Source organism: Salmo salar, chromosome ssa09 (genome assembly GCF_905237065.1).
Source record: "Salmo salar chromosome ssa09, Ssal_v3.1, whole genome shotgun sequence".
NCBI classification, from domain to species: Eukaryota; Metazoa; Chordata; class Actinopteri; order Salmoniformes; family Salmonidae; genus Salmo; species Salmo salar.
Genome location: NC_059450.1, coordinates 47,177,158 through 47,247,500, shown reverse-complemented (window position 1 = coordinate 47,247,500; position 70,343 = coordinate 47,177,158). Strand labels below are relative to the sequence as shown.

At 42.7% G+C, this 70,343-nt stretch overlaps 3 protein-coding genes and 1 long non-coding RNA gene across 8 annotated transcripts in view; 1 reads left to right on the top strand and 3 right to left on the bottom strand.

Moving 5' to 3' along the window:
• oip5 (opa interacting protein 5) overlaps nucleotides 1-1,281 on the top strand; it is a 7,742-nt gene extending 6,461 nt beyond the window's left edge. Inside the window, exons 3-5 of one of the 4 annotated variants that reach the window (XM_014211344.2) lie at nucleotides 38-160; nucleotides 312-393; nucleotides 649-1,281. In XM_014211344.2, coding sequence (XP_014066819.1) covers nucleotides 38-160; nucleotides 312-393; nucleotides 649-747 — 304 coding nt within the window. In that variant the 3' untranslated portion in view covers nucleotides 748-1,281. Of the gene's footprint in view, nucleotides 1-13; nucleotides 161-311; nucleotides 394-535 lie in introns of all 4 variants that reach the window. The other 3 variants (XM_014211345.2, XM_045723743.1, XM_045723744.1) reach the window with 3 other exon arrangements.
• A 726-nt stretch (nucleotides 1,282-2,007) lies between these two features.
• On the bottom strand, nucleotides 2,008-8,793 carry LOC106611300 (uncharacterized). Its single transcript, XR_001330089.2, has 3 exons — nucleotides 8,604-8,793; nucleotides 5,934-6,007; nucleotides 2,008-5,308 (listed from the first exon to the last, which is right to left on the bottom strand). It is a non-coding gene; the product is annotated as an uncharacterized lncRNA (long non-coding RNA).
• A 2,728-nt stretch (nucleotides 8,794-11,521) lies between these two features.
• Nucleotides 11,522-22,686, bottom strand: LOC106611297 (calcineurin-like EF-hand protein 1). 2 transcript variants are annotated; one of them, XM_014211342.2, is made up of 7 exons: nucleotides 22,332-22,686; nucleotides 21,589-21,661; nucleotides 20,130-20,210; nucleotides 18,822-18,958; nucleotides 18,340-18,401; nucleotides 15,579-15,701; nucleotides 11,522-14,440 (listed from the first exon to the last, which is right to left on the bottom strand). In XM_014211342.2, the coding sequence occupies exons 1-7, from the start codon at nucleotides 22,396-22,398 to the stop codon at nucleotides 14,387-14,389; spliced, it is 597 nt and encodes a 198-aa protein (XP_014066817.1). In that variant the 5' UTR covers nucleotides 22,399-22,686; the 3' UTR covers nucleotides 11,522-14,386. The 2 variants fall into 2 exon arrangements, with proteins under 2 accessions (XP_014066817.1, XP_014066818.1); XM_014211343.2 differs by having other exon boundaries at nucleotides 18,822-18,949; nucleotides 22,332-22,684.
• Nucleotides 22,687-29,481: 6,795 nt separating this feature from the next.
• lgmn (legumain) lies at nucleotides 29,482-44,239 on the bottom strand. Its single transcript, NM_001165395.1, is given in 15 exon segments — nucleotides 29,482-32,099; nucleotides 32,719-32,786; nucleotides 33,437-33,607; nucleotides 33,866-34,069; nucleotides 35,148-35,237; nucleotides 35,513-35,631; nucleotides 38,562-38,628; nucleotides 39,304-39,366; nucleotides 39,867-39,942; nucleotides 40,209-40,229; nucleotides 40,232-40,290; nucleotides 40,476-40,557; nucleotides 42,255-42,352; nucleotides 43,692-43,840; nucleotides 44,206-44,239. Coding segments are annotated over 14 exon segments (1,299 nt in total). The 5' UTR covers nucleotides 43,833-43,840; nucleotides 44,206-44,239; the 3' UTR covers nucleotides 29,482-32,059.
• Nucleotides 44,240-70,343: the final 26,104 nt, after the last annotated feature.

Sequence of the window (70,343 nt, the reverse complement as noted above, 5' to 3'; positions counted from 1 at the left end):
TTTGTATACTCAGTGTGTCTGTCCTCCCCATGTATAGTGTGTACAACACTCTCCAATGCGCCGGCTGTCTCTGCCTCATGGGTGTAATCCTCTACTCAACACCACAGCACCTGTCTGCTCTGCGCAACCTCTTTCTCCTCAAGAAAGACGAGATGTATTGGTAAGTAGTAAACCTACACGGTTACCTTTTGTTTTTAGTTGCCGATGCTGGCCATTGTTGGTTTAACCTGTCATACACAGATTTTATCTCACGATTTCAAGTGGTCGGGGATAGCTGTCAGAATGGATTTGTTTATTTCTTGCCCTTTTAGTTATATTTTCAGCACTGGCCAAATGGTGAAAGCCTCTACACTCAACTTTAGTGTAGCACCACTAGGAGAACGTGTAAGTGAGGTAAGAAGACAACTTTTTTTTACCCTGCACGTTAACACCCTTCATCTGACGATATTTCCACCATAGCAGTCAAACCACGTTTAGTCTCTAGCCATGAATGTTACATTGAACTGATGCCATTCCATTGAATGGTGTTCTTCAGGGTTGGGGTCAATTTGAATTGAAGACTGTCAATTCAGGAAATAAACTGAAAATTCAAATCACTGGCTGAATTGACCCCAACCCTGGCCCTGTCTCGTCTGTTCTTCCTGCCAGCTGAAACAACTGATCCAGGAAACGGAAAGTCACCTTAGCAATGTGTCAGCAGTGATGGATGACACCCGCACGAATGAAGCAACCTCATCTGTCCAGTAGTCAAGCTGATCCTACCTGGGTTGTGTTCATAAGGGCACATTATAGCAAAATGTTTTAAAACAGAAAATTAGCGTTTTTCTTATTGGACAAGTATTTTCTTCCGTTTTTGTGCCTATTGAACACGAAGTGCCTGTTCTGTTTGACAATCCTCCGTCAACTGCACTTTATTCTCTAGTTCCATGTTCTGTTTTTGAAGGGCCCTTTTGTAGCCTGGGAGCCAGTCTGTTTGCGCCATCATGCCACTCTTGCCACAAAAGTTCATAATAATTTGACTAAATGGAGGGCATTCCTATGTGTGGTGTTCCACCAAAAATTGACAATTTAGAGTGAAAATGGGAGTTCCCTCCTTGAGATGTTAAAAAGTAGCTACCTCGTATTCTACTGTTCAATGTGTTTGCCTCATAGTTTATGCTAAATGGCACTGTACTTTATCAATGTTTACTAATGTGACGTTCCACATAGATGAGACATTGCACTGTGTGTGTGTTCAGGTATTAAAACTTATGTAAACCAATAAATGTCTTAATTTCCATACTTCTATGACCATGTTGCATCTTTGTAAAACCTTGCACTGTAATAAATGAATGTTCGCTCTCGAAGTGTCGGTAGGCATCTCTTGCCCAGGGATTAAGGATGGGCATATCATTCTGATAAGGGAATTTATGTTTAAGGAAATGACTAAAGAATTCCACCCTGAAACGAAATTATTAGATTGTAACATGAATAATTAGTGATAAACTTAAGTCCAATAAGGTTTGGTCGAGACTAGTAAGGGAAAGAACTGTGTGTGTGACTAAGAAAATACAGAGGACAATTAAACTATTCATGACCTGACCTGGTTAGAACTCTAAGAAACTTACGACAGGAAAGGGAGTCCTCTCAAGGTCCCTTTAATCTCGGGAGGATAGAACTGCCAGCTTGGTAGTGATAAATGAGGACTGTGGGGAAAGATGCATCCCACCTACTGTTTGTGTGGGGATGAGAGCTATAAAATGACATGTCTTCTCATTTTTGGACTTCAGCACGTTCTCTGAATAAACTATATGGACCTTTTGCATAAACTGAGTCTTTGCCTAATTATTATTAAACCCAGGGTCTTACAAACCTTGGGGATTGGTCAAAGCTTAAATAATTGTTATCATTGGGATTGAAAATTCTCGTGACACATTCCTTTTACCTTTGAATCTGTCCAGAGTTCAGGAATTGGATGCCAGAATGATGAGTCTATTAAAAGATATGAAGGAGGAGGCAGCAACTGAGTTCATTGGCACCATGTTGCTTTTTATTGCAGATTCTTCAGTTGATACAAGACAGAGGCTGGTTCCAGCATGTCCAGGGCCTCTGGACTGCATAGTTAAACCACAGTACACTCATTCTGTTGGTTACGAGTTGATCAATACAGTCTTTGTGCCATTATTCCACAGGTTGTGCTATCATTTCACACCGACTGGATTTTAGGCTATGATCAACATTGTAACATCAAAAGTAATTTTGATCAGAACAAGTGGTTTACATTGTGTTCCCTGTAATGTCAACAACAATCCCTGTTATTCAAGACATGTCAACGTACTAATAGCAAACATTTCAGTATCATGGCTCTATTGAGCAACACAAATGAAAAGTTGTATTATTGCATGCAATACAAATGAATTACTTTTACTTAATCATGCATAATCTTTTTGTGCATTCTAAATGTACTGATCCAGACCATTGCCACATTAAATATTTTTTTTTTTTAAACAGTATTCAAGACAGGAGGATGGTAGCAATAAATGCTTTACAGTGTTCTCCTTGAGGCATCTATTGCTTTCAATTATTAGGAAAGATGTATAACAGACATGTATATATGTGATAGTTTGATCTGGACAATGGTGGAACAATGTAACAGAATGGAAAAACGAGAGGCATTAAAATAGGCCACCTAAAATCAACACTACTGTATGAATGATGCTACTTCCCAAATGGGACCCTATTCCGTATAAAAGTGCACTACTTTTGACCAGAGCCCCCCCCCAAAAAATGCAGAGTCCTATTTAGGACACAAGCCTGAATAGAGTTTCCCCAAGAATACACACTTGTTTTTGTCAAACCAAACTGCAGCCTTTTGTTTCCGTTTTTTAAAATTTAACTAGGCAAGTCAGTTAAGATCAAATTCTTATTTTCAATGACGGCCTACCGGGGAACGGTGGGTTAACTGCCTTGTTCAGGGGCAGAACGACAGATTTATTTTACCTTGTCAGATCGGGGATTCGATCAAGCAACCTTTCGGTTACTAGTCCAACGCTCTAACCACTAGGCTACCTGCCTCCCTTTGTTTCTGTGTGGTACTTTATGTCCAGCTGGTTCTTCCTTAGAACATACTGTATTCTGAAGCAGGAGTATATTTAATACACTTCCCTCTAAACAAAATGTTGATTTATAGCTAATAATATCCTAAAAATTCCTTTAAAAAACAGATTTTTTTAAAAAATACACAAATCATGCATAATTGTTATTGCTTCTAAAAATGTCTAATCAAATACATGTTATGGCTTGCTTTTTACTAAATATATTCTGAACAAAAAAGTTTGCATTCCAGACTGAGGTATCCTTCTACGGGTATATTAAATAATTGTTAGTTATCATTCGGATTGAAAATTCTCGTGACACATTCCTTTTAATCTGTCCATCCATAGAAGAGTTCAGACATTGGTATTTTATTGGTCAATGACTAACCCACTGGATGTCAATGCTTCATGTCTGATTCCTAAGTGTTCATTCTATAGAACACAGTTTAGAAAATAGATGTTATACCATTTTTTTTTCTCTCTCAGTCTGAATAGATATTTTCAATTCAATCTCCCAGTTAGTAGCCAAATGTGTTCTGTCTGTTTTTAGAAATCATTCTCTCTAGAATTCTCTTAGTAAGCAAGCATCACTAGCTACTTTTCATGCATGGCTAGTTATATTGGGCACCACAATCCCTCTATATATATGAAGACTACAATGTTTCTTAAAAATGGAAGACGTTGGTGATTTTGTTGTTTTCAAAACAACTTGTTCACTTGTTCATACAATATACATATTAGATAAACAAGACAGGTAATGAGATAACATATTGCACAGATCCCGGAAGGAAGGTGGATCACAAATGTTTTAACCAAAACAGGTCATAATCAAATCAAAAAAAAAAAAAAAAAAAGGTTATTATGAGGGCACAAAACATAGTGATTGGCCCTAACTAACTACATCTACCCTGATCTGATTTGTATCATTCATACACCGTTGGTAAGGTTATTGAAATAATTCTGGAAAAATGGGGGGGGGGGGGGGGTGAACGAAGTATGAATTGTGTCCTGTAAATTTTGGCACAGTAGGTTTTATGGTACGTACTTTATATGACGTGAAGTCTAAGGGAAGGCATATGATATTCATTAGCCTAGCTCTGTAGGACGGGCACTAGTGTTCTGCTGTTGGCCTCTACAGCGTTTCCATCATGTAGAAAAACACCAACTTGTCATGGTGCCAAACATGTCAATGAGGTAGAGAGATATTTCCATCTTTCAACTATCATGTGGATTGCTAATCTAAATCTCACAGAGCCAGATGAGTGTCTCAGAATATTGCATAATACTTAGACAAAACTTTACTCTGTGGCTGTAGTGTCTGAGACTACAGGAGCTATACCAGATCTTTGCTACAGTGTCTACTAAAAGTTTTACTCCGTTTGTAAAAGGTTGGGGATAAGGGCATTCAGGAAAAACAACAAACCACTGATCCCAGTACATCTAGATCTATAGCTAGATACATTGATTATAAAATGGTGAATTGCCTTGGTTCAGACAACAGAAGAGTAGAGGTCAAATTGGGCAGTAAGACGACACAATTTCTGTTTGACCCCCTAGTTATGAAAGAAATTGGATCAAACTTCAAATATATCATCAGGATTGGCTACAAGGAGTGGTGGAGAGTAAGAACGCTGATCTAGGATCAGTCTATACAATCTGATCTAGGATCCGTCTATACAATCTGATTCATTCTGATCTAAAACTCAAACTGATGCTAGATCAGCACTCCCTACTTAGAGACACTTTGTGGATACGGTCCCTGACCTTACAGTTATCATCATCATTGGCTATAAGGAGCGGTGGAAAGGAGACAGCTAGGTGAGGAGAGGAGAGAGGAGAGACAGCTAGGTGAGGAGAGGGGTGAGGAGACAGACGGTGAGGGGTGAAGAGACAGACAGACAGCTAGGTGAGGGGTGAAGAGACAGACAGCTAGGTGAGGGGTGAAGAGACAGACAGCTAGGTGAGGGGTGAAGAGACAGACAGAGGTGGTAGCCAGTCTCTCCTGTAACCCACACATTTCCAGAGCGGTCCTCTCTTCACTAAAGAGAGGAGGAGGTTGATATCTTGATCCATTGATGTTGACACAGACTTTGATCCAGCTCTGGTTTCAACAGCTGTGGAGCTTGACTTTTGGGTGATGATGCCCTAAATCCAGACCTGTCTCACACAGGAGACCTGTGGTTCGCAGGACAGTTCCCCCACACCTGGCAGTCTGGCACTCATTTAGTTTGCATCTGTTTTGGGATTTGACAAATGTGAGAATAGTGCACTGAAAAAGCACAAAGCTAGCTACATATCATTATGGTTTATGACGGCTAGCTACATATCATTATGACGGCTAGCTACATATCATTATGACGGCTAGCTACATATCATTAGGACGGCTAGCTACATATCATTAGGACGGCTAGCTACATATCATTAGGACGGCTAGCTACATATCATTAGGACGGCTAGCTACATATCATTAGGACGGCTAGCTACATATCATTAGGACGGATAGCTACATATCATTAGGACGGCTAGCTACATATCATTAGGACGGATAGCTACATATCATTAGGACGGCTAGCTACATATCATTAGGACGGCTAGCTACATATCATTAGGACGGCTAGCTACATATCATTAGGACGGATAGCTACATATCATTAGGACGGATAGCTACATATCATTAGGACGGCTAGCTACATATCATTAGGACGGCTAGCTACATATCATTAGGACGGCTAGCTACATATCATTAGGACGGATAGCTACATATCATTAGGACGGATAGCTACATATCATTAGGACGGATAGCTACATATCATTAGGACGGATAGCTACATATCATTATGATGGCTTAAAAGGACTGACCTTTGTCAAATTATGGACATGTTCAGATGTTGCACTGTCAGGGGAAGATCTTGTCTGGAAGCTGGAGAGAAAGACTGGATGGACAAACAGAATACACCCAATTAAAAAAAATATAGCTAGGAAATTAGCTAGCTATTTAATTACACAAAACAACCTTTCCCAAATGTCATCCAAATTATCTATTATGGAAAACATTTGTAGAAACCCGTGACATGCCCGTAGTAAAGCAGGAATACAACGGAAACCAATAATTATTGCTACAGATGTTGAGTTGCTAGCTAGTAGCAAATTAAACTCCACGGTGAAGGTAGTTTGATGGACTTCACCAACGGAGTGGCACCGAGACCAGTTTTTTGTGGAATTTAGCTCTGACTAAAATCGATTCGCCCAAGGTCAATAATTGTGAAAAAACGCCCACCTCGTACCTTTGTTTGTCCTCTGTAGTTGCATGCCTTCGTTTGCAGATATCCATACCTTTTCAATACATGTTAATCAAATACAACCACCGACTGTTTGCTCAAAGCTGTTGCTCTAAAAATGTGGAGGTCAAAGATGGCTGCCGTCAGGCACTTACCACAAATTCCTCATTTTGTACATGGCTCTCCTCTACTATTTTTTTGTACGGTCATTCGCAGAGCATACATGATCCCAATTCTAGCTTTAAGGACGCTGGCAATTTGAAAAAGTATACTGAAGAAAAAATATATAAAAAGCAACATGTAAAGTGGTTCATGAGCTGAAATAAAAAAGGTCCCAGAAATGTTACATAAGAACACATTTATTTTACATCCCTGTTAGTGAGCATTTCTCCTTCGCCAAGATAATCCATCCACCTGACAGGTGTGGCATATCAAGAAGCTGTTTAAAACTGCACGATCATTACACAGGTGCACCTTGTGCTGGGGACAATAAAAGGCCACTAAAATGTGCATTTTTGTCACAAAACTGCACATTTTAGAGTGGCCTTTTATTGTCCTCAGCATAAGGTGCACCTGTTTTAATGATCATGTCTCAAGTTGAGGGTGGGTGCAATTGGCATGCTGACTACAGGAATGTCCACCAGAGCTGTTGCCAGAGAATGTAATGTTCATTTCTCTACCATAAGCTGCCACAAATGTTGTTGAAGAGAATTTGGCAGTACGTCTAACCGGCCTCACAACCGCAGACCACGTGTAACCACGCCAGCTCAGGACCTCCACATCCCGCTTCTTCACCTGCGGGATGGTCTGAGACTAGCCACACGGACAGCTGATGAAACTGTGGGTTTGTACAAGCGAAGAATGTCTGCAGAAACAGTCTCTGTGTGATTATTGTCCTCACTAGGGTATTAACCTGACTGCAGTTCAGCGTTGTAACCGACTTCAGTGGGTAAATGCTCACCTCTGATGAACACTGGCACGCTGGATGAATCCCGGTTTCAACTGTCCCGGGCAGATGGCAGACAGCGTGTATGGAGTCATATGGGCGAGAGGTTTGCTGATGTCAACGTTGTGAACAGAGTGCCCCATGGTGGAGGTGGGGTTATGGTATGGGGCAGGCCTAAGCTACAAACAACGAACACAATTACATTTTATCGATGTCAATTTGAATGCATAGATACCATGACGAGATCCTGAGGCCCATTGTCGTGCCTTTCATCCGCCGCCATCCCTCCATGTTTCAGCATGATAATGCACTGAACCATATCGCAAGGATCTGTACACAATTCCTGGAATCTAAAAATGTCCCAGTTCTTCCATGGCCTGCATATTCACCAGACATGTCACCCGTTGAGCATGTTTGGGATGCTCTGGATCGACGTGTATGACTGAGTGTTCCAGTTCCCGCCAATATCCAGAAACTTCGCACAGCCAATTAAGAGGAGTGGGACAACATTCCACTGGCCACAATCAACAGCCTGATCAACTCTATGAGAAGGAGATGTGTCACACTGCACGAGGCAAATGGTGGTCACACCAGATACTGACTTGTTTTCTGATCTACACCCCTACCTTTAAGGTATCTGTGTCCAACAAGATGCATATCTGTATTCCCAGTCATGTGAAATCCATAGATTAGGGCCTAATGAATTAATTAATTTCAATTGACTGATATCCAAATATATGAACTGAAACTTAGTAAAAAAAATAAATAATAATTGTTGAGTTTGGATTTTTGATCAGTGTAAATTGTGCTGATTCATTTGCACTTTGAAAAATGTCACACACACCATAGTTTAGAGTCAGTGGATGGCCCTAAAACAACGACGTCATATTCATTCTGCCATCTTTATGCGCCTCTGTCAGTCGGTGGTGGTGAAATGGTATTATATTAACGTTTATTGGGGGGAAAGAAATAAGGATTTCAGCCAACAAAGTAAGGCACGCAAACTACAGAGGTCAAACATAGGTACAAGGTCGCCGGTTCATACGGCAATTTACATTTTTTTAAGTATTGACCTTGGACGAATCGATGTAGTCGGAGATAAATTGCACAAAATCGTCTGGTGAAGTTAATCAGAAACTTCCTTCACAATTGAGTAGAGTTTAGTTCGCTGCTAAGCTATGCCGTGGCTATACAAGTAACGTTAACAGTTAAACAAAGGACTGAGTGCCCATCTCGAAAAACACTGGTCATACAACCACCTAATAGCTACGTTTAAATACTATATTACTCATTAAAAGTACTCACCGAAAGACATCCAAGCCGCCACAAATCATCAGTAAACGCTAATGTCCCGGGTGTTGTCCATCGGTCGTTTGTACGGGTCCCGTGGATGTTGTTTTTTTGTTGTCGCTAACACCACGGTCTCCACCGCTCTACGCCATTTTGTTTTTAGAGATAATTTGGAGTAGATGGGAAACTCCACTGGGGATTTGTGTAACGTTGCCCAATGGGGCCGCGCGGTGCATTCTGGGACAATGAGTCCTTCAAGGACTCTTCAAAGCTTTAAAAAAAACCAACAAGATTAGTAGAAATTTCGTCAACAAGAACTACAACATTACAAAAAATATTTTCCAAGATGTGTGATAATTAACTTGTAATACTGTATAGCTCTGGATTGGTGATATTACGTGCTTTCGAGGAAAATAGGCACCTTTCTCGATTTAATACCTTGACTTTGAGAAGGGATTTGAGTGACGATATATTTAACAACAGCGGGATAACGTGAACGCGATTGGTCGACAGTCTGCTGGGTGGCCGTCATTCATTGCCCAATGGAATTCCTATATGAATTCAATTCATAGGGCTTTATTGGCATGGGAAACATGTCTACATTGCACAACGCAAGTGAAATAGATCGTTAACAATCTCCTCCAATCTCATCCTTGCTCTAATATCTCTGGCATAGCTTTCTACGAAGATGCCCAGAAATCGCGCCCCTCCGTTTTCCTCCTATTAAAAATACAGTAAAAAAGGAGAAATACACGGAATAAAAATATAAACGCAACAATTTAAGATTTTACTAAGTTACAGTTCATATAAGGAAATTAGTCATTTGAAATGAATTCATTAGGCCCAAATCTATGGATTTCACATGACTGGGAATACAGATCTGCATCTTGTTGGTCACAGATACCTTAAAAAAAAAAAAAAGGTAGGGCCGTGGATCAGAAAACCAGTCAGTATCTGGTGTGACCATCGTTTGCCTCATGCAGCGCGGCACATCTCCTTCACATAGAGTTGATCAGGCTGTTGATTGTGGCCAGTGGAATGTTGTCCCACTCCTCTTCAATGGCTGTGTGAAGTTTCTGGATATTGGCGGGAACTGGAACACTCAGTCATACACGTCAATCCAGAGCATCCCAAACATGCTCAATGGGTGACATGTCTGGTGAGTATGCAGGCCATGGAAGAACTGGGACATTTTTAGCTTCCATGAATTGTGTACAGATCCTTGTGACATGGGGTTGTGCATTATCATGCTGAAACATGAAGTGATGGCGGCAGATGAATGGCACGACAATGGGCCTCAAGATCTTGTCATGGTATCTCTGTGCATTCAAATTGACATCGATAAAATGCAATTGTGTTCGTTGTCCGTAGTTTATGCCTGCCCCATACCATAACCCCACCGCTACCATGGGGCACTCTGTTCACATCATCAGCAAACCGCTCGCCCACACACGCTGTCAGCCATCTGCCCGGTACAGTTGAAACCAGGTGTGCCAGTTGCCATCGAAGGTGAGCATTTGCCCACTGTAGTCAGTTACCACACCGAACTGCAGTCACGTCAAGACCCTGGTGAGGACGACGAGCACACAGATGAGCTTCCCTGAGAGTTTATGCAGAAATTCTTTGGTTGCGCAAACCCACAGTTTCATCAGTTGTCTGGGTGGCTGGTCTCAGACGATCCTGCAAGTGAAGAAGCTGGATGTGGAGGTCCTGGGCTGGCGTGGTTACACACGGTCTGAGGTTGTGAGGCTTGTTGGACGTACTGCCAAATTCTCTAAAACAACGTTGGAGGCAGCTTATGGTAGAGAAATGAACATTCAATTATCTGGTGGACATTCCTGAGGTCAGCATGCCAATTGCACACTCCCTCAAAACCTGAGACATCCTTCCCTGTAGCTCAGTTGGTAGAGCATGGTGTTTGCAACGACAGGGTTGTCGGTTCGATTCCCACGGGGGGCCAGCCCAGGAAAAAAAAAAAAAAATGTATGAAATGAAATGTATGCATTTACTACTGTAAGTCGCTCTGGATAAGATTATCTGCTAAATGACTAAAAATGTAAATGTAATTTTTTTTTGACATTGTGTTGTGTGACAAAACTGCACATTTTAAAGTGGGCTTTTATTGCCCCCAGCACAAGGTGCATCTGTGTAATGATCATGCTATTTAATATGCAACACCTGTCAGGTGGATGGATTATCTTGACAAAAGGAGAAATACTAACAGGGATGTAAACAGATTTGTACACAGAATGAGAGAAATAAGCTTTTTGTGGTATGAAACATTTCTGGGATCTCACATTTTTTTTTAGCTCATGAAACATGGGACCAACACTTTACATGCTGTGTTTATATTTTTGTGACGTAATGCCGTCTTTTTGTAGGCATTAACTCCGCCATGGCTTGTTGGACAAAGCCTACGTGGAAAATAAATTGCGTTTTTTTGTTTGTTGTATAAACACCGACAATAAGATCTGTGGTAAACACAGAACGCATCAGATGTTTTCAGCCTATGATAATCTTTATCAGCTAACGTCACTTTGTGAATTTTGAAAAATGTAATAAAAACAAAGCCTTCATAAATGTCATGTTAACTGACTGCTACCATCTCAGAAAAAAATAATAACTTAAAAGATCTCCTAAGCCTGTGTTAACCTCTCACTTTATTTTCAGGCATTAATTCCAGAAAACCTATTCTTTCCCCATTCATTTTCCCTATAGGGATGGCTGAACGAACCTGAGGTAACTTAATTCTGGGTTTTAGGACTACAAGCTGACAATCTATATAGCTCGTCTTGGACATCCCAGACCTCGCTTGGCGCAACTTAAACTAAAAAGACTAACAGCGTACATGGATAAATATTATTAGGTTGTCCAAGTGTATGTGACCAATAAAATAAAATTTGATTTGAAACGAGACAAAAAAAAAAAAAAAGTTAACTTTGAGCAAGCATGGCACCTCTTTTATTTCCATCAAATATTTTTTTTTACAATTGTCCTAACATTTCACAGGATAAACACACACACACACACACACACACACACATACATACACATATACATACACATACATACATACATATACATATATATATATATATATATATATATATATATATAAATAAAATCATACATTTGAGTTATGCTTGATTGGTCACATTGATTAATATAACTAATTGATGAAAAATAAATCTCTCTCAGGATCTGGTGAACCTAAAACTCCTGCCATCTATCATGTTATAAAAAGTGCTACACAGGATTTTAATAATTTCAGAAAACGTTCATAATATAGCTGGCGCTAATAGGAGTATTTCACCAGTGTTACTTATCACAGCCAATCACAACAATGGTGGATATTGGCCTATTGATTTCTCCCACCGGAGCGGCATCGGTTGTCAAAAATGGGAAAGCTGCTCTGACTCCAGCAGTCATCTAGTACAAATCCTTCTCATTTCCTGGTTGCTAAAATCCTACACTTTTAGTTTTGTGCAAAAACAAGCACTGAATAGCGTAGGGAATCATTATACCGTCTAAAAATCACAGAAATATCTTGTCAATAACAAAACAATATAGTTTTTACAGCTGTTTGAAGCTAGTGTACCAAAACAAACAAAAGGCTCAACACTGTCATTCCACTATTACGCCAGGTATATTATAAACATTCTAATATTACAATGCTAACATTTGACCAAACATCCTGTGTACAGGGCTGTCTGAGACAGGTCAGTAGACCAGCTAGGGTCAGGGCTGTCTGAGACAGGTCAGTAGACCAGCTAGGGTCAGGGCTGTCTGAGACAGGTCAGTAGACCAGCTAGGGTCAGGGCTGTCTGAGACAGGTCAGTAGACCAGCTAGGGTCAGGGCTGTCTGAGACAGTCGAACACAAGGGCTGTCTCTCAAATGGCACTCGATTCTCTGTAGTGCAATACTTTTGACCAGGGCCCATTAGACTTTTTTTTCCCTTCACTATATAGGGCCTATACAGACCACTACTTTTAATCAAGGGCCATAAGGCTCTGGTTAAAAGTAGTGGACTATATAGGGCATAGTGCACCAGTTGGGACACATATGAGAAATGGGCATTAACAGTTGACTGGCTGTAGCTAGGCTGGTGGAACCGTAACAAAGTAACATAACAACTTAGTTCCCATTTGACCCTTATGATATTGAAGGATGGGAGAACAACACCATGGCACTAGTGGGTAAAGAAATGTAAAAAAATTATGAATTCTCAAAAACAAAAAAAGGGTAATTGCAAAATAGTGTCCGACAATACTAGCGTGGCCTATTGACAGACACTGAGGAAACTTAGACTGAGTCCCAAATGGCCAAGATTCACTCAATAGGGCTCTGGTCTATAGTAGTGCACTATGAAGGGAATAGGGCTCTGATCTATAGTAGTGCACTATGAAGGGAATAGGGCTCTGGTCTATAGTAGTGCACTATGAAGGGAATAGGGTGACATTTGGAGCACAGACTTGATCTAGGGCAGGGTTCCTCAGGTCCTGGGCCCCCCCCCCCCCCCCCCTCTTGGGTGCACGTTTTATTGTTTTTCCCAGCTGCACTACACAGCTGATTCAAACAATCAAAGCCTGATAAGGAGTTGGGTATTTGAGTCAGCTGTGTAGTGCAGCTGGGGAAAAAACCTAAACATGTACCCAAGAGGAGGGGGCTGAGTTTAGGAAACCCTGCCCTGGAGAACAAGTTGTTGCTCAGTGAGAAAGAAAGGAACGAACATCATTCCTTGTTAGCAATAACACATCACACCTTACTAGAGAGAAATGTACATATCTTTTACATCTGCATGTTCATACTGACAAAGCAAGCAGAAACACTTTTTTTGTTTGTTGATAAAAAAGTTAGCTTAAATAAAGAGGATAGATTTGGCCTTTTCTGCCCTGGCTAACATCACAATAAAGCCCTACCTTACATGGAACGACACCAAACATGTTTTTAACATGTTTTAAACATGTTATAAGTCATGAAGGTGTTATAACACAGAGAGCCTTGGTAATAAACATTGAGATCTAGTTCAACCTTGAACGGTCTAAACAATAAATAAGGTTCCATCTCTGAGAGACGTAGTAGAGTCAACATAAAACATCTCAAGGCACGCATGTATTCCCTTCAGTTTACAGAGCAGAAATAATAAACTAACATTATCTGTTCTACCAAATCCTTGGTGTGGGAGAGAGCGAGAGCGAGAGCGAGAGAGGGCATAGTACTGTATGGAGGAGGGGTCAGAGAGAGGGAGGGAGGGAGAGAGAGCATAGTACTGTATGGAGGAGGGGTTAGAGAGAGGGAGGGAGGGAGAGAGAGCATAGTACTGTATGGAGGAGGGGTCAGAGAGAGGGAGGGAGAGAGGGAGGGAGGGAGGGAGAGCATAGTACTGTATGGAGGAGGGGTCAGAGAGAGCGAGAGCGAGCATAGTACTGTATGGAGGAGGGGTCAGAGAGAGCGAGAGCGAGCATAGTACTGTATGGAGGAGGGTCAGAGAGAGAGAGTGCATAGTGTTGAGATGGGAGTGGGGTTGCGTCCGAAACGGCATCCTATTTCCTATGTTGTGCACTACTTTTGACTTGGAACCGATGGGCCCTAAACAAAATGAGTGCACTACATAACAGAGCCCTATGGGCCCTGGTCAAAAGTAGCGCACTATATAGGGAATAGGGTGCCAGTAGGGACACAGCTTGGGTCTTGGTCCAACGGGCATTGTGAAGGTGGAGGGTCCAGCCAATTTGAGACAGTCCTGTCAGAATGGGGTCCAATCAGAGACAGTCCTGTCAGGAAGCCCATTAGTGTCTCAGTGCAGGAAGCGGATGCTCATCTTCTGCTCCACGTCCACCTTCTCCAGTACCTGAGGAGGACGACGACAACAACAACACGGGCCATCAACATGATACATTACCTCGGTCTAACAAGGCCATCAACACCTGCAGTGATTAACATTATACTACATTACCATCAATATTATCTCAGTTTAACAACTCGCAAAACACACCTGCACAAATACCAACAGGGGACTCAACACAGTCAGTACTGTAGAACTGACAACATAATGTACATTTCAGGCAGAGTGTGAATTAGATGGGGCCCGGGGTCTCCCCTGAATGAGACATGGGTCCCACTAAATACAACAAAGTCAAACTTTGATTAAAACACAATTTGTACTGCTAGTACAAAAAACGTATTCCTAATTAAAACGAACATCCCCACCTCTCTATCATAGTTTTACAAACATAATAATCTGTGTGGCTACACTAGTCATCCCTGGAGAGTCCCGTATCGAAGCCCCTTCTCAGGTTTCCCTGACGGCTTATGGTAGAGAAATTAACATTATATTGTCTGGCAACAGCTCTTGGTGAACATTCCTGCAGTCAGCATGCAAATTGCACGCTTCCTCAAAACGTGAGACTTCTGTGGCATTTGTGTTGTGACAAAACTGAAAAAAAAAGGGGGCCTTTTGTCCCCAGCACAAGGTGCACCTGTGTAATGATCATGCTGTTTAATCAGCTTCTTGATATGCCACACCTGTCAGGTGGATGGATTCTCTTGGTAAAGGAGAAATACTCACTAACAGGGATGTAAAATAAATTAGTGAACAACATTTGAGATAAAAGCTTTTTTGTGCATCTGGAAAATGTCAGTCCCCCCCCAGCTCATGAAACATGGCACCAACACTGTGTTTATACTTTTGTCCAGTGTAATTCTAAGAGTAACAGATGTCCCTTTCCATTCGGTGGCTGGAATTATTTTGTAGTGGACAAACGTGCAGGTAGGCTACTTTAAAAAAATAAGTGATTTGATTGACAAAAAAAAAGATGAAAACATCCTGACTGGGTGTGTTCATTTTCAAATAAATTATATATTTTTTGTTTGTTAATGGCATCTTCACTATTTGGCACACAGGAGGTCCTGTGCTGAGAGTAACGGCCCGGAACGCCACGGTATAATTCACACTGATTCTACGTTAGGTAATAGTTCATGTTTCCAACCTTGATGAACTCATTAAAGGAAATAGAGTTGTCTCCGTTCTGGTCGGCCTCCTGGATGGTCCTATCAGCAATGCTGCCCAGCTGCTCGTCAGAGATGTTCACACCAACCATCATCCTAAGAACCTGGAATAAACATGTTCACAGCAACCGTCATTCTAAGAACCCGGAATAAACATGTTCACAGCAACCGTCATTCTAAGAACCCGGAATAAACATGTTCACAGCAACCGTCATTCTAAGAACCCGGAATAAACATGTTCACAGCAACCGTCATTCTAAGAACCCGGAATAAACATGTTCACAGCAACCGTCATTCTAAGAACCCGGAATAAACATGTTCACAGCAACCGTCATTCTAGAACCTGGAATATGTTGACAAAGTTCCTTAGGGTCTAAAATGTACAGTTATCTAAGTCTTAACACCAGAGATGTTAAGTACAAGATGACCTAAATGTAGTACAGTTGTGGCCAAAAGATTTGAGAATGACACAAATATTCATTTCCACAAAGTTTGCTGCTTCAGTGTATTTAGATATTTTTGTCAGATGTTACTATGGAATACTGAAGTATAAGTACAAGCATTTCATAAGTGTCAAAGGCTTTTATTGACAATTACATGAAGTTGATGCAAAGAGTCAATATTTGCAGTGTTGACCCTTCTTTTTCAAGACCTCTGCAATCTTCCCTGGCATGCTGTCAATTAACTTCTGGGCCACATCCTGACTGATGGCAGCCCATTCTTGCATAATCAATGCTTGGAGTTTGTGGGTTTTTGTTTGTCCACCCGCCTCTTGAGGATTGACCACAAGTTCTCAATGGGATTAAGGTCTCGGGAGTTTCCTGGCCATGGACCCAAAATATCGATGTTTTGTTCCCCGAGACACTTAGTTATCACTTTTGCCTTATGGCAAGGTGCTCCATCATGCTGGAAAAGGCATTGTTCGTCACCAAACTGTTCCTGGATGGTTGGGAGAAGTTACTCTCAGAGGATGTGTTGGTACCATTCTTTATTCATGGCTGTGTTCTTAGGCAAAATTGTGAGTGAGCCCACTCCCTTAGCTGAGAAGCAACCCCACACATGAATGGTCTCAGGATGCTTTACTGTTGGCATGACAAGACTGATGGTAGCGCTCACCTCATCTTCTCCGGACAAGCTTTTTTCCGGATGCCCCAAACAATCGGAAAGGGAATTCAGAGAAAATGACTTTACCCCAGTCCTCAGCAATCCCTATACCTTTTGCAGAATATCAGTCTGTCCCTGATGTTTTTCCTGGAGAGAAGTGGCTTCTTTGCTGCCCTTCTTGACACCAGGCCATCCTCCAAAAGTCTTCGCCTCACTGTGCGTGCAGATGCACTCACACCTGCCTGCTGCCATTCCTGAGCAAACTCTGTACTGGTGGTGCCCCGATCCCGCAGCTGAATCAACTTTAGGAGACGGTCCTGGCGCTTGCTGGACTTTCTTGGGTGCCCTGAAGACTTCTTCACAACAATTGAACCGCTCTCCTTGAAGTTCTTGATGATCCGATACATGCTGACAGAGGAAGAACAATGATTTCAAGCACCACCCCCTTTTGAAGCTTCCAGTCTGTTATTCGAACTCAATCAGCATGACAGAGTGATCTCCAGCCTTGTCCTCGTCAACACTCACACCTGTGTTAAAGAGAGAATCACTGACATGATGTCAACTGGTCTTTTTGTGGCAGGGCTGAAATGCAGTGGAAATGTTTTTGGGGGATTCATGGCAAATAGGGACTTTGCAATTAATTGCAATTCATCTGATCACTCTTCATAGAATTCTGGAGTATATGCAAATTGCCATCATACAAACTGAGGCAGCAGACTTTGTGAAAATTAATATTTGTGTCATTCTCAAAACTTTTGGCCACAACTGTACATAAATACTGAGTATAAGTGAAAAAAAAAATGAAAAAAAAAACCCACTTAAGTTTCTGGTAACAAAGAGTGCAAAAATAATTCAGGTTTGAAATTCCAGTGTTAATGTAGGGGGGTAAGCACTCAAAGCATGTGCATGATATAAAGAATGTTAGGCAGCCATTTTGTTTTCAAAACAAGAAATCAGCTTCTCCTGAGTCATTGAACCCTGAGATTACAGTGATTGTTGGGCACATCCCAGTCCAGTCCGACAAACCGGTTTTATTGGGCACTGCCCACCTAGACACACAGGTCATATATCATTGGCCACTGCCCACCTAGACACACAGGTCATATATCATTGGCCACTGCCCACCTAGACACACAGGTCATATATCATTGGGCACTACCCAGCCAATACAATGAGAGATTACAGAAGAGGAAGGTTGCACAAAAAGTAGCCCAAAACATTTAGTTGGGGGTTGGAAAGTTACACAATTGTCTCAGTACATTGTAACTTCCCCTTCCTTCAAGGTGAAATGCTTTAAGAAGTTACAATAATAAAATATTCTGATCACTAAAATACCCCCCTTTCTTCTTCTTTGGCAGTCTCTATATTTACTATAGTAGGCTCAGATTACAACATGACTTGTGTAACAAACCTAAGACAAAGGTCTCTGTGTTTTCAATAAAAGCAGAGAAAGGGAGTATCTCCCTTGGAGCTGGTTATTCAGCTCTATTGTAGGTCCAAATGTATTTAACATCCTGATACATAGTCCACAACAGTAAAGCCCCGATTCTCCAATGACAATACGCTGTTGAGCGTACATCAAAGACTTGTTGGGCAGCCCCAAGAGGGTATAATTTGAACCCTGACCCCCATCCTGACCTGTAGCAGCTCGTCACGGGAGATCTTGTCATCTCTGTCCAGGTCATACAGCCGGAAAGCAACTGGAGAAGAGATGGAAGAATTTAATGTTAAGTCATCATTTCAAAAAGCATTTTAATGTCCATCATCAAAATAAAAATTCAAGCTCTTTTTAATAAAAAGAGTAGTGGAAGAAGGTGATAGAGAAATAGTCAACGGTTCTGGGATCCAAGCTAGATGTGCCCAGACTGTTTGTACTGTCTTGACAAGGAGTTGGCAAGACAGTACAAACACACCTGTGACCAGGCTAGACCCCTTAGCCTCTGACTAGCCTCTGACTAGACCCCTTAGCCTCTGACTAGACCCCTTAGCCTCTGACTAGACCCCTTAGCCTCTGACTAGACCCCTTAGCCTCTGACTAGACCCCTTAGCCTCTGACTAGACCCCTTAGCCTCTGACTAGACCCCTTAGCCTCTGACTAGACCCCTTAGCCTCTGACTCACAGAGTAGCTTATTGCTCCTGCTGTTGAGTGGCTCGGAGGCAGTGGGGTCCTTGTTCTTCTCGTTGTCTTCTATGGGACGGAAGTGAGCAAGTGTTCTCATGAAGCCCCTGAAGTTGACCTGGTCCTCCCTGTCCGACCAACACAGTGGGGTGAAAATAACAATTACTTACGCCCATCAATAAATAATCCTACATCCCAGTCAAATAACAATTACTCCAGTCAACCACCACTCAAATTGGTAGGCTATAACAGAGGCCTAACATATAGACTGAGCATCATTTCTAGGGTACGGTAGTGAAAGCTTAAACTGTATCATTTGCTTACTAACCATACATTAAAACAGTCCTTCACTAGTTAAGATTCGAGGTCACTACACCTTAGAGCAATGCGACCCTCTTCTACCAGGCCATTCATTCTGGAGGGAGGGAGGGAGGGAGGGAGGGAGGGAGGGAGGGAGGGAGGGAGGCAGGGAGGCAGGGAGGCAGACAGACAGACAGACAGACAGACAGACAGACAGACAGACAGACAGACAGACAGACAGACAGACAGACAGACAGACAGACAGACAGACAGACAGACAGACAGACAGACAGACAGACAGACAGACAGACAGACAGACAGACAGACGTGGGTCATTCGTTGAGAAGTGCCTTGAACAAACACACAAAATCATGTCAGTGTGATGCCACTGTTATCTTAGCTAGTCAATTACAGTGTAATAGTACACGTTGGCACTGCAGACAAAAGACTCCTGTCCTGATTGAACAGCTCCCTGCCTGTCCTCCAGTCATGCTCTAGCCTGGTTCAAGATCTGTTTGTGCCTTCTTACTAAATTCTATGGTGAAAATAACCATACAAGTGGTCAAGACAGCACAAAACAGATCTAGGACCAGGCTATAATGCTACAATCTGCAGTGGAACTGCTGTGAACCAGACTATCTCTAGAGTCCAGAGGATCAGTAACCACTATAAGCCACAGCTAAAATGAAGTCGCCTACACACTGGTCGTGTTGGGAATGTAATGATATAGGCCTATCCAAGTCATCAATAAAACATGGAACTTTCATGTCCATTTCAAAGATCCAGAACCACAGCCATCATGTTTACAGAAACTAGCTTAAAAATGTGCCGTTTGTCTTAAACATTTGAATATTTTGTGAAATACACACAAACCATTCATTTGTAACCCTGTTCCAACAAAATAAATGTTTAACCTATGTTTAATGTATTACTAAAAACGGTTGTTGTGGTGACTCCCGGCTATGTGCACCCTTGAGGAAACCAGCGAAGGACACAGAGACTACTCACCCCTCAGGAAAGAAGGCATTGATGATTCTGTCTCCCAGAGGATTGATGGCCAACTCTGGGATCCGCTGGAAATCTTCCCGACTACACAAACCAGACAGACAGTGTGAGGAGAGTTAGGATGAACTCAATGACAACAAAAGGGAATGTTGATCTATAGTCTCAGAGGCTAAGAATTAGTCCCCACGTCACACTACCTGATAAATCGGGGCAGATATCACTGATAGGACACTGAATAGTGTGATGATATGACAATGATTCTAATGTTCATTTGGCCTTATGATTTGATTCCAAATGTTGACTCGCAACATTGAGAGTGTGCTTGGGTGAACGGACGTGGCCAAGGTGGTGTGTGTGTGTGTGTGTGTGTGGTGTGTGTGTCTGCGGGTGAGATATTCAGCCCAGGGGAGCGGATGTGGCTGTAGTGTTGTGTCAACTGATGAATGATTAAGACAAGTCACCTTGGATTCACCACATTGGCTTTAGCCAGACCCACTGTATCCCATAATGCAGACTGGTTGCTTCAGTGACAGAGGACACAGAACTGGCTATGTGTGACTACATTTAAGTGTTTACAGTCATGTAGTGACCTGAAACTGACCCACACCACAGCTTAATAGTCAGTAACATTTCAAAGACACTGGTTAAATGAGAGTAAAATGTGTGGCTGGAATCTAGGACGTTATTTTTTTAGAAACCACTCAGAGAGATAAAAGAGCTGTGATTAAAAAGGTGGCCATTTTCCTCTGAAGATCAGAGAGAACATTGAGAACAGTCAAGACGGTCTATCTAGTCTAACGTTTGCCGTCACGCGTGCGCTAGATCTGACGGTAAGACATGTCTACGTAGTGAGGTCTAGTCACACAGATTCAAGCAACTGCTGCTGTTGATATTGCAAACAGTGTTGTAAGACTAGACCGACACCAAGGACAAAAAAATCTAGTTCTTGACTTCTTACCCAGTGGAAAAATACACCACTAGTGTGTACTGTAGGTTATGCCTGAGCCAAGAGGAAAGCCTTTTAGCCAACGGAATTGTGTGTGCACAGAACGGAGGCTACAAACGTCAAAACGTGCACGCAATTTCAAAACCACACCGGCTCAGAAAATACTTGCATTGCCACTTTCAAGTAGGTGAAATGGTCACTTGCATCTCAGCGATATTCACTGGCATGCAGACAGTTTCATTGGAATATTACCCAGTTGGCTCTGATGATGTTACAGGAGAAGCAAATGTAGGGAGAAAGGGTAATCATGAACCCAGTCAAAATAAAAAAAAATGTCTTGCAGACATCTCATATCCACCTTCTGGTTATTTCAGTGTGGGTTATACTGAGTGTTTCACAAAGCATTTCACACACACATGTGTATGTATGTATGGGTTATACTGAGTGTTTCACAAAGCATTTCACACACACATGTGTATGTATGTATGCCAGTGCTGCTGTTGGATGGTACTGTACCTGAGCGTGCCGTTCTCTCCTTTGTCCAAGCTGGTAAAGCGACTGTAGAGCCGGGTGATCTGGCTGTGGGAAACTGCAAAGAAACATAAAAAAGTTACAAGATTGTTGGGAATAAGCTTCTAAATGCCTCACGTCTCAACCTACTACAACCTTTTAACACAAAGGAGTACAATAATGTAGCATACTAGCACTGACTTTACTAAGCGCTACTTTTGAGGAAAAAACGTCCTTACAACATGTGGTCGTCTCACCTAGATGGGTGAACTAACTAAGTACAAAAACAAAAATGTAACAGAAGGAAATGTAGAGTATGTCCCTTTTTAAATCAACAAAATGTGTTCCTAATTTAACGTTAGTTTGTTTCTTTGCTGTGATCTACTGGAATAACGCATATGTATGTTATGTCACACCACAATAATGACATGTCTCTCTGTTCAGTCCACAGATCAGCTCATTTCCAGGGACAGTAGAAAAACATAACACCTCACCACAACACAACACACTAACTAGTACTGGCGTAATGTACAAACACTAATCCAACTAGCAACACAAATATATAGTTATCTAGGTGGAACAATGCGCCTTGTTTACTGTAGAGTGGGAGTTAGTCATCTAACTGCTAGTTGGCTACAGACTACACTAGAGCCAATAATGCTACCTAGCGAGTTAGCTAGCACACCGTTGGCCAGCTAACAAGCTAGCTAGGTTAACAGGCATTAGTAAAAGTGGACAATTCAACTTACAGCCGGTCTCCTTTTTGATTTCTTCAATCTCCTCCTCTCTCAGTAATGTCGACGCTCTGGATCCCATTGTAAAGTCCCACAGAAGCTAAATGTCTACGCTAACAATTTGTTCGGCGGTTTAGATTAGCTTGCTAGCTATCGAAAAGATGGGTATAACGAAGGTAGCAAGCTAGCAATTTTGTAACGTGGCTATGGTTTACGGTTGAATCCTACTGATGATGATGATATTCTTTAAAGTATTCCGAGTTTGACTCTCAAACAGCTGACCGGATAGGTGTCAACTTGGTCTTGTGTTTTCAACACTCCGCGGAGTGGTTAGCTGGGACACTCTTTTGACAGCGGGGCGGTGGTCCACGTCACGGCGGGGTAACGTAACGTCAGCCCAGAGAGTTAACGTAACGTCAGCCCAGAGAGATAACGTCAGCGTCAGCCCAGAGAGGTAACGTCAGCGTCAGCGGAGAGATGTAGCGTCAGCTTAGAGAGGTAACGTCAGCCCCAGAGAGGTAACGTCAGCCCAGAGAGGTAACGTCAGCTCAGAGAGTTAACGTCAGCCCAGAGAGGTAACGTAACGTCAGCTCAGAGAGGTAAAGTCAGCTCAGAGAGGTAACATCAGCCCAGAGAGATAACGTCAGCTCAGAGAAATAACGTCAGCCCAGAGAGATAACGTCAGCCCCAGAGAGATAACGTCAGCCCCAGAGAGATAACGTCAGCCCCAGAGAGATAACGTCAGCCCCAGAGAGATAACGTCGCCCCAGAGAGGTAACGTCAGCCCAGAGAGGTAACGTCAGCCCAGAGAGGTAACGTAAGGCCAGAGAGGTAACGTCAGCTCAGAGAGGTAACGTCAGCCCAGAGAGGTAACGTCAGCCCCAGAGAGGTAACGTCAGCCCCAGAGAGATAACGTCAGCCCCAGAGAGGTAACGTCAGCCCAGAGAGGTAACGTCAGCTCAGAGAGGTAACGTCAGCCCAGAGAGATAACGTCAGCCCCAGAGAGGTAACGTCAGCCCCAGAGAGGTAACGTCAGCCCAGAGAGATAACGTCAGCTCAGAGAGGTAACGTCAGCCCCAGAGAGGTAACGTCAGCTCAGAGAGGTAACGTCAGCCCAGAGAGGTAACGTCAGCCCCAGAGAGGTAACGTCAGCCCCAGAGAGATAACGTCAGCCCCAGAGAGGTAACGTCAGCCCAGAGAGATAACGTCAGCTCAGAGAGGTAACGTCAGCCCAGAGAGATAACGTCAGCCCCAGAGAGGTAACGTCAGCTCAGAGAGATAACGTCAGCCCCAGAGAGGTAACGTCAGCCCCAGAGAGATAATGTCAGCACCAGAGAGGTAACGTCAGCTCAGAGAGGTAACGTCAGCTCAGAGAGGTAACGTCAGCCCCAGAGAGGTAACGTCAGCCCAGAGAGATAACGTAGATAACGTCACAAGACTTAAGAAAAAAATGACAATTTATGTCAAACCACCTTCTGTTCTCTGTGTGTCTTGTTGCATTTCAATAGAATACAGAATAAAAAATATGTTCAGGTATATATATATATATATATATATATATATATATATATATATATATATATATATATATATATATATATATATATATATATATATATACCTGAACATATTTTTTATTCTATATATATATATATATATATATATATACCTGAACATATTTTTTTATTTCCGCGAGGGTAATGACCCTCGCGGAAATCGACTCTGCCTCACGAACATACTTTTGCGACACAGTCGATAGCGCGCTTGACTTCGGGCTAGAAGGTCGAGGGTTCGAGGCCAGGTCCCGGCCAGGTTTCATTACTATATATATATATAAAAACTGCGTCGAGCACTAGTGGTGGGAAGTTCTGCTCTTTCAGTCAAAAAAGTGAATCGTTCGACTCATTTCGTTCATTTGATTCAAACCAAGGATATCCAAAATCCATCAGCTCAACAGTTTTTAATGAAGCCAGCAACGCTGATACCAAAATCATTTTTTTTAAAGATAAAAAAAAAATAAAAAAATCACATTGGGAGAGAGAGGATCACACACACATACAGTTTACTGTAAAACTCACACCATATCATACACATATTGGCTTCAGATGGATGTCTGTTTCTAGTAGTTGAAGAAGTCTATATATTGTGAAGTAAGGTATAGGGAGAGAGAAATGCTCACACACATACAGCTTGCAGAGGTCTACTACTGTACAACTCTCACACATAGCATACATATCAATATATTTAGGTATGATCATTGTTGATCACACTGACCTGAAGTATTGGTTAGTCACTGAAAATGGAGAGAGAAAGGGTAGGCTAGTTCATCTGATTTTGTTCATCTAAACGCAAATTGACAGTATTTTGCATGTTGACTAACCAATCGCAGTGAAAGTAGATTCAATCTAGTCATGATCAGCTTCATATTTCAGGTAAAATTAGTAATTAGTACAATGGTTTGACAGCAGCTTTGAAGTTGGTTGGATAGCAAGCGAAATTTAACGTCACACATCGTTCACTTTTGGGTTAAAACTGTCCCAGCCACTATCTTTAGTTCAAATAAAGCAACATTATGTATTGATATGAAAGTGCATTTGTAAACTATAAAGTATAAACCCACAGTGATGTCGGTAAAAAGTTATGAATTAGGTACAATGTCGTATATATAAATGAATCATTTGATTAGGGTTTTGGCCGGGGGGGGGGGTTATTGTAAATAAGAATTTGTTCTTAACTGACTTGCCTGGTTAAATAAAGGTTAAATTAAAAAATACAATTAACGAGGTCCCAGGTTGAGGGTTCTCGGTTGAACGCCCAATCTACAGCATCACCCAGCGGGGGAAATGGCGTGAAGAGTCCTGTGGCCAGCTGGCTGTCTTCCTGCTGTCAGAGGACCAGCAAATATTATGGATATACTGACTAGATACATGTCTCTCCGCCCTAACAATGGGAGTCGTTGTCCACAAAGCGGCACGGCGGGCCAGATACTCTATCTTTGGGTTCTTGAAGTATTCAATGGTAGAGAGATGCAATGCTACTAGCAAAACAACTCCAATATAAAGTGGGTTTTTATTTTTCTATCAAAGTTGCCGGAATGTCGCGTGTCCTACTTATATCAGTACACTCCTAACAACTTATGCATTAGGAAACTTCTATTCCATCAAATAAACCTCACGTTGCAAGTAAGCCATAATGTTTTCTGGGTTATTAAATTCGACAGACATTGACTTCATACAAACACTCCTTGCTTGGTGGTTGAAACAACGACAAAAAAACGCCACCTGCTGGAGAGAGACAGATTTTCCACCGAGTTGTTCCTCTCTTCCAGCAAGATAACACAATGGAAACGCCTAAACTCAGAATGCAACACTGCTTATTGCCACACGATGGCAGTATAGAGGATGGCAACTACCCTGAACAATAATATAAACGCAACATGTAGTGTTTGTTTCATGAGCTGAAATAAAATATCACAGAATTTTCCCATACAAGAAGATTAATTATCTAAAATGTTGTGCACAAATTTGTTTACATCCATGTTAGTGAGTATTTCTCCTTCTGCCAAGATAATCCATCCACCTGACAGGTGTGGCATATCAAGAAGCTGATTAAACAACACGACCACTACACAGGTGCACCTTGTGCTGGGGACAATAAAAGGCCACTCTAAAATGTGCAGTTTTGTCACACAACACAACGCCACAGATGTCTCAAGTTTTGAGGGAGCGTGCAATTGGCTTGCTGACTGCAGGAATGTCCACCAGAGCTGTTGCCAGAGAATTTAATGTTCATTTCTCTACCATAAGCCGCCTCCGTTGTTTTAGAGAATATAACGGTACGTCCAACCGACCTCACGTGTAACCACGCCAGCCCAGTACCTCCACATCCCGCTTCTTCGTCTGAGACCAGCCACCCGGACAGCTGATGAAACAGAGAAGTATTTCTGTCTGTAATAAAGCCCTTTTGTGGGGAAGAACTCATTCTGATTGGCTGGGCCTGGCTCCCAATATGGCTGCACCCCTGCCCAGTCATATGAAATCCATAGATTAGGGCCTAATTATTTATTTAAATTGGACTGATTTCCTTTATGTGAACTGTAAACTCAGTAAAATCATTGAAATTGTTGTGCTTATATTTTTGTTCATATTCAGCAGAGGGATGATTTTTGTCAGAGCAGATGGTCATTACATTAGGCCATTAGTCATTAGGCCAGGAACATAATTATAATCATTTGTACACTGAAAATTGACCTCAACTAAGCCCCAAAAATACATTGTATTTGGAAAATAATAATAATTTCATACCTTGACTACATTGAAAAACAGATCACATACAGTAGCGTTCATTGTTTATTTGTGGGAATATTTGAGAATAAATTTCCTGAATTAAATGTATTTTTAGCTGAATTCGATAAAAACATTTTTTTTACTAAAAACTTTGAGGGGCCAAAGAAAATCACTCGAGGGCCAGGGTTTTGCCGACTCCTGCCATACACTATTTTCATTAGGAGGGGAAACAGAATTTAATCCCATTCACTATTACCATTTCTTTATTGAACCATGATCTTTGAATCTACCTGATGACCAACAAACTGTAGATTGTTAAACATTTTTATACATTTCATAAACTTCAGAAAACTATTTAGCTGAGCCCCAAAACATATATATTTTTTTAAACCATGAACAATCCTTTTTTATTAAGAGATGGTTTATGGGTAACTGAACAATAACACACATCATGGGTCTGTGGTTGTGTAGACAGAGAGAGCCTTCAGAACACACATCTGGGTCTGTGGTTGTGTAGACAGAGAGCCTTCAGAACACACATCTGGGTCTGTGTTTGTGTAGAGAGAGAGAGCCTTCAGAACACACATCTGGGTCTGTGTTTGTGTAGAGAGAGAGAGCCTTCAGAACACACATCTGGTCTGTGTTTGTGTAGAGAGAGAGAGCCTTCAGAACACACATCTGGTCTGTGTTTGTGTAGAGAGAGAGAGCCTTCAGAACACACATCTGGGTCTGTGTTTGTGTAGACAGAGAGAGCCTTCAGAACACACATCTGGGTCTGTATTTGTGTAGAGAGCCTTCAGAACACACATCTGGGTCTGTGTTTGTGTAGAGAGAGAGAGCCTTCAGAACACACATCTGGGTCTGAGTTTGTGTAGAGAGAGAGCCTTCAGAACACACATCTGGGTCTGTGTTTGTGTAGAGAGAGCCTTCAGAACACACATCTGGTCTGTGTGTGTAGAGAGAGAGCCTTCAGAACACACATCTGGTCTGTGTGTGTGTGTGTGTGTGTGTGTGTGTGTGTGTGTGTGTGTGTGTGTGTGTGTGTGTGTGTGTGTGTGTGTGTGTGTGTGTGTGTGTGTATATATATATATATATATATATATATATATACACACACAGGGCCTTCAGAAAGTATTCACACCCCTTGACTTGTTCCACATTCTGTTGTGTGACAAAGTGGGATTGAAATTGATTTAATTGTACTTTTTTTTGGTCAACAAGCTACACAAAATACTCTGTCAAAGTTGAAGAAACATGATAAAATTTGAAAAAATAAAATAAAAATATTAATATATCTTGATTAACTCTGCCACTCAGGAACATTCCCCGTGTTCTTGGTAAACAACTCCAGTGTATATTTGTCCTTGTGTTTCAGGTTATTGTCCTGCTGAAAGGTGAATTCATCTCCCAGTGTCTGTTGGAAAGCAGACTGAACTAGATTTTCCTCTAGGATTTTGCATGCGCTTAGTTCTATTCCGTTTCTCTTTATCCTGAAAAACTCCCCAGTCCTTAACGATTACAAGCATACCTATAGCATGATGCAGCCACCACTATGTGTGAAAATATGGAGTTGTTGTATTCTATTTAGGACAAAAAGTTAATTGCTTTGCCACATTTTTTGCAGTATCACTTTAGTGTCTTATTGCAAACAGGATGCATGTTTTGGAACATTTTTATATGAGCGGTTTCCTTCCTCTTCAGCAACCGAGTTAGTGTAACCGATGTGAAATGGCTAGTTAGTTAGCGGTGGTGCGCGCTAATAGCATTTCAATCAGTGACGTCACTCGCTCTGAGACTTGAAGTAGGGTTTCCCCTTGCGTTGCAAGGGCCGTGGCTTTTGTGGCGTGATGGGTAACAATGCTTCTTGGGGTGTCAGTTGTTGATGTGTGCAAGGTTCCCTGGTTCGAGCCCAGGTTGGGGCGAAGAGAGGGACGGAACCTACACTGTTACATTAGGAAGGACGCCTGTATCTTTGTAGTGACTGGGTGTATTGATACACCATTCAAAGTGTAATTAATAACCATCATGCTCAAATGGATATTCAATGTCTGCTTTTTAAATGTTTTACCCATCTACCAATAGGTGCCCTCCCTCAGTGAGGCATTGAAAAACCTCCCTGGTCTTTGTGGTTGAATCTGTGTTTGAAATTCACTGCTCGACTGACAGACGTTACAGATAATGTGGTACAGAGATGTGGTAGTCATTCAAAAATCATGTTAAACACTTATTGCACACACAGTGAGTCCATACAAATTGTGAGTTAAGCACATTTTTTTAGTTGAATACTTATTGACTCAAGACATTTCAGCTCCCCCTCAATTCATCAGGACATGGACTCTACAAGGTGTCGAAAGCATTCCACAGGGACGCTGGCCCATGTTGACTCCAATGCTTCCCACAATTGTGTCAAGTTAGCTGGATGTCCTTTGGGTGGGTGGATCATTCTTGAGAAACACAGAAAACTGTTGAGTGTCAAAAAAATAAAAGCAGCGTTGCAGTTCTTGACACAAACCGGTTCCTGGCACCTACTACCACACCCCGTTCAAAGGCACTTAAATCTGTTGTCTTGCCCCATTCACCGTCTGAATGGCAAACATACACAATCCATGTCTGAAGGCTTTACTAAAAAAATAATAAATTAAACTTGTTTAACTGGTCTCCTCCCCTTCATCAATAAGGGATCATATCTTTCACCTGGTCAGTCTGTCATGGAAAGAGCAGGTGTTCTTAATGTTTCATACACTGAGATATATATTAACATTTAGCAGACGCTCTTATCCAGAGCGACTTACAAATTATCTATATATAGAATATGTTCTATATTGTTTGTAAAGTCAGTCATTTGAGGACAATCTAAAAGATTCACACATACAAAGACATGTGAACATGGTCAGCTTTATTTTTCAATTTCCAAAGAGTGAACATTCATTTCATATACATTCTGGTTTGCTATGTTACTCCTGCAGTCCATTCCTCAACCTTAAAATCCTCCACTGCATGTCCATCTCTCCATTCCTAAAAACTGTTCTGCCCCATTTGGCATCTTATACAGCCAGTCATACAGAAACTTCAGCAACTTAAATGTGTAAAAATTAAAGATAAATCACAGTTGCATTTGATAATATACGGTGGCTAGACGTTTAACATAAATAGAATCCAGTCTATGGCCTCTACCTTTCCTCAGCAAAAACCAGGTACAGCATCTCACAAAAAAATGTTTTAATCCTAATATGACAAATTACTCCCAAAACAGAAGAGGAACCATTATTTGACTCTGGCAATATCTTGATTAAACCTTAGTTATGACACAGAGGGGGAGGTTGACTAGATGGAGAGAGCCACTATGGTCATTCATATTATACGTTCGGTTTAGAATCCCAATTAAGAGTCCATGATAGACAACATACACATGCAACTAGTTAAAAGTATTTTCAGCTTCAAGTCTGTAGTGATTGAGCCTCCATAGCAACCTGCAAAGTTCTAGAACTACCGCTCAGTGTGTTCCGGCAGTTTTGTTTACATTCCTGTCAATAACAATAGAACTAACAACTATAGAACACCTAAAATTGCACTTGACAACAAGTGTTAATGACTGTAGCATCACGCTTTGTTAAATTTAAAAATGGTTTGGGAAAGAATCTTGCTTTAAGACTGGTAACCCGTTGTATAAAAGCAATAATATAATCTGGAGTCCATGTGTTATCATAGTTTTATCATGGCTGTGGTGGGCTACACACCTCAGCTTCACGTTGTGGCTCGTGGTAGTGCACAATAGTCCTTTACAGTTTGTTCTGACTATCAAGGTTTTAGTTTAACATCCCTGTGACAACACAGTATCCTGAGCCTTTACAGGAGTCTGCATGGAGGTTAACGTGAGAGTATTATGACGCTGTAGGATTCAACCTCTAAGCACAAACCCTGTTACAGGCCAGTCACTTTCTGGGGTGAACTTTTCCCTAGGTTCAGATGGAGGATCAGCATCGTCACCCTACTCCGTCACTCCCAGTTCAGATAACGGGCTCATGTTGGCGTATAGCAGAGCCAACACCCAAGCAGTAGTGGAGGGTATAAACCGTATACCCACTTTTATTTTTTGTGGGCATTGTCTATACTCACTTCTTAAATCGCCACGATGCTTATCAAAGTAGTGTAGGTATACGCCGTATCAATTAATAAGGCTGAGGGAACAGATCAGAATGTTACTTATCATTGTCGTCACATTTTCGGTGCGTCAATGTGCACACGGCCTACATGCGAAGGTTTAAAAATACAATTTGCGGGAAACCACCCTTCTAAAAACGCACATGCACGCGTTTTCAGGGACAGAAATATCCGTTAGAAAAACGTATCATGGGTTGCTAATATGACTAGGATAATTAAATACCCGTCTGCTGGACAAACAAAGCAAATCCAATTATTTCCTCCATGTTTCTAATGGGATTGTGGCTATAGGCTACTTTGAATCAAGGTAAGACATGCCTCATATTATTATTATTTTTTTTTAATCAAGTAAAATTATCAAGTAATATTATCAAGTAAAATGTCCAGGTATCAAACAATTAACGAAGAGGAGGAAAAAAAATTACAAAAATGATATAGCGATGCTGATGACAGGCCCAACAGTCTTCTGGTAGATGGAAAAACATGTTCCCAAAAACCTTCAATTGAAAATGTTAAGCTAATCCAGTGGCTACAGAAACACTACTAACCAAACAGTGCTAGGTGCCTGAGCACTTTAATAAAAAAAAAATAAGTAGCTACATTCCTTAGATTTTTACCCAGACCTCAAAAGTAGTCTTCTGATGTGATTTATTAAGCATCGTTATGGACTTAGAAAAATGAAAGAAATTGATGTTCTATTAAAAAGTGCAAGGGGGTGTGTGTCTGAAACCTGTGAATTTCTGAGTCATTTGACAGCCCAATTTATCTGTTCCAATAGTAGACCTACTATTAGCCTACTTCCACAGTACAGCTTGGGTTAGCCTGACAGTGAAAGACCAATATGGGATTCATAGTTTTAGGTCATTCAGAGTGTAGGTCACCGTTTCTCATAGAATTTCACGCAGGGCGCTTTTCCTTCACTGGGAGGGCCGTTTTGCAAAATTACAGTATACCCACTAATTTCAGGCACCACTGCACCAGAGGGAGAAAACTGAATCCAAAAGCTAAATTTTAATAAAAAAAAAAGAAAATCAGAGGAGTAAAACAAGAAACAAACGCTTACAGTGATCGTGCAATTCATAAAAAACACATTTTTAAAAATGTCTCAATAAATCCAGGGAATAAAAGTTTAAAATCAAAATTTTGAAAAAGTGGTATAGCAGTGTGAAAAAAATAATTTGATTTGTCAAACTTGATTCCTTGTCAGTTCAAAGAGAAGACTGGTTGTCGTCTCAGACCCTCCTGTCTGGAGGCGCAGCAACCTGATCCGAGGGGTGTTCGTTCAGAAAGATCCGTCTAGTCGAAGTGACACACTTTCTCCATTGCCATCAGGATACTGAGCAGGGTGACAAATTACATGATTAGTCTATGGAAGCAGCTCCCCGGAAACTAAATAAACCTTAAATAAAACAATTAATATACCAAATATTACTGTGTTTGCCAACCGTGCATCTTATGTATTTATTTAATAACTCGTCTTGACATTGATAGTGTTAAGGTAGAAGGGTAACTTTCTCACTCATTCAGCCAACAAGTATCCACACTTCACCAATTATACATCCCCCCCACAATTTTTAACATTTTCTTTAAACATGAATGCACTATAATTTAAGCTTTAAAACTGCAGTGTTCCTTCTTCCTCATGGAAAAATGTGTATAATTTCAGCATTTTCTTTGATGCCAAGAGCTGGGCCTTTAAATGTTTTTTCCCCTGGGCCAGAGTCTTGGTTCGTCAGAATGCCTTGAATGCACATCAAAAAAAAAAAAAAATATATATATATATATATATATATATATATATATACACACATACATACCTCTCATTGGGTCCCTGATAAATTTGCAATCACAATAAAAAAATAAAAAAGTTTCCCCAGGTCCACAGAAAAGCGTTTGAGAACCCCTTCCCTATATAGGGAGACATTTTGGACTCAGCCTTGGGACTGGTACAGTACCTGTCTGTTGGGTATCCTCCCTCACACAGGTTGACCAGGGCATACAGGTGTCGCAGAGCATATTCATACTGCAACACAAGAACAATCACAACTTCTATATACACTGTTCTCTGAGCCATACTGGGGGGGAAAAAAATAAAAAATAAAAACTGTACACCGTTTCAAAATGGAAAGTACATACGAGTCATAATGTTCCTACTTCCTCCACATGTCCTGTACAGAAGTCAGTGTTATGTCTGTCATTCTGTGTAAAGTTAAAAAGTCCCGTGGTCATGTGAGAAGTCTAGTTTAACAGTAAACACGTCTAAATCGGTCTGTAAAAATATGCTTTGATTTCAGTGACGTATTTATGTTATTCAGTCTCTGAAGTACATGGGTAACAGGCTGGGAAAGAGAAGTAGATCAACGCATCGTTGACAGGAACCTACAGTACCACAAATCAACTAGAGACAGTCATCTTGGGGACAAACCCTGAAATAAATGAAGGATTAAGTGATGGTGCATCAGACTTGTGTATTCAAATGAGCCAATACTGTCATTGTATCTGTCCCTTTTCAAACAATTGATTGAAATTAAAAGGAGAGTTCTGGGCTGGGGCAGTTGGTACCATGGACTGCTTTAGGTTGAGTTCCTGTGACGTGACAATTGTTGATGTAAAAAAAAGAAACAAATAAAAAAGCAGCATGTCCTATAAATACATTTGCCAGACAGGACGTACCTCAGTGATATGCCAGTTGAAGCATCGTATCTTGTAGTGGTTGACAGCAGCCTGGTAGCATTGATGCTGGGTCAGATCCAGCTTGGCACTCAGAACCCTCTGGGTCATGATCTCCTCTCCTGTCACCGTCTCTACCACCCTACGCATGGTCTCTCCCAGCAGCTCGCGCACCTAGTGGGAATTTAAAAAAATATATAATAAAACACCAAGGTCTCCACTTATGAAATAACAGAAGCACCTGATGATAAAGTCTGGGTCATGTTCATTAGACACGAACAGAGCGAAACCATCTGAACTTCATTGAGGAACACTTGTTTTCAGTTTGTTACTGTGTGCCCAATTTAATACATCCCAGGTTCATTTGGGGGGGAAATGAAAAATGCATATATTACAATAAAAAACAAGGTAAACGCATTTCCTGTCCGTTACCTTGAGGTGTGACGTGATCTGGCTGAAGTATCTCTTGGTTGCAGAGATGTCGTTGGTCCTCATCAGCTTCCTCTTTAGGATGGCCAGGGGTACATCAGGGCTGGGGGTCAGGTCTGGGGCCGCTACGGGCTGCAGGGTCATGGGGGGAGCAGGTTTGGCATTGGCATTACCTTGGAAGGCCATCACCTTCATATGGGCCAGAGTCTGGAGAACAGATAAATACAGCTAGTTAACCTCCATACGGGTCAGAGTCTGGAGAACAGATAAATACAGCTAGTTAACCTCCATACGGGTCAGAGTCTGGAGAACAGATAAATACAGCTAGTTAACCTCCATACGGGTCAGAGTCTGGAGAACAGATAAATACAGCTAGTTAACCTCCATACGGGTCAGAGTCTGGAGAACAGATAAATACAGCTAGTTAACCTCCATACGGGTCAGAGTCTGGAGAACAGATAAATACAGCTAGTTAACCTCCATACGGGCCAGAGTCTGGAGAACAGATAAATACAGCTAGTTAACCTCCATACGGGTCAGAGTCTGGAGAACAGATAAATACAGCTAGTTAACCTCCATACGGGTCAGAGTCTGGAGAACAGATAAATACAGCTAGTTAACCTCCATACGGGTCAGAGTCTGGAGAACAGATAAATACAGCTAGTTAACCTCCATACGGGCCAGAGTCTGGAGAACAGATAAATACAGCTAGTTAACCTCCATACGGGTCAGAGTCTGGAGAACAGATAAATACAGCTAGTTAACCTCCATACAGGTCAGAGTCTGGAGAACAGATAAATACAGCTAGTTAACCTCCATACAGGTCAGAGTCTGGAGAACAGATAAATACAGCTAGTTAACCTCCATACAGGTCAGAGTCTGGAGAACAGATAAATACAGCTAGTTAACCTCCATACAGGTCAGAGTCTGGAGAACAGATAAATACAGCTAGTTAACCTCCATACAGGTCAGAGTCTGGAGAACAGATAAATACAGCTAGTTAACCTCCATACAGGTCAGAGTCTGGAGAACAGATAAATACAGCTAGTTAACCTCCATACAGGTCAGAGTCTAAAGACGTTACCGGCTCGTTCATTAAAAATCGTCTATTGCAACATAAACATTAGCCATCTGAACAGAAGTGAGGAAGTCGAGGTTTGTTAACACTAAAAAAATAAAACTTTTACATCTTAGCAGATAAAACCCATTTCACTAAAACATCATGTGACTCCTCAGCTGAACGTTTCAACAGGAATTAGCTAGGTCTTCCCTCTGAATCCCTCACCTTGTTTCCAAACTGCATGACGTGGCTGGTGTTGGTGTGGCTCCTGACGATCTTGAACTGTTTAATCAGCGTCTCTTTGCTCAGGTCCTCCTGGACAGTCGGGGAGAGACATTACAAAGAGAAATGACAGTGAGTGGCTAAGGATGTTCTGCCCCCTATTTTGGGCCAAACACATTGGAGTAACAGCTATAGCCAACAGCAGTAATTTCTTTACAGAAACACAAATCAGTAAAGACTTGCAGTTAATCGAGGACACTGTTTACGTTTTTGTGTTTAGCTTTTTCTAAGGAATCAGAAGTTGTGTCCAGACATGTGAAGGAGCACCACGTCAGTCCTCCATCCAGTTAACACTGTACCAGACTCACCACATCAGAGTCCTCCATCCAGTTAACACTGTACCAGTCCCCCAGGTAGGTCTCCCTTTTCTCATCATAGTAGCAGGCATAGGACGACTCATGAGAGTTGGCTGCTGTAGTGGCATACACTGAAGGAGAGAGAGAGAGAGAGAGAGAGAGCGCATTAAAAACAGGATCTATGGATCCAGGACACTGCTTATACACGATCACAATTGGAAATCCATAGCTTGATTGATTATACACAAGAACAAAATATGTTTTAAAGTAGTAAAGAAACACCCTCGTAGTTTAATGTTGTACAGTAGACAATGAAGACTTTGGCCTGTGGGTAACAATACAACCTTATGGGATGTCAAGTACCCAAGGTCAGCGTGATGTAAAGTACCCAAGGTCAGCGTGATGTAAAGTACCCAAGGCCAGCGTGATGTAAAGTACCTAAGTCAAAATACTACTGAAGTTGTTTTGGGGGGGGGGGGTATTTTTTTTCCCCTTCCCCTGACACCAAGTACTCATTCCAGTTTGAATGCTTAGCAGGACAGGAAAATGGTCTAATATATGAAACAAGTAATCAAGAGAACGTCGCTGGTCATCCCTACTCCCTCTGATCTGGCAGAGTCACATGCTTCGTTTGTAAGTGATGCCTGAGGGTTGCAGCATGCCCCTGGCTATCTGTAAAAAATAAAAATAAAAGAACGGTGCCGTCTGGTTTGCTTAATATAAAGTATATTTAAAACCAAATACTTTTACTCAAGTAGGATTTTACTGGGTGACTTACTTGAGTCATTTTCTATTAAGGTATCTTTACCTTTCCTTAAGTATGAGATGGGTACTTTTCCACCACTGCTTGACACTAGGATCTAGTCCAGACACACTAGGATCTAGTCCAGACACACTAGGATCTAGTCCAGACACACTAGGACCTAGTCCAGACACACTAGGACCTAGTCCAGACACACTAGGACCTAGTCCAGACACACTAGGATCTAGTCCAGACACACTAGGATCTAGTCCAGACACACTAGGATCTAGTCCAGACACACTAGGATCTAGTCCAGACAGTAGACTACGGAGACAAGGATCTACATGGCCCGTGGAGCAGAGCATGACAATAACCAAGGGTCTGGCACAGACCATCTCTCCTTAAGGTCTTTTCACACAATCAGTGACAAAAAAAACCCCAACACAATGTAGCTGCCACCTGCTTGTATGAAAACCTATGTATACGTGACTGGTTCTACTTAATTGGCCGTCTGAACAGACCCTTACAAAAGGGCTGATTTGAGAAGTAGGTTGAAATTGCCCCTAGACGCTGATCTTGGGTCAGTTTTGTTGTTGCATTTCCCCCCCACTAATGGTTAAGGTTAGGATTGGGAGAGCTGATCCTAGATATGTACCTAGGGGAAAGATCACCTCAGAGCCTGATTTAGTGAGCAGCCAAAAAACAGCCCTGTTCAGGGTGACTAGACATTTGGGGGGGTGATGCCGACAATTACATTGGAGCTTCCATCAATCTGCAAAATTTAAAGCTTGGAGTAACGGCTACAGCTTTATATTTTGCAGATACATTGGAGCTTCCATCAAGCTAATTGTCTGCATCACTTCCCCCCCAATAAAAAACAAAATAGCGATAATTTCATTTTCAAATAACCAGTTGTAATCTGAATGAAGGGAAAAGGGCCATTCTTGAACATGGGTTGAGACATTGTTTATAATCTACTATTGAACCAGTTTGGATGTAAGTATAACTGAAGCCTTTAGTGAGGTCACAATAGTCTTACGCTTTAATCATTTCTGCCCTTCGAATTCATATTGATTATGTAAATAGGCCTGTTTCATTTTGTCTGGCTGGGTGTAGGCAAGGCCATAAGCAAATATGTAGACTGGGATATGACTAAAGTGTTAAAAAAAAAAAAACCTCAAACACAGGGTGATTTTTTTGCCACAAATAAAGGCATTTTCCTTTCCACAGTAGCAAGATCTTATCTATTTACTAACTTTCTATTAAAAATGTATTGGAGTGAGATCATTTATTTATTTAGGGATATGAATAGCGAGTATGTCCACATCGCCGTCACACCATTTTATTGGTAAACTACACAGTAATGTAAAAGTTGTAGTCTTTTGTGAGCCAATAGGTAATATAGTACACTTATAATTTGGTTTTAATCCAGAGAGGTAAGAAAAAAAAAAAAAAAAGTATCTAGATCCTCTAGGAGGGATTCTAATTGTGGATTTAAAGAAAACATGAATCAGCGTACAATGACACCTTTGTTTTTAAGCCCTGGGTTTTCTAACCCCTTGATATGATTTTAACATTTCAATGGCCATAATAAATTAGATACGCCAATAGTGGACAAACTTGTTTTACTCCAACAATTTAAAAACTTTGCGAAGTAGTCATTATTTACTATTTTACACCTAGGGTTACTATACATAACCCATTTTAGCAGAGATTCTCCAAAATGGAAATCTCTCAGGTATTTCTATGTAAATGACAGTCGTACTTTATTAAAAGTAAGAGTAGGCAGACTTAACGAGAGCTGAATAGGAGTCAAGAGGCAGGACAGGCCCTTTCGGATGTGTCCGAGTCAGGGGTTGGATAGAGTCAAAGCAACTGGCTCTCAGTCTCACGTCAGAATTAGAGATTTATCCATGTTTCTCAAATTTCAAAGTGTTTAAGATTGCGCTTAGGCATTAACTCTAAATATTTTAAGGTTAGGTATTAACTTTCAATTGGACAAGGGTTAAAGCAAAAAAGATATACTTTTTTTGGTAAAAATTTTAAAAAACTTTCCATCATTGGAGTCGAACATGCAACCTTTGGTGCCAGATGCTCACCGAAATCTACTTGAAGATAACAGCGCTCAATGCTGCCCCTAGAGGCCGGACGTCGAATAATGACTCGTATCACTGGTGACCTGGCCGGTCAAAGAGCGGTCAAGAGTATCTTGAACGCACCCCTGATACCTTCATTGATTAACCCGTTCTTCCTATTAGTGTTTCTGGATAGTTCCCTGTGATTGGAGTCACAGGGAGGTTCAAGCGCAGCGTCACTCACCATCGACGTCAGCAGCCAGGTCGGTCATCATTGATCCCGACTCACAGGCCTCGATATAGAACACTAACTGAGAGCAGGGAAGATCAATGAACACAAGTCCAGTCAGGGGAAAACTATATGATAGAATTTATATACGTTTAAAAGATAATGATTAAAAAAATTCTACCCTGAAACATAACTAATTAGTTGTTTATGTAGCATGTATAATGAATAATTAAAGTATTAAACATAAGTCCAACTAGGTTGGACTGGGAGGGAGATAAATGTGTGTGCTGAAGAAAATACAGAGAACAATTAAAACTGTGTTTGGCTCGCCCTGGCTAGAACTCTTGAGAAACTTATGATAAGACAGGGAGTACTTCAAGCTTCCTCTAATCTCTGGGGAATGGAACGGACAGCGCTGGCTAGTGATACACAGTGGTGAGAACTCTGGAAAAGCACACAACTCACCTACTGTTTGTGTGTATGTATGTGCGTAGGATATGAAGTGAACTATAAAATGGATGTCTTTGTATAATGGACTTCAGAGTACTCTCGTGAATAAACATTTTGACTATTGTAAGCTGGGACTCTCGTCTGTTTCATTCAACCAGAATCTTACAAACTTTGAACATTGATAGCGAAATTCACATAACACTCATCCGGACTGTCAACTCTAACTTTAGTCTTAAATCAATGTTATTTAATGAACATGTGATTGGCGCTCCACATCCACAAACAATAACAGGTTTAACTTCCGCACCTTTCCGTATTTCTTGTTCTCATGCATGTAGTTGATGGCGGCCATGAGGTCGGCAACATGAAGCTGTAGAAGCAAAAAAAACATTTCATAAATAGTTTCATTTCTGTTTATCTTCCAGTAGATTAAATTTAAAACAAAACAGGCACTAGACCCCATGAGGCAGAGCCACAAGAGTCAGTCACAAGATCCTAGGTTGCCCAAGGCATTGTGGGAGGAGTACTCCTCATCTTGTTCAGTGACTCAGTCTCTGTCACAAAACTTTTCTGCTGAGTGACAGAACATAAGGTTTATTCAACCAGGCTTAAAATGATTTTTTTTTTATCATAACCCTAACTCAAACTGTTCTGAAGGTTAGTTCAAATACATGGCAGCTTTCTGTTTCACAGAGAGCAGAACTAGGTCATCCATCCATGGATAAAAAAGGAAGGCGCTGTCTGAAATCACACACTATATAGTGCACTACTTTTGGCCAGAGGGTAGGGTTCCATTTCTGCCAACGAGCAAGTGTTCAGAGAGAAGAGAAATAACCCAGGGAGACGAGCAGGAAGTGTAAAAGTGCTTACATCATCATTGGGGAAGGCCAGCAGCCCAGGAGCTCCATGATCAGTGAAGTAGACAAACACGTGATCGTTGGGACCGCTGCCAACAGGAAGAGAGAAAAAAATAAAAAAAAGTTGATAAACCAGGTGTTTTTCCTTTGAACTGAAAGATATGACACAATCACATTTTCAAGCTGTGAGACTGTTTTTCCAGGGAAAGTTCTGTCAAGAAACTTTATGACAATACATTGTTGTAAATGATTTACTTCATTTTAGAAGACTACCTTAAAGTTCTGGGATAACTTCACCCTACTGTGGTAATCCTATGATATAGTCCAACATGCTTCTCCCCCCCCAATCACTTGCCTCTTCAGCACTTTCCCAGAACCCCCTTAGTACTGGCTGAGTCACCCTTCAGCACAGCCAGGAAGTTGTCAGGGGTCACAGCCTGCAGGGTACACAGAGCAGGCACTGAGGACAGTTCTGACTTCAGATCTATGTGAGCAACTTGAATAAGGGTCTCAACTTCTTGAACAGTACTATATAAAGCATTGATTGTTGTGTGACGATATTACCACTGACAATTTATTTTTAAATCCAGCATTTGAAATGTTCCATTTTCCATCCACTCACGTCTCCAGTGTAGTCTTTGGGGACTCCCTCGTAGACGTCTGTCCCATTGGGTCGGTTGATCACCACCCCTGGGGTGGGGTTTCTGAAAAACAAAAGAGGGTAAATAACCTGAATCAGATACGTGCCTGGAGGAAACAGGCCATACGATTTATTATATGACCGCAAAACCCTACAGGGGACACCCTACAGGGGACACCCCCCCCCCTTTACCTTAAGCAAGGCAGTTTACGCCACCCAACAGCTAGTAATGTGCCTGTGCGTTTGAGAACTGAGCAGAAGACACATTTCTGATATAACAGTTGGACAAATAAAAATGTTGACCGTCTACAGTCTTGGCAAGACACGCATTCTATCACAATACACATTAGCACTGTAATATAATGGCATTCAGTCTGTGACAGTTGGGAATTATCATGAAGAGCAATGACAAAAAGTATTTTTTTATTATTAAAACCACAGTATCACTTCCTCTATCCTCCAATGACAGGAATCACACCACCATCTATTCCTACAGTAGTCAAATTCAAAAAAACACTCAGATACTGAAAAAAAATAAAAATACACTTTCACACGCACAAAACCTAAGCGTCACATGTTTGTTCGTTTCGATTCAGACTTAAGTATTACTTGGAAGAGTACATCCCAGCAGCATCTAGATGCAGGAAATATTACTGGATCAATGAAACAAAAACGGCATTGTTGTACAGTTAAAAACAAATATATATATGAGAACCTTCAATTTTTTACCTACATCAAGACACCTCCTGCATCAAAGTAGGTCAATATGAGTATCTAGTGATTACAGTAAGACGAGTACAACTTCAAATGTGTCGGTCATTGACATGACTGGTTCCAATACCTGCGTATGAATCAACCAATGACTGATGTTGCTACTGGACAAGAGAGAACATTCTTTTCATTAGATAAATTGTCTTCCACCTTAAACCCTGAACCTTATGGCCCATCCCGGCACCATAATTCCCAGCGTGTTAAGAGCAGCTAAATTAGATCCTTGTGACTGAGTCAGTCGTGTCTTAACGAGCCTCTAAACTGCCCACCTTCCAAATGCAACACTATTCATTTTACTGTGCACTACCTTTGATCAGGGTCCATAGGGCTCTGGTTAAAACTAGTGCACTGTATAGGGAATAGGGCACCTTTTGAGAAACACTCAAACAATTTTCTGGATGGTGTCTGACAGCTACTGTTTCGAGAATTGTTTATATATAAAAAAAAAAATAAAGGAACCTTTATTTGACTAGGCAAGTCAATTAAGAACAAATTCTTATTTACAATGACGGCCTACCCTGGCCAAACCCGGACCAATTGTGCACCGCCCTACGGGACTCCCAATCACAGCCGGATGTGATTCAGCCTAGATTCAAACCAGGGACTGTAGTGACACCTCTTGCACTAGATGCAGTGCCTTAGAATGCTGCGAGAGCCCGAGTGGCGTATAGAAGCACAGGGCCTGGCTGCTGCCTGTACGCCACAGCACTATGAGGAAATGTTTTAGACCCATCATGCACCCAAAACAAGGAGAACATATGCTCTGCTCTCATCTCAGGAATGCAAATATTGCAGAAACAACCCATAATAAAAACAGACTAAAGCTGGCTAAATCTGAAGAGAAGATAGGGCTGTTGTCATTTATAATCCTGGAGAGGACCATGTGTAGTCCTTCATGACAATCTGTACTGGATTACAGCAACCCTAGGACGTTGCCTGCTTAGTTCTTCACCTTTTTAACAAGGTGGACAACAGAAATAAAATACTCACTGCTCATTGGTCGCCAGGTCATCATACATCATCACGACAATCTGCTCGTCAGGAATGCCATTCCTGTGGACGATCTGGTACGCATGGCAGGCGTCGGCCTAGGGAGGGGGGGGGACACGAAGTAAACTAATCATGTAATGTAAGGCAACAAGTCACCCCACTAATCACAGTCAGATTAATTGAGAGGGAGGAGTTAGAATGTATTATGTCACTTTACAGAGCAGCAGCTAGGAACACAGCCAGTCAGTCAACAGCTAAATACAGAGCAGCAGCTAAATACAGAGCAGCAGCTTAGGAACACAGCCAGTCAGTCAACAGCTAAATACAGAGCAGCAGCTAAATAGAGAGCAGCAGCTAGGAACACAGCCAGTCAGTCAACAGCTAAATACAGAGCAGCAGCTAAATACAGAGCAGCAGCTAAATACAGAGCAGCAGCTAAATACAGAGCAGCAGCTAAGAACACAGCCAGTCAGTCAACAGCTAAATACAGAGCAGCAGCTAAATACAGAGCAGCAGCTAAATACAGAGCAGCAGCTAAGAACACAGCCAGTCAGTCAACAGCTAAATACAGAGCAGCAGCTTAGGAACACAGCCAGTCAGTCAACTGCTAAATACAGAGCAGCAGCTAAATACAGAGCAGCAGCTAGGAACACAGCCAGCCAGTCAACTGCTAAATACAGAGCAGCAGCTAGGAACACAGCCAGCCAGTCAAAAATAAAATAAATAAAATAAAAAGAAACTCAAGAAATAATCCATCACAGCATATATCCATTTGATTATCTGAATGAGGGGTTATTGATTGAGAAGCTCATGAGTATGTTTACTGATTATTATGCAACTTTGTCACATGCCGCCCCCCCCAAATACAGGTGTAGACCGTACTTACAAGCCCTTAACCAACAGTGCAGTTCAAGAAAGAGTTCATTAAGAATATTTACCAAAAAACTAAGTAAATTACTATATATTTTTTTTTTATATAAATAAATAGCAAGGCTATATACAGGGGGTACCGGTTAGACGAGACAATAGGTACATGTCGGTAGGGGTGAATCACTGCTTCATACAATGTTAAAAAGGACTAGCTACATTAGTAATATAGTGGCCAATGTCAGCTATGCATGTCTAGCTCTTATCAATAAAAGGGAAAGTCACCTTCAAGTCTAGGTGGATAGAATTAAAATTGGTCAAATACACTGTAATATGTCCCAAATAGCCCCATTTTCCCTTTATAGTGCAATACTTATGCCCTTGTCAAAAGTAGTGCACGATACAAGGGAATAGGGAGCCATTTGGGATGTAACCATGGCAAAAGATTACAACAATGACTCACTCAACTGATAGTCAAGTGTACGTTAACAGATTAAAAAAATCTATATATTAAAAAAAAAAAAATTCTTCACCTTTAAATCACAAAATGTACTAGTCTAACTTTCTTACCTGGTGCCGGTAGTTGTACCAGCCACTGGAGCCAGCGACAATCACCACCCAGTTCTTCCCGTTTTCAAGCTGTTGTGTGGGGAAAGCATTAGCCACAAGTCCCAGACTGAGGCCCAGAAGGGCTAGGGTCGAAGTAAACATCCTCTGTCCTGGTAAAAAAGGTATTATCATCACTGCATATCAAGTTACTAGCTAGATGTTTTTTTTTTTCCCTTTGTCCACACATGTTTTGAAATGTCAAAAGATTATATTAACACTTTGTATAAAAATTGGCCGACTGCCGCGACTGTTTACAGTTGAGTAAAGTAGCAAGCCATAGCAAACGTGCGGTTTGGTCGATCCTACGGCTGCCAACATTAGCTAGGTAAGCTAGCTGTCAGTTACACCATCCATTTCCAAAATTACTGAAGCAGCAAATCTACACTAACAGTAGCCTACTACAACACTGAAAATAACAACAAAAACAAGTTAGCTACATTTGAGGTATCATCGAAAAGTAAAACAGTTTGATTACCTTTTTTCGTTTTTCTGAGTTGTTGTTGTTGTCACGAAGACTAGGATACCGTTTGTAGCTGTTGCATCGAGGAGAGGATTTTTATGCCAATCACAGGGTTGGGGAAAAAAAACCCAGTCAGGATTTACTGGACAGCCAATCAGATCGCCCCAAGACGGGGAAGGCGGGTCATGATTGGATAAATCAGTCTACGTTTTAAACACATGATACAAAGTCATGTGCTTGTCTCTGATTCTCTGATTAAAAAATATGACTTGTTCCTATTACAATTGTTATTTACAGATAACCAGGGGCACACTCCAACAGGTAGACATCATTTACAAACGGTGTATTTGTTTAGTGAGTCAACCAGATCAGAGGCACAGGATGACCAGGGATGTTCTCTTGATAAGTGCGTGAATTGTACCATTTTCCTGTCCTGCTAAGCATTCAAAATGGAATGAGTACTTTGGGTGTCAGCGAAAATGTATGGAGTAAAAAGTACATTATTTTCATTAGGAATGTAGTGAGATAAAAGTAAAAGTTGTCAAAAATATAAATAGTAAAGTACAGATACCCCCAAAAACAACTTCAGTAAAAAATAGTTTAAAGTACTACTTATGTACTTTCCACCACTGTCCTTTTTCCCCACACATAGTAACACAATTTTTGTGTTAAATGTAGATTTTCTGAATTAGGTTATACTACAGTAACAATTTTGACAAAGCTTGCTATTCATTTCATTAGGAAGACTTATGCAATGTGCAATATGGATGCATTAAAAAAACAGTACTGTTTACATGTTTGGATAACTGCAAAGGGAGTTTCATTTAGTCACTAGTGTTTTATAAGTCACCCAAATAACACTGAAGTGCACAATATATAGAAATATGATGCCAGGTGTAATTCTCTCTGTCTCTCATTAACTTCCTTTATTGACACAGTCTTGTGACCCATTTCCGAATGCTCAGCAGAAATGGTACAGTGAGGCACCATGAACCACAGATCTTCCTTGTGACATGTTTGAACATAATGAACCACAGATCTTGTGACATAAAAGATCAATAAAAAGCATTATGTGTATCATGACACAAGGCCCAGATCCAGATGCAGACACAGGAGGCAGATGGTTGGAGTCTTAGATGTTTAATAAATCCAAAAGGGAGTAGGCAAGAGAATGGTTGTGGACAGGAAAAAGGTCAAAACCAGTTCAGAGTTTAGGAGATACCGAAGGGCAGGCAGGCTCGAGGTCAGGACAGGCAGAATGGTCAAGCAGGAGTCCAGAAAACAAGCAAGGGTCAGGAACCGGGAGGACTAGCAAAAGGAGAAAAAGGCAAAGCAGGAAACTGGGAAAAACACTGGTAGGCTTGGACATACAAGACAAACTGGCACAGAGAGACAGAAAACACAGGGATAAATACACTGGGGAAAACAAACGAGATAATAACGAGGACACAGGTGAAACAGATCAGGGTGTGATTATTTGAGCGTTCAACCCACTTAGCACCTGTCCTGTTAAGGCTGGTTTACAGTTGGTCTGGTTACCTACTGTTTTTAGACACTTGTCACATTCTAAATGGTCTACAGACTTGTCGACAGACGTGTCGTTAGACAAAGTATAAACCAGCCTTTACTGAGGTGAAATGTTCCTGTGCTTGCTCTCGTGATACTGCAAATAGCCATAGTCTAGTAGCCATACACCTTTCAGAGAGTATAGTCTAGTAGCCATACACCTTTCAGAGAGTATAGTCTAGTAGCCATACACCTTTCAGAGAGTATAGTTTAGTAGCCATACACCTTTCAGAGAGTATAGTCTAGTAGCCATACATCTTTCAGAGAGTATAGTCTAGTAGCCATACACCTTTCAGAGAGTATAGTCTACTAGCCATACACCTTTCAGAGAGTATAGTCTAGTAGCCATACACCTTTCAGAGAGTATTGTCTAGTAGCCATACATCTTTCAGAGAGTATAGTCTAGTAGCCATACACCTTTCAGAGAGTATAGTCTAGTAGCCATACACCTTTCAGAGAGTATAGTCTAGTATCAAATCAAATTTATTTATATAGCCCTTCGTACATCAGCTGATATCTCAAAGTGCTGTACAGAAACCCAGCCTAAAACCCCAAACAGCAAGCAATGCATGTGAAAGAAGCACGGTGGCTAGGAAAAACTCCCTAGGAAAAACTCCCTAGAAAGGCCAAAAACCTAGGAAGAAACCTAGAGAGGAACCAGGCTATGAGGGGTGGCCAGTCCTCTTCTGGCTGTGCAGGGTGGATATTATAACAGAACATGGTCAAGATGTTAAAATGTTCATAAATGGCCAGCATGGTCAAATAATAATAATCATAGTAGTTGTCGAGGGTGCAACAAGCACGTCCGGTGAACAGGTCAGGGTTCCATAGCCGCAGGCAGAACAGTTGAAACTGGAGCAGCATCACGGCCAGGTGGACTGGGGACAGCAAGGAGTCATCATACCAGGTAGTCCTGAGGCATGGTCCTAGGGCTCAGGTCCTCCGAGAGAAAGACAGAAAGAGAGAAAGAGAGAATTAGAGAGAGCATATTTAAATTCACACAGGACATCGGATAAGACAAGAGAAATACTCCAGATGTAACAGACTGACCCCCGACACATAAACTACTGCAGCATAAATACTGGAGGCTGAGACAGGAGGGATCAGAAGACACTGTGGCCCCATCCGATGATACCCCCGGACAGGGCCAAACAGGCAGGATATAACCCCACCCACTTTGCCAAAGCACAGCCCCCACACCACTAGAGGGATGTCTCCAACCACCAACTTACCGTCCTAAGACAAGGCCGAGTATAGCCCACAACGATCTCCGCCATGGCACAACCCAAGGGGGGGGCGCCAACCCAGACAGGAAGACCACGTCAGTAAGACTCAACCCATTCAAGTGACGCACCCCTCCCATGGACGGCATGGAAGAACACCAGTAAGCCAGTGACTCAGCCCCTGTAAAAGGGTTAGAGGCAGAGAATCCTAGTGGAAAGAGGGGAACCGGCAAGGCAGAGACAGCAAGGGCGGTTCGTTGCTCCAGCCTTTCCGTTCACCTTCACACTCCTGGGCCAGACTATACTTAATCATAGGACCTACTGAAGAGATAAGTCTTCAGTAAAGACTTAAACGTTGAGACTGAGTCTGCGTCTCTCACATTGGTAGGCAGACCATTCCATAAAAATGGAGCTCTATAGGAGAAAGCCCAACCTCCAGCCGTTTGCTTAGAAATTCTAGGGACAATTAGGAGGCCTGCGTCTTGTGACCGTAGAGTACGTGTAGGTATGTACGGCAGGACCAAATCGGAAAGATAGGTAGGAGCAAGCCCATGTAATGCTTTGTAGGTTAGCAGTAAAACCTTGAAATCAGCCCTTGCCTTAACAGGAAGCCAGTGTAGGGAGGCTAGCACTGGAGTAATATGATCAAATTTTTGGGTTCTAGTCAGGATTCTAGCAGCCGTATTTAGCACTAACTGAAGTTTGTTTAGTGCTTTATCCGGGTAGCCGGGAAAGTAGAGCATTGCAGTAGTCCAGCCTAGAAGTAACAAAAGCATGGATTAATTTTTCTGCGTCATTTTTGGACAGAAAGTTTCTGATTTTTGCAATGTTACGTAGATGGAAAAAAGCTGTCCTTGAAACAGTCTTGATATGTTCTTCAAAAGAGAGATCAGGGTCCAGAGTAACGCCGAGGTCCTTCACAGTTTTATTTGAGACGACTGTACAACCATCCAGATTAATTGTCAGATTCAACAGAAGATCTCTTTGTTTCTTGGGACCTAGAACAAGCATCTCTGTTTTGTCCGAGTTTAAAAGTAGAAAGTTTGCAGCCATCCACTTCTTTATGTCTGAAACACAGGCTTCTAGCGAGGGCAATTTTGGGGCTTCACCATGTTTCATTGAAATGTACAGCTGTGTGTCGTCCGCATAGCAGTGAAATGTAACATTATGTTTTCGAATGACATCCCCAAGAGGTAAAATATATAGTGAAAACAATAGTGGTCCTAAAACGGAACCTTGAGGAACACCGAAATTTACAATTGATTTGTCAGAGGACAAACCATTCACAGAGACAAACTGATATCTTTCCGACAGATAAGATCTAAACCAGGCCAGAACTTGTCCATGTAGACCAATTTGGGTTTCCAATCTCTCCAAAAGAATGTGGTGATCGATGGTATCAAAAGCGGCACTAAGATCTAGGAGCACGAGGACAGATGTAGAGCCTCGGTCTGACGTCATTAAAAGGTCATTTACCACCTTCACAAGTGCAGTCTCAGTGCTATGATGGGGTCTAAAACCAGACTGAAGCGTTTCGTTTACATTGTTTGTCTTCAGGAAGGCAGTGAGTTGCTGTGCAACCGCTTTTTCTAAAATTTTTGAGAGGAATGGAAGATTCGATATAAGCCGATAGTTTTTTATAATTTCTGGGTCAAGATTCGGTTTTTTAAGAGAGGCTTTATTACTGCCACTTTTAGTGAGCTTGGTACACCTCCGGTGGATAGAGAGCCGTTTTTTATGTTCAACATAGGAGGGCCAAGCACAGGAAGCAGCTCTTTCAGTAGTTTAGTTGGAATAGGGTCCAGTATGCAGCTTGAGGGTTTGGAGGCCATGATTATTTTCATCATTGTGTCAAGAGATATAGTACTAAAACACTTTAGTATCTCCCTTGATCCTAGGTCCTGGCAGAGTTGTGTAGACTCAGGACAATGGAGCTTTGGAGGAATACCCAGATTTAAAGAGGAGCCATACATCTTTCAGAGAGTATAGTCTAGTAGCCATACATCTTTCAGAGAGTATAGTCTAGTAGCCATACACCTTTCAGAGAGTATAGTCTAGTAGCCATACATCTTTCAGAGAGTATAGTCTAGTAGCCATACACCTTTCAGAGAGTATAGTCTAGTAGCCATACACCTTTCAGAGAGTATACTCTAGTAGCCATACATCTTTCAGAGAGTATAGTTTAGTAGCCATACATCTTTCAGAGAGTATAGTTTAGTAGCCATACACCTTTCAGAGAGTATAGTCTAGTAGCCATACATCTTTCAGAGAGTATAGTCTAGTAGCCATACACCTTTCAGAGAGTATAGTATAGTTTAGTAGCCATACACCTTTCAGAGAGTATAGTCTAGTAGCCATACATCTTTCAGAGAGTATAGTCTAGTAGCCATATACCTTTCAGAGAGTATAGTCTAGTAGCCATACACCTTTCAGAGAGTATAGTCTACTAGCCATACACCTTTCAGAGAGTATAGTCTAGTAGCCATACACCTTTCAGAGAGTATAGTCTAGTAGCCATACACCTTTCAGAGAGTATAGTCTGCTAGCCATACATCTTTCAGAGAGTATAGTCTAGTAGCCATACATCTTTCAGAGAGTATAGTCTAGTAGCCATACACCTTTCAGAGAGTATAGTCTAGTAGCCATACACCTTTCAGAGAGTATAGTCTAGAGTGGACACTGGGGCTGTAGGACAATACAACGCTTTCAGTATGGAAGACTTTCACATCAGGTGTTACAAATGGCCCTGCTTTTATTTGAGCATCTAACACTCAGTTTAGCACCTGCACTGCACTGTGGGACGGGATGTGAAATGCTCCTGAAATGTATTTGTGGGCTCTATCATGTGTGGCTAACGGCCCTCGTCTAGTAGACATGCAGAGCCTTCAGAAAGTATTCAGACCCCTTGACTTATTCCACTGTATGTTGTGATACAGCTTGAATTCAAAATTGACAAAGTCAAGACATGTTTTTATACATTTTTGCTAATTTATTGAAAATGAAAATACAGAAATATCTCATTTACAGAAGAATTCATATCAGTCAATACATGTTAGAATCACCTTTGGCAGCGATTACAGCTGTGAGTCTTTCTGGGTAAGTCTCTAAGAGCTTTCCACACCTAGATTGTGCTACATTTGCATATTATTATTTAGAAAATTCTTCAAGCTCTGTCAAGTTGGTTGTTGATCATTGCCAGACAACCATTTTCAAGTCTTACCATAGATTTTCAAGCTGATTAAAGTTAAAACTGTAACTAGGCATCTCAAAAACATTCAATGTCGTCTTGCAACTCCAGTGTATATTTAATCCTTGTGTTTTAGGTTATTGTCCTGCTGAAAGGTGAATTTGTCTCCCAGTGTCTGTTGGAAAGCAGACTGAACCAGATTTTCCTCTAGAATTTTGCCTGTGCTTAGCTCGAGTCCATTTATTTTTATCCCCAAAAAAACTCCCTTGTCGATGACAAGCATACCCATAGCATGATGCAGCCACCACCATGCTTGAAAATATGAAGTGGTACTCAGTGATGTGTTGGATTTTCCCCAAACACAAGGCTTATACACATTCCCAGTTTAAAGGTTTGAGGTCCTCCAATCAGGGGTGAGGGTGGGGATGTGATGTATGTTTTGTGTTTAGTTATGTGTGTTTTGGTTTCAGGCTGTGAGCGGTGAGAGTGTTGGTGCTGGTGGTTTCACACTGTGAGTGTTGGTCCCGGTGGTTTCACACTGTGAGTGTTGGTCCTGGTGGTTTCACACTGAGAGTGTTGGTGCTGGTGGTTTCATACTGAGAGTGGTGGTCCTGGTGGTTTCATACTGAGAGTGTTGGTGCTGGTGGTTTCATACTGAGAGTGGTGGTCCTGGTGGTTTCACACTGACAGTGTTGGTGCTGGTGGTTTCATACTGAGAGTGGTGGTCCTGGTGGTTTCATACTGAGAGTGGTGGTCCTGGTGGTTTCATACTGAGAGTGGTGGTCCTGGTGGTTTCACACTGACAGTGTTGGTGCTGGTGGTTTCATACTGAGAGTGGTGGTCCTGGTGGTTTCATACTGAGAGTGGTGGTCCTGGTGGTTTCACACTGAGAGTGGTGGTCCTGGTGGTTTCACACTGACAGTGTTGGTGCTGGTGGTTTCATACTGAGAGTGTTGGTCCTGGTGGTTTCACACTGACAGTGTTGGTGCTGGTGGTTTCATACTGAGAGTGGTGGTCCTGGTGGTTTCATACTGAGAGTGGTGGTCCTGGTGGTTTCATACTGAGAGTGGTGGTCCTGGTGGTTTCACACTGAGAGTGTTGGTGCTGGTGGTTTCATACTGAGAGTGTTGGTGCTGGTGGTTTCACACTGAGAGTGTTGGTGCTGGTGGTTTCACATCAGATGTTTTAACAAACCGCGGTCTTTTGAGACTCATCATAAAATATAAACCAGCTGTAAATCAAACGCATTCTTATTTATATAACCTTTGTCGCATAAATGAAAATATACCATGTTCACAGTAATAAATATTATAAACAAAAATTGATATTTTGTACATTGACATAATATATATATATATATATATATATATATATAAAAATGATATACTGTAAACACTTTTTTCAAGTTTATCAAATGCAAAAAAATTTAATAGCTTAATAAACAGAATGATTGTATTATTTTTTATTTTAATTCCCAAGGTATTGGTAACCATGGCCGCTAAGGGTCTTAACAAATACAATAATGTGATATTGCCGTAGATGGTAGTGTATCACTGTCAATTCATAAAGAACATCATAGCGTCCGTTATTTTCTGCTCGCAGGGTCTTATTTTTGCAACTTCCAAAACCTACAAATAGGAATGACAATGAGGCCATAGTAAATAGTGTATCTAGAAACTGCATGTCTTCCCCCTTAACTACAGCTATGTTTCTCTGTAATCTTCTTGGCAGCAACAAAAAGATTTCACATGTCATGTCACGTGTGAAACCATGGCCACTTTCAGGGCCAGGCTTCTTTTTGGCAAATGATTTAGAGACAAAACAAGAAAAATAAAACTTTGCAGTTTCACACAACTTCCTCACACTCCATTCTGTCATAATCATAAATCAAACTGTCATCAGGAGTTTGTGCACATATTTGTGTGTGTAACGTGTGTGTGTGATGTGTGTGTGTGTATGTCAAGTGTGTGTGTGTGTGTATGTCGTGTGTGTGTGTGTGTGTATGTCAAGTGTGTCTGTGTGTGTCGTGTGTGTATGTCACGTGTGTGTGTGTATGTCACATGTGTGAGTGCGTGTCACATGTGTGTGTGCGTGTCATGTGTGTGTGTGTGTGTGTCACGTGTGTGTGTGTCACGTGTGTGTGTGTATGTCACATGTGTGAGTGCGTGTCACATGTGTGTGTGCGTGTCATGTGTGTGTGTGTGTGTCACGTGTGTGTGTGTCACGTGTGTGTGTGTGTCACGTGTGTGTGTGTGTGTCACGTGTGTGTGTGTGTGTCACGTGTGTGTGTGTGTCACGTGTGTGTGTGTCACGTGTGTGTGTGTGTCACGTGTGTGTGTGTGTCACGTGTGTGCACACAGTCTGTCAAAGTAATAGAAATAAATGCATATAAAATAATGACCGTTGGTAGAAATGTTCAACTGAACAGGATTTACTGTCATGCAGCATGTTGGGACACACAGAGCAAGATAGATGTGTGTATTGTTTTACTCCAGCCTGGGTACCAGTCTGCACTCCAGCCTGGGTACCAGTCTGCACTCCAGCCTGGGTACCAGTCTGCACTCCAGCCTGAGTACCAGTCTGCACTCCAGCCAGGGTACCAGTCTGCACTCCAGCCTGGGTACCAGTCTGCACTCCAGCCTGGGTACCAGTTTGCACTCTAGCCTGGGTACCAGTCTGCACTCCAGCCAGGGTACCAGTCTGCACTCCAGCCTGGGTACCAGTTTGCACTCTAGCCTGGGTACCAGTCTGCACTCCAGCCAGGGTACCAGTCTGCACTCCAGCCTGGGTACCAGTCTGCACTCCAGCCTGGAGTTGGGCTGTTGGGGTACTGGAGGACTGGAGTTGAGAAACACTGTTGGGGGGTACTGGAGGACTGGAGTTGGGCTGTTGGGTGTACTGGAGGACTGGAGTTGGGCTGTTGGGTGTACTGAAGGACTGGAGTTGGGCTGTTGGGTGTACTGGAGGACTGGAGTTGGGCTTTTGGGGGTACTGGAGGACTGGAGTTGGGCTTTTGGGGGTACTGGAGGACTGGAGTTGGGCTGTTGGGGGTACTGGAGGACTGGAGTTGGGAAACACTGATCTAAAGTAAACAATCCATCCTCCAAATGTCTAAAAGACTTGTATGTTTCTCTAAAGGAGAAGCAGTCTATGGAAAAGGAAACAAAAAGGTACGTTTGGAATTTAGGTGAACTATCCCTTTAAAAACCAATAAGAAACAGTTACAGGTGCTGGTTAAAACAGTGAGGTTTCATCAAGGCGTTGTCTGTCCCCTGACCTGCACTCTGTAGATGTAATCTCTTCTCACAGTGGATAGAGCAGAGTTGTGTTGGTGCCTGTATGGACAGGTTAGTTGGTGCCTGTATGGAGAGGACAGGATAGAAGATAACCAGGGTCCAGTTTCACGATATTGCTGGAACTTAGGCTGACGAGTGTTTTAACAATGCATCGTTCCTATAATGGCCGAAGATGTTACAAGTGAGTCGTTGAGTCGATATAGCCTAAGAATGTACTCAGAAGGAGTGTAGGCAAGCCTACCATTCCAAGGACATTATGATATTTTCAGTGGGAGACTGGCTCTGGAAGCCATGTAGACTGACCCTGGCAGCCATGGAGACGGGCTCTGGCAGCCATGGAGACGGGTTCTGGCAGCCATGGAGACGGGCTCTGGCAGCCATGGAGACTGGCTCTGGCAGCCATGGAGACTAAATGTGAATCGATTCTCAATTGCGATACAGTTCTAGAAACAAAGTCCTTTACTTTCATATCACATCAAAATAATTTCACAAATACAAAATATACACTTAACTGTTTTAACCAGCTTTCACAGTTGCTGCCGACAGTATTTTTCAGTGACAACACATTTCTCGTGGCCTTGGTTACTACACACAGGTGTTCATAGTATGCTAGATAGCTAATTAGCACAGGTGTTCGGAGCATGCTAGATAGTTAATTAGCACAGGTGTTCAGAGCATGCTAGATAGTTAATTAGCACAGGTGTTCATAGCATGCTAGATAACTAATTAGCACAGGTGTTCAGAGCATGCTAGATAACTAATTAGCACAGGTGTTCGGAGCATGCTAGATAACTAATTAGCACAGGTGTTCAGAGCATGCTAGATAGCTAATTAGCACAGGTGTTCGGAGCATGCTAGATAGCTAATTAGCACAGGTGTTCGGAGCATGCTAGATAGCTAATTAGCACAGGTGTTCGGAGCATGCTAGATAGCTAATTAGCACAGGTGTTCGGAGCATGCTAGATAGTTAATTAGCACAGGTTCTTCGGAGCATGCTAGATAGTTAATTAGCACAGGTGTTCGGAGCATGCTAGAAAGCTAATTAGCACAGGTGTTCGGAGCATGCTAAATAGCTAATTAGCACAGGTGTTCGGAGCATGCTAGATAGCTAATTAGCACAGGTGTTCGGAGCATGCTAGATAGCTAATTAGCACAGGTGTTCGGAGCATGCTAGATAGCTAATTAGCACAGGTAGAAGCCTCGGTCTTCCGTCTGTCTTCCATACACCCGTTGTAACATGGAGATATGGCCGTGAGGGAACACTAATCCTAATAAGGTTTGTAGTAATTTCTCGCCGATACGAAAGTATGTAGAAAAAAAAACCGAGCGTCTGGGCTCGTAACAAAAGTCACCGTGAAGATGATACCTTCATCAATAGACGCTAAAGGTAACTGACAGGATGGAAAGAAAAGCAGCGCTGCTCTCGGAGCAGCTTTCTCTATTATAATCTTACCTTAACCGAAGACGATCAACTTCTAGAGAGATATCACCTACGGCTGCAAATATTGAAGCCTCTTTCTTTTTAATTTTTAAAAAAAAATGTTGCTCAAATTTGTCTCTTAAGAAAGATTTTTTTCAATTTAAAAAGCAGTGCATTGTGTTACAGGCATACTTTGACCGTAAGTGACTGAAACACAAAATTCAAAAAGGCACTTGCACATCTGAGCTATATATTTTTTGCAGGTGCATGGTAACAGTTGAATAAAATGAGAAACAAGGACGGAAACACAAAATAATCTGTATCAAAAATGAAATGCTTCCAAAGTTTAAATAGGTCTACACCCTCTTATCAATGTTGTTGAAGTTACACACACACACACACACACACACACACACACACATTACTTACTATACTTGCGAGGACTTTTTGGGGACCAACAATTGAGTGTTCCCCCTATTTCTGATTGGAGGGTTGACTACAGTAAAAAAAAAAAAAAATGTCTCTATGGATACAAAGAACAAAGAGCATTTAAATCTATCAAACAATGTTATGAATTCCACATAAGACAATAACAACAGGTCAGCCAGGTCTGAGTTCAGCTATCAGCTATTAGAGCTAGCCTAAGCTACTTCAACATGAACTGGTCACAAGCTGCTACAACTAGAATTGGGATCATTTGCTTAAATATTTTAATCTGAGAACTACAACAAAAAACGGTGGCTAAATGTAATGGATGTCCTGTTCTGATTAAAATCATTGTGGGAAGTTAGAGTTCTATCAAGAGGCATTCAGCCATGGCATTGTAAACATTATTTTGGTTAGCTAGCTAGCTAACATTAGCATAACTAGCTAGCGACTTCTGTACAAATGATGTTTTTGCTGTTATCTAAAGAAACGCCTGGGAAAACACAGCTTGTAGAACAGCTCCCGCAGCTACAAGAGAGGAACAACGAGAGAGGGAGAGACAGCAAGAGCGAGAGAGACTGCGAGAGAGAGAGTGAGAGGAACAACGAGAGAGAGAGAGAAAGAGAGCGAGAGAGACAGCGAGAGAGAGAGTGAGAGAGACAGCAAGAGCGAGAGAGAGAGCGAGAGAGACTGCGAGAGAAAGAGCGAGAGGAACAACGAGAGAGAGAGAGAGAGAGAGAGAGAGAGCGAGAGGAACAACGAGAGAGAGAGAGAGAGAGAGAGAGAGAGAGAGAGAGAGAGAGACAGCGAGAGAGAGAGAGAGAGACAGCGAGAGAAAGAGGGAGAGGAACAATGAGAGAGAGAGAGAGAGACAGCGAGAGAGAGAGAGAGAGCGAGAGAGAGAGAGAGAGAGATAGAGAGCGAGAGGAACAACGAGAGAGAGAGAGAGAGAGAGAGAGAGAGAGAGAGAGCGAGCGAGACAGCGAGAGAGAGAGAGCGAGAGAGACAGCGAGAGAGAGAGAGACAGCGAGAGAGAGAGAGAGACAGCGAGAGAGTTAAACTCGTCTAAACTACACAGACACTAGTTAGTTGGATGCTCTATACACTGAACAACATGTATATCATACTACAAAGCACAGGGCTGTGGGCAGTATGAGGAAAAACACAACTAACTATTGCACTCTGGTACCATCTGAACTTTTCTATTGCAAAACATTTAGGCGCTGTGTTCCCTAATGTATAGGTCCCAGATGTCAGGGTAAAATTCTTGGTCACCTTGCTGAAGACGATGGACTTGAGGAAGAGGTCCAGCAGCACATGGTGTCCGAGAGGCTTCGGTAGTCGAAGGTGAAGAAGAGGACGGTGAAGAGAATACTGTGATGTCCTGGTATGTGGGGCTTACTGTAGGAGGAACGAAGAAGCTTCAGACCCGCCACTGTTATCATCAACGCACCAAACCTGGCGAGGAGAGAGAAAAGAGGGGGGATGAAAAGAGAGATAAAGAACAGGACGTTATAAGCCTCCTGCTACTCAAACTAGTTGGTCAAGATGACGCAAATCCAAAATACAACCACATACAGTACCAGTCAAAAGGTTTGGACACACCTACTCATTCCAGGGTTTTTCTTTTCTTTTGACTATTATTCTACATTGTAGAATAATGGTGAAGACATCAAAACTATGAAATAACACATATGGAATAATTTGACTCCTTCTAGAATAGGCCTGGCTACTTTGTGGAAGACGGAATTCACCTGGGTGAAAATGGCTCCCAGGTTGTGGTCATTAAAGATGGGAAAGGTTCTTGGTTCCTCTTCTTAAATTGATGTGAGGACTATGTTAGCATTTAACATTACATGTAAGTCAGTTTTTACCATGTCCTCTTTGGTCTCTATGAGAGTTCCACATGTTGTATCTGAAAGTGGTGACATGCCAAATGGTGTTAACCGGAGAAATGTAATCGCTATTCTTATTTTGTTTACTTTTCCTAATTGGTATAATAATCTAATCTTTGAGTCTCCTGTTGTTCTGAAATCTCAAAATAATCTGATTTTAAATGCAGAAAAGGTTTGACATTTTTACATCTTTAACATTCGTAGTTTATTAGTTAAAATGGATCATGTTAAGATCTGGGCCTCTCAGGTAGACCCTGATGTTTTTATTGAATGTGAGACCTGGTTAACTGATAAAACCCTGGACTCTGAGGTTGCTATGGATGGTTACAATGCGTTTAGGCCTGATAGGAAAGGCAAAGGTTGTGGTGTTGCTATTTACACAAGGAATCTTCTTTCTGTGTCTCTGTTAAAGGCTACCTCCAGTCCTAAACAATTTGAATTGTTGGCTTTAAGTCTTCAGTTGGGTTCAAACTCCAAAAATAACAGTTATAGGAATCTATCATCCAACCTCCGCCAAGAAGTGTGTACTAAACAAACTCACTGATTTAATTGCCATTTTTATTACCACAGAGGTGTTGATCGCTGGCGATTTTAATTTTGCACGGGGAACGCAGGATGCATGTCTGTTTAAATGATTTTTGTACTAATCTAAATTTAACCCGGCTGATTACAAAGCCCGCTAGTCCAAACTTAAAGGACCCTACGAAATCGACTTTGATTGACCTCGTATTTACAAATACTCTAGATAAATATGCTGGGAGTGGTGTATGTGCTTTTGATATTAGTGACCACTGTCCCATTGTGTGTGTCAGGGATATACAGATGCCTCGATCCAAACCTCATTTTATCAACAAGAGGAATTTTAAACATTTCAATGAACAGGCCTTTTTTTGTGACCTTTATTTTGGTGACTTTGATTGCATTGCATCTATACCTGACCCAGAGTTGGCTCTGAACCACTTCACAAATGTTTTACATTGTATTGTAGATAAACATGCTCCCTTTAAAAAAAAAAAACGGATAATTAAAAATAGGTCTTGCCCTTGGTTCAGTCCAGAGCCATCTGAAATCATACACAACAGAGATGCTGCCTGGGCCAAAGCTAGATTCACAGACTCGGGCACAGACGGGCAGTCTTTTAGGCAATTGAGCGATCTGTGTGTAAAACTAGCTAAAAAAGCTAAATCAGATTATTTTGTTATTACACATCTGAATGTACAGGGAACCCAGCTAAATTCTGGAAAGCTGTTAAATCACTGAAGGGTTGTGTCTCCTCTTCTCTCCACCAAGAAATGAATTTATATTCTGGCCCTATTACTGACACAATTGATGTCATTAATGCATTTAATCACCATTTTATCTCTGCAGGCTTTATATTTGAATGTATTTCAAAGCCAGCTCTTGAAAAGAGTAGTTTAGATGTTGACGGTGAAAATCTATTGAAAGATACTGAAAATGCTGGTCAGGAGTTTTCTGAAATTCACTGATAAAGAAGTCCTGGATGCTTTGTTAACATTAGACAAAAACAAATCCACAGGGGCTGATCATTTGGATCCTGGTCTGCTTAAGTGTGCAGCAGAACTTATTGCTGGCTCAGTAGCCCACATTTTTTATTTAACATTGTTATCAGGAAAGTATTCCAAAAGCATGGAAATCTGCATATGTGTTGCCACTCCATAAGGGTGGGGATACAAATGATCTTGACAACAATTATCTTGTTTAGCTAAGATTCTAGAATCTTTGGTTAATGTACAACTTTGTTCCTTTTTATCTGATAATTGTATTGTTAATATAAACCAATCAGGGTTTAGGCCTGGGCATAGTACTACCACAGCAATCACGCTAGTTGTTAATGATCTTGTCAATGCCTTGGATGCTAAAAAGATCTGTGTTGCCTTGTTCATTGACCTGTCAAAGGTGTTCGACAATGTTGATCATTCTGTTTTGCTGATGAAATTATCATGAGTAGGACTGGGATATTTAAATAATATATATACTGCTCAAAAAAATAAAGGGAACACTTAAACAACACAATGTAACTCCAAGTCAATCACACTTCTGTGAAATCAAACTGTCCACTTAGGAAGCAACACTGACTGACAATAAATTTCACATGCTGTTGTGCAAATGGAATAGAAAACAGGTGGAAATTATAGGCAATTAGCAAGACACCCCCAATAAAGGAGTGGTTCGGCAGGTGGTGACCACAGACCACTTCTCAGTTCCTATGCTTCCTGGCTGATGTTTTGGTCACTTTTGAATGCTGGCGGTGCTTTCACTCTAGTGGTAGCATGAGACGGAGTCTACATCCCACACAAGTGGCTCAGGTAGTGCAGCTCATCCAGGATGGCACATCAATGCGAGCTGTGGCAAGAAGGTTTGCTGTGTCTGTCAACGTAGTGTCCAGAGCATGGAGGCGCTACCAGGAGACAGGCCAGTACATCAGGAGATGTGGAGGAGGCTGTAGGAGGGCAAAAACCCAGCAGCAGGACTGCTACCTCCGCCTTTGTGCAAGGAGGAGCAGGAGGAGCACTGCCAGAGCCCTGCAAAATTACATTACATTACATTTAAGTCATTTAGCAGACGCTCTTATCCAGAGCGACTTACAAAATGGTGCATTCACCTTATGATATCCAGTGGAACAACCACTTTACAATAGTGCATCTAAATCTTTTAAGGGGGGGGGTTAGAAGGATTACTTTATCCTATCCTAGGTATTCCTTAAAGAGGTGGGGTTTCAGGTGTCTCCGGAAGGTGGTGATTGACTCCACTGTCCTGGCGTCGTGAGGGAGCTTGTTCCACCATTGGGGTGCCAGAGCAGCGAACAGTTTTGACTGGGCTGAGCGGGAACTGTGCTTCCTCAGAGGTAGGGGGGCCAGCAGGCCAGTGGTGGATGAACGCAGTGCCCTTGTTTGGGTGTAGGGCCTGATCAGAGCCTGAAGGTATGGAGGTGCCGTTCCCTTCACAGCTCCGTAGGCAATCACCATGGTCTTGTAGCGGATGCGAGCTTCAACTGGAAGCCAGTGGAGAGAGCGGAGGAGCGGGGTGACGTGACAGAACTTGGGAAGGTTGAACACCAGACGGGCTGCGGCGTTCTGGATGAGTTGTAGGGGTTTAATGGCACAGGCAGGGAGCCCAGCCAACAGCGAGTTGCAGTAATCCAGACGAGAGATGACAAGTGCCTGGATTAGGACCTGCGCCGCTTCCTGTGTGAGGCAGGGTCGTACTCTGCGAATGTTGTAGAGCATGAACCTACAGGATCGGGTCACCGCCTTGATGTTAGTGGAGAACAACAGGGTGTTGTCCAGGATCACGCCAAGGTTCTTAGCACTCTGGGAGGAGGACACAAGGGAGTTGTCAACCGTGATGGCGAGATCATGGAACGGGCAGTCCTTCCCCGGGAGGAAGAGCAGCTCCGTCTTGCCGAGGTTCAGCTTGAGCTGGTGATCCGTCATCCACACTGATATGTCTGACAGACATGCAGAGATGCGATTCGCCGCCTGGTTATCAGAAGGGGGAAAGGAGAAGATTAATTGTGTGTCGTCTGCATAGCAATGATAGGAGAGACCATGTGAGGATATGACAGAGCCAAGTGACTTGGTGTATAGCGAGAATAGGAGAGGGCCTAGAACAGAGCCCTGGGGGACACCAGTGGTGAGAGCGCATGGTGCGGAGACAGATTCTCGCCACGCCACCTGGTAGGAGCGACCTGTCAGGTAGGACGCAATCCAAGCGTGGGCCGCGCCGGAGATGCCCAACTCGGAGAGGGTGGAGAGGAGGATCTGATGGTTCACAGTATCAAAGGCAGCAGATAGGTCTAGAAGGATGAGAGCAGAGGAGAGAGAGTTAGCTTTAGCAGTGCGGAGAGCCTCCGTGACACAGAGAAGAGCAGTCTCAGTTGAATGCCCAGTCTTGAAACTTGACTGATTAGGATCAAGAAGGTCATTCTGAGAGAGATAGCAGGAGAGCTGGCCAAGGACGGCACGTTCAAGAGTTTTGGAGAGAAAAGAAAGAAGGGATACTGGTCTGTAGTTGTTGACATCGGAGGGATCGAGTGTAGGTTTTTTTCAGAAGGGGGTGCAACTCTCGCTCTCTTGAAGACGTAAGGGACGTAGCCAGCGGTCAAGGATGAGTTGATGAGCGAGGTGAGGAAGGGGAGAAGGTCTCCGGAAATGGTCTGGAGAAGAGAGGAGGGGATAGGGTCAAGTGGGCAGGTTGTTGGGCGGCCGACCGTCACAAGACGCGAGATTTCATCTGGAGAGAGAGGGGAGAAAGAGGTCAAAGCACAGGGTAGGGCAGTGTGAGCAGGACCAGCGGTGTCGTTTGACTTAGCAAACGAGGATCGGATATCGTCAACCTTCTTTTCAAAATGGTTGACGAAGTCATCCGCAGAGAGGGAGGAGGGGGGGAGGGGGAGGAGGATTCAGGAGGGAGGAGAAGGTAGCAAAGAGCTTCCTAGGGTTAGAGGCAGATGCTTGGAATTTAGAGTGGTAGAAAGTGGCTTTAGCAGCAGAGACAGAAGAGGAGAATGTAGAGAGGAGTGAGTGAAAGGATGCCAGGTCCGCAGGGAGGCGAGTTTTCCTCCATTTCCGCTCGGCTGCCCGGAGCCTTGTTCTGTGAGCTCGTAGTGAGTCGTCGAGCCACGGAGCAGGAGGGGAGGACCGAGCCGGCCTGGAGGATAGGGGACAGAGAAAATCAAAGGATGCAGAAAGGGAGGAGAGGAGGGTTGAGGAGGCAGAATCAGGAGATAGGTTGGAGAAGGTTTGAGCAGAGGGAAGAGATGATAGGATGAAAGAGGAGAGAGTAGCGGGAGAGAGAGAGCGAAGGTTGGGACGGCGCAATACCATCCGAGTAGGGGCAGAGTGAGAAGTGTTGGATGAGAGCAAGAGGGAAAAGGATACAAGGTAGTGGTCGGAGATTTGGAGGGGAGTTGCAATGAGATTAGTGGAAGAACAGCATCTAGTAAAGATGAGGTCAAGCGTATTGCCTGCCTTGTGAGTAGGGGGGGAAGGTGAGAGGGTGAGGTCAAAAGAGGAGAGGAGTGGAAAGAAGGAGGCAGAGAGGAATGAGTCAAAGGTAGACGTGGGGAGGTTAAAGTCACCCAGAACTGTGAGAGGTGAGCCATCCTCAGGAAAGGAACTTATCAAGGCGTCAAGCTCATTGATGAACTCTCCAAGGGAACCTGGAGGGCAATAAATGATAAGGATGTTAAGCTTGAAAGGGCTGGTAACTGTGACAGCATGGAATTCAAATGAGGAGATAGACAGATGGGTCAGGGGAGAAAGAGAGAATGTCCACTTGGGAGAGATGAGGATTCCAGTGCCACCACCCGCTGGCTCGATGCTCTAGGGGTATGCGAGAACACGTGGGCAGACGAAGAGAGAGCAGTAGGAGTAGCAGTGTTATCTGTGGTAATCCATGTTTCCGTCAGCGCCAGGAAGTCTAGGGACTGGAGGGTAGCATAGGCTGAGATGAACTCAGCCTTGTTGGCTGCAGACCGGCAGTTCCAGAGGCTGCCGGAGACCTGGAACTCCACGTGGGTCGTGCGCGCTGGGACCACCAGGTTAGAGTGGCAGCGGCCACGCGGTGTGAAGCGTTTGTATGGCCTGTGCAGAGAGGAGAGAACAGGGATAGACAGACACATAGTTGACAAGCTACAGAAGTGTTGTTTCTTGTATTATTGTCTCCTGTGTCTTTAGAGAACTGTTTCACTTTGATATCCTTTTTCTTCTGTCCTGATTTTCTCTTTCTTTTCTTCTGTTAACTAGATATTCTTTGTTGTTCTTCGTTAGCTAGCTAGCTTCTTCCAAAAGAGTCCCTAGCAACTGCTTAGCAACTGGTAAACAATTCAGCTTGCTAAGATAACTACAATTTTATGAAAAATAGTTATCTTCTTTGTTTGTTGCTTGTTTTTTCTCCTATTCAGTCTTGCAGTTTTCTTTTGCTTTTTTCCGATGTACTTCACTCTAAAATGACCTCCAGCAGGCCACAAATGTGCATGTGTCTGCTCAAACGGTCAGAAACAGACTCCATGAGGGTGGTATGAGGGCCTGACGTCCACAGGTGGGGGTTGTGCTTACAGCCCAACACCGTGCAGTACGTTTGGCATTTGCCAGAGAACACCAAGATTGGCAAATTCGCCACTGGCGCCCTGTGCTCTTCACAGATGAAAGCAGGTTCACGCTGAGCACATGTGATAGACGTGACAGAATCTGGAGACGCCGTGGAGAACGTTCTGCTGCCTGCAACATCCTCCAGCATGACCGGTTTGGCGGTGGGTCAGTCATGGTGTGGGGTGGCATTTCTTTGGGGGGCCGCACAGCCCTCCATGTGCTCGCCAGAGGTAGCCTGACTGCCATTAGGTACCGAGATGAGATCCTCAGACCCCTTGTGAGACCATATGCTGGTGCGGTTGGCCCTGGGTTCCTCCTAATGCAAGACAATGCTAGACCTCATGTGGCTGGAGTGTGTCAGCAGTTCCTGCAAGAGGAAGGCATTGATGCTATGGACTGGCCCGTCCGTTCCCCAGACCTGAATCCAATTGAGCACATCTGGGACATCATGTCTCGCTCCATCCACCAACTCCACGTTGCATCACAGACTGTCCAGGAGTTGGCGGATGCTTTAGTCCAGGTCTGGGAGGAGATCCCTCAGGAGACCATCCGCCACCTCATCAGGAGCATGCCCAGGCGTTGTAGGGAGGTCATACAGGCACGTGGAGGCTACACACACTACTGAGCCTCATTTTGACTTGTTTTAAGGACATTACATCAAAGTTGGATCAGCCTTTAGTGTGGTTTTCCACTTTAATTTTGAGTGTGACTCCAAATCCAGACCTCCATGGGTTGATAAATTGGATTTCCATTGATTATTTTTGTGTGATTTTGTTGTCAGCACATTCAACTATGTAAAGAAAAAATAATTTAATAAGATTATTTCATTCATTCAGATCAAGGATGTGTTATTTTAGTGTTCCCTTTATTTTTTTGAGCAGTGTATATATATTTCACCTTTATTTAACCAGGTAGGCTAGTTGAGAACAAGTTCTCATTTACAACTGCGACCTGGCCAAGATAAAGCAAAGCAGTGCGACACAAAAAACAACACGGAGTTACACATGAAATAAACAAGCGTACATTAAATAACACAATAGAAAAAAGAAAGTCTATATACAGTGTGTGCAACTGGCGTGAGGAGGTAAGGCAAAACATAGGTCATGGTAGCGAAGTAATTACAATTTAGCAGATTAACACTGGAGTGATAAATGAGCAGACGATGATGTGCAAGTAGAGATACTGGTGTGCAAAAGAGCAGAAAGTAAATAAAAACAGTATGGGGATGAGGTAGGTAGATTGCGTGGGTTATTTACAGATGGACTATGTACAGCTGCAACGATCGGTTAGCTGCTCTGACAGCTGGTGCTTAAGCTAGTGATGTACATTTACATTTACATTTACGTAATTTAGCAGACACTCTTATCCAGAGCGACTTACAAATTGGTGCATTCACCTTAAGATATCCAGTGGAACAACCACTTTACAATAGTACATCTATATCTTTTTTTTAGAAGGATTACTATATCCTATCCCAGGTATTCCTTAAAGAGGTGGGGTTTCAGGTGTCTACGGAAGGTGGTGATTGACTCCGCTGTACTGGCGTCGTGAGGGAGCTTGTTCCACCATTGGGGTGCCAGAGCAGCGAACAGTTTTGACTGGGCTGAGCGGGAATTGTGCTTCCGCAGAGGTAGGGGGGCCAGCAGGCCAGAGGTGGATGAACGCAGTGCCCTTGTTTGGGTGTAGGGCCTGATCAGAGCCTGAAGGTACGGAGGTGCCGTTCCCCTCACAGCTCCGTAGGCAAGCACCATGGTCTTGTAGCAGATGCGAGCTTCAACTGGAGGCCAGTGGAGTGTGCGGAGGAGCGGGGTGACGTGAGAGAACTTGGGAAGGTTGAACACCAGACGGGCTGCGGCGTTCTGGATGAGTTGTAGGGGTTTAATGGCACAGGCAGGGAGCCCTGCCAACAGGGAGTTGCAGTAATCCAGACGGGAGATGACAAGTGCCTGGATTAGGACCTGCGCCACTTCCTGTGTAAGGCAGGGTCGTAATCTGCGAATGTTGTATAGCATGAACCTACAGGATTGGGTCACCGCCTTGATGTTAGCGGAGAACGACAGGGTGTTGTCCAGGGTAACGCCGAGGCTCTTAGCACTCTGGGAGGAGGACACAATGGAGTTGTCCACCATGATGGCGAGATCATGGAAAGGGCAGTCCTTCCCCGGGAGGAAGAGCAGCTCCGTCTTGCCGAGGTTCAGCTTGAGGTGGTGATCCGTCATCCACACTGATATGTCTGCCAGACATGCAGAGATGCAATTCGCCACCTGGTTATCAGAAGGGGGAAAGGAGAAGATTCATTGTGTGTCGTCTGCGTAGCAATGATAGGAGAGACCATGTGAGGATATGACAGAGCCAAGTGACTTGGTTTATAGCGAGAATATTAGAGGGCCTAGAACTGAGCCCTGGGGGACACCAGTGGTGAGAGCACGTGGTGCAGAGACGGATTCTCGCCACGCCACCTGGTATGAGCGACCTGTCAGGTAGGACGCAATCCAAGAGTGAGCTGCGCCGGAGATACCCAACTCGGAGAGGGTGGAGAGGAGGATCTGATGGTTCACAGTATCAAAGGCAGCAGATAGGTCTAGAAGGATGAGAGCAGAGGAGAGCGAGTTAGCTTTAGCAGTGCGGAGAGCCTCCGTGACACAGAGAAGAGCAGTCTCAGTTGAATGACCAGCCTTGAAACCTGACTGATTTGGATCGAGAAGGTCATTCTGAGAGAGATAGCAGGAGAGCTGGCCAAGGACGGCACATTCAAGAGTTTTGGAGAGAAAAGAATGAAGGGATACTGGTCTGTAGTTGTTGACATCGGATGGATCGAGTGTAGGTTTTTTGAGAAGGGGTGCAACTCTCGCTCTCTTGAAGACGGAAGGGACGTAGCCAGCGGTCAAGGACGAGTTGATGAGCGAGGTGAGGTAAGGGAGAAGGTCTCCGTAAATGGTCTGGAGAAGAGAGGAGGGGATAGGGTCAAGCAGGCAGGTTGTTGGGCGGCCGGCCGTCACAAGACGCAAGATTTCATCTGGAGAGAGAGGGGAGAAAGAGGTCAAAGCATAGGCTAGTGCAGTGTGAGCAGGACCAGTGGTGTCGTTTGACTTAACAAACGAGGATCGGATGTCGTCGACCTTCTTTTCAAAATGGTTGACGAAGTCATCCGCAGAGAGGGAAGAGGAGGGGGAGGGGGAGGAGGATTCAGGAGGGAGGAGAAGGTGGCAAAGAGCTTCCTAGGGTTAGAGGCAGATGCTTGGAAGTTAGAGTGGTAGAAAGTGGCTTTAGCAGCAGAAACAGAGGAGGAAAATGTAGAGAGGAGGGAGTGAAAAGATGCCAGGTTCGCAGGGAGGCTAGTTTTCCTCCATTTCCGCTCGGCTGCCCGGAGCCCTGTTCTGTGAGCTCGCAATGAGTCGTCAAACCACAGAGCAGGAGGGGAGTACCAAGCCGGTCGGGAGGATAGGGGACATAGAGAGTCAAAGGATGTAGAAAGGGAGGAGAGGAGGGTTGAGGAGGCAGAATCAGGAGATTGATTGGAGAAGGATAGAGCAGAGGGAAGAGATGATAGGATGGAAGAGGAGAGAGTAGCAGGAGAGAGAGAGCGAAGGTTGCGACGGTGCAATACCATCTGAGTAGGGGCAGAGTGAGTAGTGTTGGAGGAGAGCGAGAGGGAAAAGGATACAAGGTAGTGATCGGAGACTTGGAGGGGAGTTGCAGTGAGATTAGTAGAAGAACAGCATCTAGTGAAGATGAGGTCAAGCGTATTGCCTGCCTTGTGAGTAGGGGGGGGCGGTGAGAGGGTGAGGTCAAAAGAGGAGAGGAGTGGAAAGAAGGAGGCAGAGAGAAATGAGTCAAAGGTAGACGATGTGTCTCCAGCTTCAGTGAATTTTGCAGTTCGTTCCAGTCATTGGCAGCAGAGAACTGGAAGGAAAGGCGGCCAAAGGAGGAATTGGCTTTGGGGGTGACCAGTGAGATATACCTGCTGGGTCGCGTGCTACGGGTGGGTGCTGCTATGGTGACCAGGGAGCTGAGATAAGTCTGGGCTTTACCTAGCAGAGACTTGTAGTTGACCTGGAGCCAGTGGGTTTGGCGACGAGTATGAAGCGAGGGCCAGCCATCGAGAGCATACAGGTCGCAGCGGTGGGTAGTATATGGGGCTTTGGTGACAAAACGGATGGCACTGTAATAGACTGCATCCAATATGTTGAGTAAAGTGTTGGAGGCTATTTTGTAAATGACATCGCCGAAGTCGAGGATCGGTAGGATCGTCAGTTGGGTATGTTTGGCAGCATGAGTGAAGGATGCTTTGTTGCGAAATAGGAAGCCGATTCTAGATTCAATTTTGGATTGGAGATGTTTAATGTGAGTCTGGAAGGAGAGTTTACAGTCTAACCAGACACCTAGGTATTTGCAGTTGTCCACATATTCTAAGTCAGAACCGTCCAGAGTAGTGATACTGGACGGGCGGGCAGGTGTGGGCAGCGATTGTTTGAAGAGCATGCATTTAGTTTTACTTGCATTTAAGAGCAGTTGGAGGCCAAGGAAGGAGAGTTGTATGGCATTGAAGCTCGTCTGGAGGGTTGTTAACACAGTGTCCAAAGAAGGGCCAGAAGTATACAGAATGGTGTCGTCTGCGTAGAGGTGGATCTGAGAATCACCAGCAGCAAGAGCGACATCAGAGAGAGTTCAGTGTGTCAAATCAGAGGGCCTGTTGTCCAGACCTCTGGCAGTCCCTATGGGGGTGCCACAGGGTTCAATTCTCGTGCCGACTCTCTTCTCTGTATTGGCAGCAGAGAACTGGAAGGAAAGGCGGCCAAAGGAGGAATTGGCTTTGGGGGAAGAACTTTTTTGAGTTTGTGCTACAGGATGCAAATTTCTGCTTGAAAAAGCTAGCCATTGCTTTCCTTACTGCCTGTGTATATTGGTTCCTAACTTCCCTGAAAAGTTGCATAACACGGGGGCTCTTCGATGCTAATGCAGTACGCCACAAGATTTTTTTGTGCTGGAAGGCAGGTCTGGAAGCACTTTTAAAGCATAACCAGGCATCCTCTACTGACGGGATGAGGTCAATATCCTTCCAGGATACCCGGGCCAGGTCGATTAGAAAGGCCTGCTCGCTGAAATGTTTTAGGAAGCGTTTGACAGTGAGTAGGGTCCAGTGAGTAGTGAGGCTGGTTGGAGACACGGCGATTCAGACAGCTAGCGGGCCGGGGCTAGCAAGCTAGCAGAAGAGCCTCAGAGGGATGTCGTGATGGAGGAAGTCTGTTTATAGCCTCCTTGTGCAGAGCCTCCTCATGCGTTTACGTTGCTTGAACAGTCATGATGGATTAGTAGGGTTCCGTGTGGTAAAGGGGACCAGTCCAATTGGCAAAAATAGGTATAGTGGCCCAAGAAATTTTCAGCTAACAGCCGATATTCAGCTAACAGCCGATATGCTCTAGACAGCTAGCGGGCCGCGGCTAGCAGGCTAGCAGATGGGCATTCAGGGGACGTCGTGACGGAGGGGCCAGTTGAATATGCTCTGGTTAGAATTGCGTTGTGCAAACTGGCGAGAGTTTTCCGAGCTAAAGGTTAGCTGATGACCGCTAGCAGTATATATAGATATATACAGCCTGTTTATGGTTTCAGAATTATCTTAGTGACAGAACTCAGGCCATCTTCATAGATGGGGTGAAATCTGAGTTATCTTAGCGACAGAACTCAGGCCATCTTGATAGATGGGGTTAAATCGGAATTTCTTGAGATTCAAAAAGGTGTTCCTCAGGGTTCTATTTTGGGTCCATTATTGTTCACTTTGTATATTAATACTTTCATTCATCTCTATGCAGATGACACAGTTTTGTATTTCTGTGCCACCTCAGTGCAGCAGGCCATTTGTGAACTTCAACATGACTTTAATTCAATTCAGAAATCACTTACAGATCTTAAATTAGTGTTAAATACAAGTAAAACCAAGCTCATGCTGTTCTCTAGGTCATGAAATGTTGACCCTGAGGATCTGCATATCTGCGCTATAAACGGAGCCCAAATTGAGCTTGTTTCTCAATATAAATACCTGGGTGTCTGGATTGATGACAAGTTATCCTGCGTAACGCATATAAAAAATCTGACTAAGAAGCTAAGATCCAAGATAGTTTTTTTATATCGAAATAAATCATGCCTTAGTATTAAAAATAGGAGAAAGATTGTTCAAACAACGCTTCTCCCTGTATTGGATTTTGGTAATATTGTTACCGTACACGCGGCAACATTTGTTTTAAAACCCATTGGACGCTGTCTACCATTCCGGAATACATTTTATCACAGAGGACAATTTTAGGACTCATCATTATAGTCTGTATATAAATGTGGGATGGACCTCTCTGTCTGTAAGAAGAGAGCTGCATTCTCTTTGATTTATTTACAAAGCAATCTGACAGAAACTCCCTTCATATATAACATAATTAATTAAGATAAGAATCATAAGTTACCAAACCCGTTCACAGGAATGAATAGCACTAGAGATCCCTCCAGTCTCCACAGATCTGGGAAGATCAGCATTTAGTTTTTTTTTGCCCCTAATTTGTTTAACAATATGCAGAATTCACTGCAGTTAGACGTACTAGTGCCACTCAGGCAGTTTACATTATGGACTGAGGTCCTCTATGTAATTGAATGTGATTGATTTTTATTAAATGTTTATTTTTGTTTATTGTGCTGAATTATATTGTTTTATACACATGTATGTTTTTAATATCCTGTTTTTATTGTAATGTGTACAGGGCTCTTTTGTAAAAGAGATGTTTAATCTCAATGTGACTCCCCGTTTAAATAGGTTAAATAACATAAATAAAGATGCAGTTTGGAGTATCACTTCTTCATACTATGTAAGGTATTCCCTGTGAATCTGGTGATGTTTTTCTCTCCTGTTCAGAGAAATTAGTCATTGAAGTTTGCTTGCATTATTTACCATAAAGTACAGTGATAGTACCAGGTTTTGACCACTAGATGCCGCTGTTCCTTTCATATATCCCCACCATTATGTTATCAATTTTGCTGGTCTCTT

Coding starts and splice junctions, on each gene's coding strand:
- LOC106611297 (XM_014211342.2), bottom strand. CDS start 22,398: ATGGGATCCAGAGCGTCGACATTACTGAGAGAGGAGGAGATTGAAGAA. Junction 21,662..22,331: donor AATCAAAAAGGAGACCGGCT/GTAAGTTGAATT, acceptor GTTTCTTTGCAG/TTTCCCACAGCCAGATCACC. Junction 18,959..20,129: donor AATGCCTTCTTTCCTGAGGG/GTGAGTAGTCTC, acceptor CCCACTGTGTTG/GTCGGACAGGGAGGACCAGG.